This window comes from Chrysemys picta, chromosome 12 (assembly GCF_011386835.1).
Source record: "Chrysemys picta bellii isolate R12L10 chromosome 12, ASM1138683v2, whole genome shotgun sequence".
NCBI classification, from domain to species: domain Eukaryota; kingdom Metazoa; phylum Chordata; order Testudines; family Emydidae; genus Chrysemys; species Chrysemys picta.
In genome coordinates, this window is record NC_088802.1 from 20,667,509 (window position 1) to 20,738,517 (window position 71,009).

At 46.9% G+C, this 71,009-nt stretch overlaps 4 protein-coding genes and 1 pseudogene across 4 annotated transcripts; 3 read left to right on the forward strand and 2 right to left on the reverse strand.

Moving 5' to 3' along the window:
* The first annotated feature begins 7,136 nt into the window (after positions 1-7,136).
* On the forward strand, positions 7,137-8,158 carry LOC112060836 (olfactory receptor 5AP2-like). Its single transcript, XM_024112851.2, has one exon. The coding sequence runs from the start codon at positions 7,211-7,213 to the stop codon at positions 8,156-8,158; it is 948 nt and encodes a 315-aa protein (XP_023968619.2). The 5' UTR covers positions 7,137-7,210.
* A 16,552-nt stretch (positions 8,159-24,710) lies between these two features.
* LOC112060835 (olfactory receptor 14A16-like) lies at positions 24,711-28,495 on the reverse strand (annotated as a pseudogene).
* Positions 28,496-29,836: 1,341 nt separating this feature from the next.
* On the forward strand, positions 29,837-32,716 carry LOC135974734 (uncharacterized). Its single transcript, XM_065563248.1, has 2 exons — positions 29,837-30,810; positions 31,805-32,716. The coding sequence occupies exons 1-2, from the start codon at positions 30,234-30,236 to the stop codon at positions 32,278-32,280; spliced, it is 1,053 nt and encodes a 350-aa protein (XP_065419320.1). The 5' UTR covers positions 29,837-30,233; the 3' UTR covers positions 32,281-32,716.
* Positions 32,717-50,827: 18,111 nt separating this feature from the next.
* LOC101945170 (olfactory receptor 14A16-like) lies at positions 50,828-51,787 on the reverse strand. The gene has a single exon (XM_005312398.2). It carries the CDS (start codon positions 51,785-51,787, stop codon positions 50,828-50,830), a length of 960 nt encoding a protein of 319 aa, XP_005312455.2.
* A 14,081-nt stretch (positions 51,788-65,868) lies between these two features.
* On the forward strand, positions 65,869-67,312 carry LOC135974614 (uncharacterized). Its single transcript, XM_065563032.1, has 2 exons — positions 65,869-66,404; positions 66,532-67,312. Exons 1-2 carry the CDS (start codon positions 66,111-66,113, stop codon positions 67,207-67,209), a joined length of 972 nt encoding a protein of 323 aa, XP_065419104.1. The 5' UTR covers positions 65,869-66,110; the 3' UTR covers positions 67,210-67,312.
* Positions 67,313-71,009: the final 3,697 nt, after the last annotated feature.

Consider the following 71,009-nt stretch of genomic DNA (forward strand, 5'->3'; position numbering starts at 1 on the left):
TCATGTACTGAAGGTTCAGTTCTATTGGAGTAGAGACGGTCAACCCGACCCAAACCCAATGGCACCCAATTACAAATGTCAGGTTTGGGTTGGGTATGTGTAACAGTGTTGGGACTCACCACCTGGTGCCTCCTGCTGGTTACCTCAGGAATAGCTCAGTCCAGCAGAGCACACCCTCCTGGTGGTGTCCCGTCCGTCGTCTCGCCCTCAGTTGAGGTCTGAGCCCGCATCACTCCCCAGCTTGCAGCATCCTCTTCTGGACCACTGCCCTCCTGCAGTGCCCCTTAGTCAATGCACACCCACTTCTGGTGGGGACCAATCAGCAGTCTCTTTGTGCCCCAGCCACCATGTACAACCATACACCCCAAAGTATGATCCCTCTTGTCAGGGATCCGGTGTAGTCAATGATGGCTGCTCCCTACGGCCAATGGCTGGGTGTACTGCATGGGGGAGAAGGGGGAGACCCAGGCCCACCCACTACTCTGGGTCCCAACTGAGGGACCCTCTAGTAGCAGCCATCCTGCTTTCCTTCTCTCACTCAGTCTGTCCACGTCCCTGGGCCGTTTCCCCTTCGGCCCCTCGCATCGGCTAGGCTCTTCCCCTCAGAGCCTGCAGCCTGGCAGACACCTTGCTGGAGTTACCTTTTGCTCCCCCGGGCCTGCCAAGCACTACACTGTCCCAGGTGCTAATCTCCCATCCTGGAGACAGACCTTCCCCTGTCAAAGGCCAGGGACAGACTGCCTGCTCCCTTTCTAAGCAGCCTTTTTATAGGGCTGAGCCGGGCCCTGATTGGCTGTCTCCAGTCTGGGCCCTGATTGGCTCCCACTAAGCCCTTCTCTGATTGGCTGCCCAGCTGCGCAGGCCCAGTGGCCTGCTGCAGCCTAAATTCTCCAGGAGTGGGACAGCTGCCCCACTACAGTATGAAAACTCAATCTGTAAGATGGTGCAACTCAGCACCCCCTCCTCCACCAGCCCAGCCCCCTTGGAGCTGGGGAGAGGGGGTGCATGGAGGCAGGGGCTGGAGGTGGGGTAGGTGAGGAAGGGGAGGCTGGCCATAACCACATCATTTTGGGAACAGGGAGGAGGGCTGTTTCCCCTCCAGGGCAGGACTCACTGCCGGTTTTGCAAAAGCATAGCAGACATGGGTCGCAAGGAGCCGGGAAGGCAGCTGTTGTGGGTGGCCAGGGCAGGGGAGCGGGGACAACATACCACCACAGTTTACCTGACCCCACTGCTTCCTCAGCCTGCTGTGTGTCTCTGAGGCCAAGGCGGGGCTTTTCCCACTGCCCTTCTCTACATCCACCTCTGCCTGAACTCCCTCTGAACCCCAGTCTCCTCAGCACACACCCCAGCCCCAAACCTCACCACACTGTTCAAGACAACCTGAACCCAACAGTATCCTACTACAAGTGTTGGGTTTGGATCAGGTCAGGTCTGAAAACAACTTGACACCTCGGGCTGGGGTCAGGTTTGGATTGACTCTGGCCTAATCATGTTCAGGCCAGGCTTTAAAATTAGGTTTGAGCAGACCTCTATATTGGAGACCCCGTGTAGCATGCTGTATTTGAAACCATTTACAAGTTGTAAGTCACAGTTACCTTTTTGTACTTTCATTGTGTGTTTCTTTATGAACAGAAGGAAAGAAAGAAAGAACTAGAACTTTTCTCCAGAGCCTTTTTTGTCATTAAAGCTTTACCAAATTAATAACCCACTTGAGGTTCACATGTTAATGTTGTTTATGCAACAGGCATTTTAAAATGGTAGCAGAAGGTGTCATTATGTCTTTTCACGGAGGGAGTCAAAGCAATCCACAAAAGGGTCAGGAAGAAAACCATCACAATGATGTAATCTTTAGTGAATTGGAAAAAGGCATATAAGTAGGCAGCAAGATCATCTAAAAGGTACTACAAGTCAACAAGCAAGTCCCAGCTTCTCAACATTCGAATGAACATTGGTAAGGAGTGTAAGGGATACGTGAGTTGCCTGTGCTACCTTATGAATATTATCTATGTATTTGATCGTTATTGTGTGGCTTGCTAGACAGCTGCCAGGAGGTTAATTCCAATAGGACCAGAGACCACGTAGGCTGGGAAGCAGACAATAATTTGATGTCTCCCTGTTTTGTGGTACTTTAAGGACAGTCCTGGTGTCAGTGCCATTGAAGTGTTACCTCCACCATGCTGGGTTCAGCACTGGGGCTGGTAACTGCAGACGGGAGGACCAACAGGTGAGAAACAAGGAGCTTTGGGAGTGGTTGAAAATCTGAGCCACTGGGCTTAGGAGAGAAGGACGCAGAGCCTGCAGGGGTACACACCGTTCGTCCCAGAACCAGCCGTCTGGATAAGCTAAGCCTACTTAAGCTTTAGGTCAGACAGATGCATGTCAGCTGTTGTGTTATGCTTTGATTCCTGCTGTTCAGATTAAATATTTGGCTTCACAAAGGCTGGTTTGGGTCACTGTGTTCACCCTAGTCACAGCTCCCTGTGGGGAAGTCTTGCAAGGGCCAATGAACCATGTTAGGCCTGCTAAGCACTCACAGCTTCTAAACAGGTGTTGCAACCCAGGGACTGGGTCTAAAGAGTAGGAGAATTGCAGGTTTGCACCCCAGTGAGGTAAAAGCTCAAAGCCTCTCATCTACACTGAGAGATGTCAAAGGTGCAGCTAGCCCTGAACCGTGATAAGAACAAGGGTAAGGGTGAGTAAATGTTGCTAGTAGCCTTACATGCAATATTTGTTTTCCTGTGTGCAATAATAATACTAAACCTTTCTATAGAGCTCTTTGGCAAAGAGTTCCAAAGGAAAGAACAGGATTAGGCACCTATCCTATGTCCTTTTTGTCCCTTTCAAAATCTCTCCCTTCCTTCCTAAGTCACAAAGTAAAAGCTCAATTTTAGAACTGGGGAACCTGAGACAGAACATGGGAAGTGACATCATCAAGACCATGAAGCCTGTCAGTGGCAAAGCCAGGCATAGGTCCCTGCCTGTCAGAATTTCAGAGCACTGATCAACCACTCTGGATCTCAAAGTGAAGTATAATAGTATAATTGATGATAGGGATACAAGAGACATATAAGGTCACAGATTCATAGATTTCAAAGCTAGAAGGGACCATTATGATCATGTAGTCTGAGCTCTAGCATAACACAGGCCAGAGAATTTCACCCAATGATTTTTGCAACCAGCCCATAAAGAAAGAAACAGCCGGTCTTGATGTAAAGACTCCAAGTGATGGAGTATCCACGACATTCCTTGGTAAGTTGTTTTAATGGTTAATTACACTCACTGTTGTAGCCTTTATGTTGAAATGTCCCAATTAATATTAAATAGTTAAAGATAACGGTGAAATAAAACCCAACCTGGTTTGCAGGTTCAAGCCTCTAGGTAGGTTACAGAAAATTTATTTAGTAGAGGACCCCCCAGGCAACACTTTGACTGATACAACCAATTTTTATTAAAAAGAAAAATGATTAGTTAAGCAAACAGGTGTGCAATTACCACTTACACAATCCTACAATTATACTTACACTCAAAGATGGAAGGGTATATCAATGGGAGATCAGTCCACTGAGAACAGAGTGATGGTACCCTTTAGATGCTAATTGCAGATCTCTATAATTTAGCATGGCTACTCCTTTTATACTATATTATAATACTAATTAACATGAACCTGTCCTTTACCGTAATTATATTTCCACCACCTTCTTATTGTCTCTTTACATTACACATTATTTAAATTAACATCTGCACCAATGTCCTTCCCATACTATTAATATAGGTAACATTTTAATAAAACATTCTCAACAATTCTTAAAACACTGAATAAAAACCTGCTTAAACCAGTTATAACTGAAACATAGTCCTGAGCAATATCCTTGAAAACTCTTACTTTCCCATAACACTCTGTCTCCAACTTACCTCTGACTTTTTCACACTAGCAACTTCACGTTCCCATCCTCCTCTACACTTGGGCTACCTTAGACCCAAAATCAAACATCTACTTGTTTCTGAACCTCACCACCCTATAGGCTACACTGTTAAAAAAATGTAACTTATTTCTAGCCTGAGTTTCCAGCCATTGGGTCTTTTTCTGCCAGACTAAAAATTCCTCTTTGATCAGAAATTTCCTCCCCATTTACTTATAGACCGTCATCAAGTCACCTGTTAACTTTCTCCTTGTTAAGATCAATAGACTGAGCTGCCCATCTAATCCATCACGTTGGGACCAAAGAAGCATTGCACCTTATTATTTATGTGGATCTATATACATTTTATTATGCTCATACTGTATATGCACGAACTTTCATTCCTTGTAAACCAATTTACTTGAGTAGGGTGGCTGACAGTTTGAGAGAGCAGATTTTTGTCTCTGTATCTGCATTGTCTCATCTGCAAAGCCCTGCTCACTAGTTATTATCTCAGTTGCTCATGACTCAGCATCACAGCTTATGTTAGCAGGGACACTTCTGCCGCTAGATCAGAGGGTATGTTTTGTTCGGGGCTGGGAGCAAAGCACCCTGAATGAAGAAATGGGACTATGGCTCCTGCGTCCTCTGAAGCTAAACTGAGCCCAGGTCTGGGATCCTGCAGGGCAGTGCTAGACTCATTTCCACGCAGGCATTTTTCTAAAAGCTCATATCTTGTAGTTATGCTCATATGTTGTAAACAGAGTCAGGATGAGCTCTACCCTGACATCTGGTGGTGAATTATGGCGAGTGTGGAAAAGAACTCCAGGGGCTGATCTTGTTTGCATAGTCACACCCACTCACCTGGCATGAAACAACAGCAACTGAAAGTGGTTACTTTGGCTGGTGTGGGATCCCCAGTTTCTCTGTTATTGGGGCAGGAAGAATAAAGTTTTGTTACCCTGATTCTGTGAATCAAGGCCAGTGAAACTGTTGTATGACAGAAGGACTGAGTGAGTCCTTCACCATTACCTAAGTAGCACTTGCTTGACAAGGGGCATGGGTTACAAAACCTAGTGAATTGAGAGAGGATGGGGATAGGTATTTGAACTTGTCTGTTACTTGCACCAATTACACCATTTCCTCTCTCCACTGTTGCATGTCAGAGCTAACTTTGATTCTATTAGGAGTCTAGTTACAGGCTGCTGAGCTGATTTCACTTTGGGCTAATGGTGCACCAGCACTGGGGCTCCCCTACTATGATCTGAAATTGTAAAAGAGCCAAAATTATTAAGAGCTGAGATCACTGAGTTCTGTGTTAACTAGTGTGGGAGCCTGAATCTATATTGCTAAGCAGTTGGAAGAGCAATTTGTGGGGATGAGTGGAGAAGCAGTGAGTGGTGCGGAGCCTTGCGGGGATGGTTGGAGTGGCCCAAGGAACGGCGAGCGGAGCTGTTTGCAGGGACCGCTGGAGTGGCTCACAGGTTGGTGAGTGGAGCGGAGCAGCTCGTAGAGTGGAGCAGTTTGTGGGATGGCAGGAAGTGAACTGGCTCGTGGTGAAGGCTGCAGCGGAACCCCACGGAGAGACGGCCGGCCGGCCTTGGTTCATGTAAGGTGCCCCTTAACACCCTGCGTGCCCCCCCCCCTTTACTCTGGGGCTGCACTGACCAGGGACAGAGACTTTGGGGGTTGTTAGACTTTTGGGAATTTGGGTGGTTGCTGGACCCAAGAGACTTTGGGGGTGCTGGAAGTTGGGGACTCTGGGTGATTTTGGGGTTGCTGGATTCAAGAACCAAAGGGAAAGGACACAGCCCAATTTGCTGGGGTGGGTTTTTTTGCTCATGGTTTGTGTTATGAATCCTGTTTGTGGTGTTTGTCCAATTTAATGCTGATGTCGTTTACCTCATGTTATTAAACATTTTCTGCTACACTCAGACTCCGTGCTTGTGAGAGGGGAAGTATTGCCTCTTAGAGGCACCCAGGGGGTGGTATGTAATTGTCCCAGGTCACTGGGTGGGGGCTCAAGCTGGTTTTGCATTGCGTTATTGAAATGGAACCCCTAGATACAGAACCCGGCCCTTGTTGCTGCCAACGTAGATGGGCAGAAGGGTTACATGTTGTGTTCTGACCCATTGGACTGGAGCTAAAGCATCTAGTCCTATAGACCAAAATCTCATTCATACTAATATCTGGGATGAAAATTTTCCTTCAACTATTTTTCAACAGGATATTGGGGTTTTGAGTAATTTTTTTTTTATTTTATTTTCAAAAATGTGTCCGTGTTCAATGGAAAATTTCCTTTTTTACATGGAAATATTTACTTGGGGGATGCAGTGCCTCCTGGGAGTTGTAGTTTGCTTCTTGTGCCTTCTCCTCTGTGGCTGGCATCCTCAATTGGACTACACCTCCCATAATGCATCATAATCTCCCATTTTAGTAAGGGGAAACTGTGCAATATGGAGTCCCTATTCCTGCTGTATTATGGGAGATGTAGTCCAGATGGGGATCCCAGCCCATTGAAGAGAATGGGGAGATGAAGAGCAAACTACATATCCCACGAGGCACTGCAACTGCCTTTTGTGGCCAAAATCTTTTTTCAAATGTTTTGCTGAAAACTAACAGATTTCCATAGAATATTTTTTTTAACCAGTTCTCCTATGGCCCCATTATGCCAATACAGCTGTGCAAAGGAAGCAGGCTTTAAATGGATGTGGAATGAGAATCTTACCCATATATATTATTGCATGTTACTGATAAAATTATAGGTAGGTTACTCTGGGGTTTGCAGATGCATAACTCCATTGTTTTTTTTCCCTTTACAGAGTTAACTGAAAAGGACCCTTCCATGAAGTTCTGGGTTCATGTTAATGGAAGTATTTGTAGCTGTTGTAACAACTGCCATATCACATCAGGCCGCATGAAAAAATATGATATATTAAGGGACATATTTTCAAAGGCATTTATGATGCAGATAGGTGTTTAGTTGGATTTACTAATGTACTTAAACAGGTCCCGGGTCAGATTTTTAAAGGTATTTCAGTGTCTAGTGGGACTTTCAGATGCATCTAGGCACCTAAGATCCATTCAAATCAATGAACTTTAGCTATTGAGGTACTTTTGTAAAATGCCACTAGAAGAGTAAGTGAATCTTTAGGCCCTTAAACGCTTTTGATAATCTGGTGCTAAGTAGATACTGAATACAGTTAAAAGGGATGGAATAACTAGGAAATAGTTGTAGTTTGGGGGAAAGGAAATCTTTCAGGTTTGGTAAATCTTTCTTCCTTCCTTTCTTTCCTTGCAGAGAATACATGGCACACATGCAATGGAAAAATGAAACATCCATCACCAAGTTCATCCTTCTGGGATTCGGGAACCTGAACAAAGTTCAAATTCTGCTTTTTGTGCTGTTTCTGGTGATCTATGTTCTGACCATGGCTGGGAACCTCCTCATGGTTGCGCTAGTTGTGGCTGATCAGCAGCTTCACACCCCCATGTACTTCTTCCTGGGGAACTTGTCTTTCCTGGAGACCTGCTACACCTCAGTCATTGCCCCCAGGTTGCTGGCTGGGTTCCTGGTAGAGGATAGGACAATCTCCTACAGGGACTGTATCACGCAGTTATTTTTCTTCGGTGCTTTAGCTTCCATAGAGTGCTCCCTTCTTGCAGTCATGGCTTATGACCGTTACTTAGCCATATGCAACCCACTCAGATATAAGGTTATGATGAACCTCAGGGTCTGCCTTCTGTTGGTATCTGCCTCCTGGATAACTGGTTTCTCAGCCTCGGCTTCAGTAGTGGGGATGGTGCCCGACCTAAACTTCTGTGGCCCAAAAGAAATTAATAATTTCTTCTGTGACATGGAGGAGCTGCTCAAATTATCTTGTGCAAAAAGCCCTCTGGTGGAAATGACCATTCTGGTCTCCTGCTCCCTGGTAAGCCTTGTCCCTTTCCTCTTCATAATTGTGTCGTACGTTCTTATCCTCTCGGCCATCCTGCGAATCGCCTCCTCCGCCGGGAGGCAAAAGGCCTTTTCCACCTGTGCCTCTCACCTGCTGGTGGTGAGTCTGTATTATGGGACCATCATTATCATGTACATGACACCATCAGCGGAGCTGTCCCCAGGCTTCCATAAAGCTCTGTCCCTCATGTACATGGTCATCACCCCAATGTTTAACCCTATCATCTACAGTCTGAGGAACCAAGAGGTGAAGGGGGCCTTCAGGAAAGTTATAATGCAGAATTTAGGCATGATTTAGGCTGTGGTTTTCAGAACGGCCTCAGGAAGTTTAGCACCCAACTCCCATTGGCAGTTCAGTATCTAATTTCTTTAGACCACCTTGAATAACCTAGTCCAGATCTCATCAGAATTATGATGATTGCCTACAATCTTAACTGGATTTATTATCGATCTCTTTGACTGGGCCTTTCTTCTTCCCCAGCATCACTCAGGATTTCACAACACTTGGCCTGAAAAAATTTCTGTGATGTTAAAGGCAGAAAGTTTGAGGAGGGACTTATATCATGGCCCCTATTGTCCAGTTCTGCTTGAAGTGTCTTTGCATGGTTGCAAAATGAAATGTGGACACGAAACTTTGGTGTCTTAGATGTTTCTAAGATCTTTGATTTCCCTCATGGTATTTCCCCCATGCACACAACAACAGCTCCTCCCCCCAGCTTTACCTGCACAGAGATTTGCCCAAAAAACAAAAACATGCAGAAAAAGCGTTGTTCATGACCAAGTATTCAAGGTTGGAGGGAGGGTAGAGCAGCTGTGAAGACATGTCTGAACCGAGTCCCTCTTCTCGGTCCAAAACAACATGGCACTGCATAGCTGAGGCTCTAATGCTGGTATTTATCCTTTATAAAATATGAAGTCTGTCTGAGATTTTCCAAGGAGCCCGTGGGAAATAGGCACCCACATCCAACTGTAATTTGTGTGTTTAGTTCCCTACGCTTGCTTTGGGAATCCCAGCCTTCCTGGTTTCCAGATGCCAAGGCTGTTGTGGCTTTGGGAGTACTGGGCATCACCTGAGCTCAAGAAAACCTTCTACCAAGTGTAAAAAAGAGCAAATATCAGAACATCTGAAACGAGGCAGAGGAGGACAGTGGTTTGTGCAGAGGGATACACATGCACATTTGTGTGTGTACACACATCAATTAATGTAAACATTCTGGCATAATCTATATAACCATTGCATTTATGCATCACAGTATATTGTCCACATCTAGTTCCCAGAAGTAAGCATTTCCATCAGTAAGTTTTCTGAGGAAAGCTGTCCCACATTGACCTGAATTATACCGGTGTTTTGAGGGAAGAATAAGCCTATCCACTTCTTTCTTATTGCAAAACCTTGTGGGAGTTTGTTATTCCCTGTCCAAGTCAAGGATTTGCATAAGTACAATCGAGTCCCAAATTTTTTAAACTCAACCCATCACCACTATGCCTCCAAAGTTTTGTTCTTAGAAATGCCCAGTCTGACTTGAGTTGTTTTTCCCAAATGTAATTGCATTTAGTGAAACAGCCTAATGAGTCTCTGCGGGGAAATGGTTAACATCATGATGAAGCATAGTTTAACTTTCCGAGCAATGATGGTCCATTATAATGCCCGGATTGTTGCCAATAACCATCCTTTATTTCATGGACTAGCTGTCCATGACTCATTCTTGGCAAATACTGCCATACTGCTCACTTTGTGATATAAATGCCCATTTATCAACCTTTCCTTTTGCTCCCCACTCAAACATTATGGGCTACGTTCTCCAGTGGTGTAAAATAACATTGCTCCACTGAAGATAACGGACCGGATTGCCATTGGGTTAAATTGATGTAGCTCCATTGGAGTCAATGGGCCACATTCCCCTATGGTGTAAATTGACGTAGCTCCATTGAATCAGTGAGACAGATCCTCAGCTGCTGGGAATCAGCCATAACTCCACTGGAGCCAATGTCCCAGATCCCCAGCTGTGGGAAATTGGTGTAGCCCCATTGAAATTAACAGAGCTACATCAGCTTACTAGAACTGAGAATCTAGCCCTATAGCTGCTCCTTTTTTATCCCTTTTTTTCTGCAGCCACCTAGACGTCTTTTTATAGTATGGTTGCCCCTTTGTAAGCCCATAGGTTCAGCTGACATCCGGTCCCCATTATACAATGTAGCTGCTCCTTTCTAAGTGCATATCAATCATCCAGTACAGTATACATGGTAAGGTCTCATCAGTGACCCAATTCAGGCATGCTGCAGCATTTAGATAGTACAGCCGCACTGTTCTCATTCCTTCCCAGCCTGAGGCAATAAGGTCTGGTGGATTGGGCACTAGAGGTGTGGATTTGTGCCCTCATTCTGCCATATATCTGCTGTGGGCCCTGGGGGAAATTATCTCACTTCTCTGTGCCTCGGTTTCTCTTCCCAATCTTTGTTACCTTTATCTTTTTAGACTGTAAGGCCATTGAGTCAGGATCATCTCATACTGTGTGCGCAAGCCCTAGCGAGCACAATAAGGCTGTGATCTTGGCTAGGGTATGAAATCACAGCTGTGATATACATAAATACTACTACTAATTATCCCTTTTGGCCTATTGCTCTCTTAGACTAATTGGAAGGAAGTGGAAGGGGCTATTTCTGGTGTCCTCCATCCTGAAGCTTGTGGGGCTGGAACACAAACAGCACCCCCATAGGGTAAAACTCTAATGTTTCATCTCATGACTATGGTTACAGTTTGAGGTTCAAGAGATTTGAGTCTCTACTCAAGTTTGTGCCTATTTGAATACTCCTTGGTGGAATAAACTTTCCTAGTCATCCCCCACAACCTGTCAGTCACCATCTGAACATCACTGAGGTCCACCGCAAGTTGTGTCTGTCTTTTGAAAATGTGTATTTAATGGCACAAAGTAAAATTTATAGGCAAAAACTCCATGAAAACACAGCCCTACATGTTAACTAATTTTATTTTACTTATGCATGAATTTCCTATCAAGATAGTGTCCGGTAACATAGATAAACATTGAAATACAACATGTCAGAAGAAGAGGAATTGTATTTTATATGGGTAATAGATCGCCAAGAGGGAGGGAGAGTGCCACATTGTCTCTTTCTCTATTACATCTAAGAAGAGGCTTCAGGGCCCCTAGCCCTGCATTTGGTAGCCGGGGCCAAAGAGAGGGAGGGAAACCAGTTCAAATTACCGGGGCCCAGCTTCCCCCCCCGCCCCATCGGCCCTGTTTAGCTGGTCTGCCCTTGCTGGGGGGACCTGGAAATTTTTTTTCACTGGGGCCCAAACTCCCTCTCGGTGTCCCTGATGGTATCTGGGAGTGGGATGTTGCTTGTTTACTGTGTCACCACATTACAATCAACTGGAGGCCCTCAGCTGTGATGGCTGTTAAAAGCTGCATGCAGAGAGGAAGTCATTTGCATTGCACGCACAACAAGAAGTTTGATCACTCCTACAAAGCTGCATATTCAGGAGCGCCACCTACTGATGCCTCATTCATTAACTATTGACATAGATACAGACATCTCTCATTTATAGAACACTCTTGTAATGCAGCACAGTGTCCCCTGCTGAGGTGGGGGTGGTGGGGTCTGCCCAATGCCAGAGGGTCCTGCACTCCATTAGGATGAATGGTGCAGTTCCCTCCACTGAGAGCTACTGTCTTGGGCTCTCTGCAAACTCAGGCAGATGTTGCTGTGTCAATTACACTCAAGGCAGCTGTCCCCTCTTTGCATGATTGTCTCTATTTCTCTGCAGACTCAGTAAAGCATTGTGGTATTGGTAATACTGAGGGCAACTCCCGCCTCTCATAGGTATTGTCTCAGGCTGTCTGCAGACTCAGGCAGAGAGGATGAATGTGTCTTTCCCCTTCCTTCCCATAGAACTGAGGGAGCTGGTGAGTGGATAATCTGTACATTTAGGCCTGGATGCTCAAACCAGGATAGAGAGGCAGAGCAGAGGAAGAGAGAGAGAGAGCAGCAAGCTAAGTCACACAAACTGAGGGCTGATGGCCAAGGGAGGGCACAAACTAAGGACCACATTTTCAAAACAGCTCAGCATGGTGGGTGATGAGCTGTGTCAAAAATCTGTTTCTAAGTGCCACTCAAGAGTTGCTGACTGATGAAAACCGGCTCTTTTCATTACCTAAATGGGAGCGGAGCTTTTTGGGAAAATCTGTCATCATTTGTGGGTGCCAGGTTGTTGGAAATCTGGCCCTTAGGGTGAGATTTTCAAAAGCACCTAAGTGATTTAGCAGCATAACTCTCATTGCTAGAATCATTGGGACTGAGCTCTTAAATACCTTGGTGGCTTTTGGAAAATCCCACTCTTGTATGTGTCCAGCTCAGTTCTGAAATATCCCAGCCTGGGACATATATTGTGGAACACAATGGAGTGAAGAGCACTGTCTTTGGGTAGGTGCCCTCATGCTATCTGAGCATGTCCCAAACATTACTGGATTTCATCCACACAACAGCCCTGTGAGGTCGAGTAGGATTATCGCCATTTTACATTTGAGGCATTAGGACACAGATTGGAAGTTTTTCTAAAAGATCTGCTTCAGGCATTGTTTTGGAGAAGTTCTCTGGCATGTGTTATACTGCAGGGCAGACTAGATGATCATAATGATCCCTTCTGGCCTTCGAATCTATGAACCTCATATTTGTATCATTTACAGGAGAAGATGGGGTCTCCCCTGACACCACTGAAGGGCATTTGGAATGACAAGCCTGGGGAGTTACTTTGTTTTTTGTGCAGACAGTACAAACAATGATCCTGATGCTATCATCCTTCTGCTCTCAAAGGGTAACTGTCTTCCAATACATGCTCTAAGGGATAATTGCTCCCGCATGATCCATGTAAAGCCTGTTGCTGAGCCTAACCCATGGTTACTGGCTTAGTAGATGGGGGAATCTGTACATGTGATATATCTTGATTTTAGTAAGGATCTTGTCACAGTCCTACATGATATTCTCATAAGCAAACTAGGGAAATATGGTCTAGACAAAATTATTGTAAGATGGGTGCACAACTGTTTGAAAGACCGTACTCAAAGAATAGTTATCAATGGTTCCTTCTGAAACTGGGAGTGTGTATGTAGTGGGGTCCTGGAGGGGTCATTCTGGAGTCTGCTACTATTCAATATTTTCATTAATGACTTGGATAATGGAGTGGAGAGTATGCATGTAAAATCTGCTGATGACACCAAGATGGGAGGGGTCACAAGCTCTTGGAAGACAGGATTAGATTTCCAAACAATCTTGACAAATTAGAGAATTGGTCTGGAATCAACAAGATAAAATTCAATAAAAAACAAATTCAAAGTACTTCACTTAGGAAGGAAAAATCAAATGCACACCTACAAAATGGCTAGGTGGTAGTACTGCTGAAAAGGACATGGGGGTTAGAGTGGATCACAATTTGAATATGAGCCAACAATGAGATGCAGTTGTGAAAAAGGCTAATATCGTTCTGGGTCTATTAACAGGAATGTTGTATGTAAGACACAGGAGGTAATTGTCCTGCTCTACTTGGCACTGGTGATGCCTCAGCTAGAGTACTTTGTCCAGTTCTGGGCACAGGAAAGATGTGGATGAACTGAAGAGACTCCAGGGGACAGCAACAAAAATGATAAAAGGTTTGGAGAATCTGACCTGTGAGGAAAGGTTAAAAAAAAAAATGGGCATGTTTAGTCTTGAGAAAAGAAGACTGAGAGGGTACCTGGTAACAGTTTTCAGATATGTTAAGGGCTGTTACAAAGAAGCCAGTGATCAATTGTTCTCCATGTCCACTGAAGGCAGAACAAGAAGTAATGGGCTTAATCTGCAGTGAGGGACATTCAGGTTAGATATCGGAAAAACTTTCTAACCATAAGAGTAGTTAAGCTCTAGAATAGGCTTCCAAAGGAGGTTGTGGAATCCCCATCACGAAAGGTTTTAATAACAGGATGGACAAATACCTCTCAGGGATGGTCAAGGGTTACTTGGTCCTGCCTCAGGGTAGCACTAGATGTGATGATTTCTTGAGGGCCCTTCCAGCCCCACATTCCTATGACTTTATGGCGGGTTCACTGGGACACCATGCATGAGGTCAGAGATGGAGGCAGGGAAGAAAAAAAAGAAAGAGTAGCCATCAACAAAGCTGAGTGCAGGAGTCAAAGGGGCAACAGAGCCTAAGACAGAACCAGCTAGGACCCAATCAAGTCACTGTATGCTGTCATCTACTGGTTCTTTCAGAAAACATCTGCCACTTTCTCAACTGTTGTTGCACTTTTCAGCCATATAGTAGACATAACTGGAAATTCACGGAGGAACTCTTATGACATCTCGTAACCATTATACAATATAGCCAACCCTCCCCTTTCAATTATCCTCTGCTGCCCCCGCCAGTGTCCATTATACTGGTTAGCTGCCTCTTTCCTATGCCATTGTCTCTTGTGCTAACTAATGCCCATTATACATAATAATTAATACCTAGCTCTTATCTTCCCCTGTGTTAGCTGCCTTCCCAAAGCATCAAGTATTACCCTATATTTCATTTAATTCTAATTGTATTTTTAAACTGTTCCTAACTCTTTGAACTCACATATTATCTAATTGGACGCAGTTGCAGACATACTATCACCATCATCATTATCATCAATAAAAATACTCATATTTCTTGCATTTATTCAGTTGAGCATCATATTTCTTTATTGTTTTCTAGCGACAAAAGTCATTTCCAATAGCTCTGTGAATAATTTGTATAATACGTGTGAACCTGGTGAAAGCACACAACAGATAGTTCAAAGAGAAATATGGGCTGTATGAGTAATTCAGGCAAGCAATCATTAAAATGTAAATTAAAGTTTGAAACTTAATTTGAATCATATGAAACATATTATCCCCCCATTTATATTTTTTCAGTGCTAAAACAGAGAGTGACAAAGGAGGTCTTGACATCTTGGAGGTAATTTATGCAATTCACATTTTTTTAACCTCTAAGGCACAAATTTGATTGAACTGTGGCTTGTTTCTTTATGTGACAAGTTCATAGGTGATGCTGAGAGGCATGAAAAAATAAACAAATACACACAAAAAGAAACCTAAACACACAATGAATAGTCCCATGAGAAGATGCTTTAGGCCTGTTTGAACATCCCAGAAGCAGAAGTCTCACTGAAAGTCACTGAGGTTGTGTCTGCACTACAGAGGATATACTAGCATAGCTATGTCAGCGTAGCTACGCTTACATAACACCATAGTGTAGACGCAGCCTACACCAATGGTAGGAGTTTTCCCATTGGTGTAGGAACACCACCTCCCTCACCAAAGTCAGCTACAGCGATGGAGCAATTTTTCTGTTGCCAAAACTGCGTCTACATTAGGGATGAGGTCCGCACAGCTATGTCAGTCAGGGGTGTGGTTTTTTTTTTCACATCCTTGACGATGTCGTTATGTCAACTGTGACAGACCCAGACCAGTGGGGTACAGGAGTCTGGTAGAGGGCAAATATACTGGTCACTGGATGAGTAGTTTTCTGTTCCCTGAATGACCAGAGCAGGGGCTGCACTAGAGTAATCAGGAACCTGCTAGAACCAGTTAAGGCAGGCAGGCTAATTAGGACACCTGGAGCTAATTAAGAAGAAGCTGCTAGAATCAATTAAGGCAGGCTAATCAGGGCACCTGGGTTTTAAAAAGGAGCTCACTTCAGTTTGTGGTGTGAGTGCGAGGAGCTGGAAGCAAAAGGCGCAAGGAGCTGAGAGTGTGCTGCTGGAGGACTGAGGCGCACAAGCATTATCAGACACCAGGAGGAAGGTCCTGTGGTGAGATTAAGGAAGGTGTTTGGAGGAGGCCATGGGAAAGTAGCCTAGGGAGTTGTAGCTGTCATGCAGCTGTTACAGGAGGCACTATAGACAGCTGCAGTCCACAGGGCCCTGGGCTGGAACCTGGAGTAGAGGGCAGGCCCGGGTTCCCCCCCAAACCTCCCAATTGACCTGTACTGACAGTTCTTCCAGAGGGGAAGGTCTCTGGGCTGTTCCCCAACCCATATGGTGAATCTCTGAGGCAAGAAAATCCACCAAAAGCGCAGGACCCACCAAGATAGAGGAGGAACTTTGTCACAATATTTTATACTAATAACATTTTATCAAAGTATTAATTAAATGTTAACTTGCTAACTTAAGACCATGGGCAGAGACATTATGTAACCTGTTAACCATTGGCTACTGTGCTATCTTGTCTTGTTGCAAAACCTATCCAGGGGTTTGAAACTGCCTACCCTGTCACTTTCCCCCGCCCATGGAAAATCTATATATTCTAATGTAATCCATCGATTGACAGTGTCTCTGAGCCTAATAAGCGAGGTGACACTCTGACAGCGCTGTGTGTAATAAACTCCTATGCTTGACCTCTACACGGTGTGGAATTATGTCCTCCAGTCCTACATTTACATCTTCTCCACGGTGATGAGAATCCCCTCTGAGCAGGGCAGGTACAAAGCCTTCCCCACCTACATCCCACACCTGATTGTTTTTTGTTTATTTATCAGTACAGCATCATTTACATATATGAGGCCCAGGTCGATGTCTTCAACATCTCTGAGCCTGACGGCTGCTGCTCCAGCTCCTCCTCACCCCACACAGGGGAGGTAGGTGCTCGTTTACTGATCTCCCCAGTCTATCCATTGAGTCCCTTTTGACTAGGGCTGGGCAGAAAATATGTTTTTTCTGTAGAAAATTTTAATTTTATGACAAACAACCCCTCCCCCCAACTTTCAGCTAAAAATATAAATTTCTATTTGGAAATACCGCTGCCGTGTCTCATGGGAGTTGCAGTTCATATGACTCGGGCCCCCTTTCTCTATGAGACACGCTCCCTGTCTGGACAACATCTGCACCATGGGATTCCTTCTTCTTAAACCACTGTGGTACATCATGAGAGTCCCATGGCTGCAATCTATCATGGGGGATGTAGTCTGGCTAAGGAGTCCAGCCCATAAAGGAGAATGTGACCATGAGGCAACCAAACTACAGCTCCCATGAGAAACTGAGGAGGCATTTCCAAATAGAGAGATTCACTTTGCATCTGAAAGTTTTAAGTTTTTAGGCTACAAAAGTTGGGGGTTGGGGTGTTTGTTTTCCAGAGATAGCAGACATTTTTTGCAAAAAGATCCATGTGGTTGAAAACTGAATTTTCCATCAAAAGACAGATTTGACATCAAATTTTCAGCCAGTTATATTTTTGACTGCAGAACAGAGAGACATTGACCCGGTGCTTAATTTGTGTCAGGGCTTGCCAGCGCTGAGCCCCGGCACCTCTGGACTTGCTGCATCAGTTATGAATATACGAAAATTGCTTGAGCCCCAGCACCTACTTGCTTGAGCCCCGACACCTCTTTCATTACAAATTAAGCACCACATTGACCAGAAGGTTTGGTGCTCCATTTTCTGCCCTCAGCAAGAATAACCATGGGAAGGCATTGGTCCCCTCCTTTATCCATGCAGCCAGAGAAGTTTGGGAATTGTGCAAAAAAACCCTCCGTAGTTTCTTCTTTTACTGATAATCAGACAGGAGCCAGGGACCTTGGAGAATGGATTCTCCTGTCACCCACACAAGGGGTTCCTGCAGGGCATGGCTGGCACATTTTGTCAAGAAGTGGGATGTGGAAGAAGTGTATTTATCCACAATCTCTGCTTCTACATGTTCTTTTGAAAAATCGACTTGAGGTTGGGTTTACCAAATGAGGCTAAGGGATTTAGTCACCCAACTCCCATGGTGTTTCAGTGGGAGTTGTGCACTCCTGACTCCTTTAGGCACCATTAAAAATTATAGCTTTCTGCCTCTTGGGCTGCTGATCTGGCTGTTTAACAAAGAAGGAAAACAGAACAGGCAGGGGTGGGGCATGGAAGAAAGTCCTTTGTCCTAAAAAGCAGTGTTATCAGTGTATAGTCTGCAGCCAATAAAACATCTTATTTCAGTCCTGAGCGTACAACGTGCTGCATACAATTTCCTCCATAAGCCCACAGGGCCAAATCCATCCCTGGTGTAACTCCCTGGAATTCAGTGGCCCCACACCAGATGAATTTGGCCAAGTCTCAAGTGGTTTTCTACTGAATCCCCTGCAATTCCCACAGGGGATAATAACAGCTCTGTGCTCCCAGTGGGTGGTGTGCCCAGGCAATTCTTCACCTGGCCTCTGTGCTTTACTTCCTATTGACACGTGAATCCCTGGGGTGTCATTACACCCTTTACACACTTTGCAGAATTTAAACATGGAGACACAAATGGGAAGAGATTGTGCCTGATAAAGTGTGCTGACAAATGATGACACGTTCTGATATAATCCTCTGCTGGGCAAGAGAGGAGATGTGGAGTGAAATGTTGAAAAGTGTCTAAAGGCCAAGTGTTAAAGGTATTAGGTGCCTAAATATTCAGATAGGCACATTTGAGGATCCCACTAGGTTCCTAACTCCCACTGATTTCATGGTTTCCACCCATCTGAGCTGTCACTAATGATCTCCAACTGGGCAGTCTTCTGAAGGACCAGTAAGCCATCTGGACGGGGCAAAGGGGAGTTCAGTCTTCAGAACCCATTCATGACCTACCTCTCCACAGAGTTTGTGCCAACCAGCAATGGGGACATTGTCTGCCCATCCAACCAGTGGTGGGTTTTGTAGTAACAGGGTAGATCCAGGACCTCAGATCCCAAAACTCGACTCTCAAATGTTGAGGAATTTGGGATCCCAGTGTGGATTAGAGTCTTGGTTTTGGTCCATCTCTGCTTTTATGTCATGTGGACACATTCCTGCTAAGGGGAATGTTTCTTCTCTCAGCCTGAGTAAGCCTAGATGCTATATCCCAGCAGTGTCCCAGTCTTGTTCCCATTGGAGTCCATAGGCTCTCCAAGTCTTCTGGGGAGAGCTGGTCGGGAATGTTCCACTGGAACAATTTTCCAATGTAAAATTCTCACTCACAAAATCAAAATTTTCCATGAGAATATTGTGGTGTTCAGTGATCCCTCAGTGCTGAAATATCCTGCAAGAGCTCTGCTTTAGTCTGTGTCCAGTTCCAGCTGGCTGCACATAGCAACAGAGAGTCTCAATTCTCCCCCTCCCCCACGACTATCTGTCTGGGAAGTTCAGCCCTTAAAGGCACAGTCTCCAATACCCCCGCCCCCAAAATTTAAACCTTGAAAAATACAATTGATTTGTAGGCAGAAAGTGAAATCGGCAAGAGCCTTCCAGGTGGGCTGCTGGAACCTGAGCTCCCTGGCGCTCTAACTCCGCCAAGCCAGGGAGCCGGGGAGTGTGTGTGTTGCACTGAATGGCCATGTGGCTGTGTGTGTGGGAGTGAGGAGAGCCAATGGGGCTGTATAGAGAACAGGCTACAGTGCAGTGTATTCAGCTGTTCTGCCGCAGATGTTCCAGTCCCTGTTGTGGGTCAGGCAGGTGACTTCAGCTCAGGCAGCAGGACCTCCCCTGTCCAAGGCAGGTGTGAGCGGTCACAGGGATCAGCACAAGGCACGAGGACAGGAGCAGCATAGGGAATGTGAGGAGCCCTGATCCAATATTAATGGAAGGCTGCAGCCCCATAGCTACTCCTGACCAGCAGCACAAGTGAGATAGAAGAGCTAAGAGTCTCCAGAGCACGGTCCAGGCCAGGATCAGGTTTAAGCCAATGTATCCTTAGACACGTCCATTCCCTGCCTTTACCCCTCTGTTATGTTGCACACTTGTGGGTGAGGCAGCTGCGGGTCTGGTGCTTGCTGTGTGGTAGATACACCAGAGATTGTGTGTGAATATGGAGTACAGGCCACATGCACAGGGGAGATCTACAGAAAATGACGGGGACACTTGCTCAATGTGTAGGAAAAATGTGTGTCTTCTCCACATGAATGGGGTTAGCACCTAGGGATCCTGCCTCCAACCACCGAGTTCAGCCCACTCGGCCTTGGTGCTTCTGCATCTTTGCTCTCCCTTCAGTTTGCCGACACTGCAGAAATGCACAGGGCAGAGAAGCCTGGGTCTGAGCTGGGCAGGGCTCCAGGGAATGAGTCCTGGAAGCCCTCAGAGTACGGACGTTGTCACATCTTCTTCTCCCTGGCAGTGAAATGCAAAGTCAGCTGCACACAGACCAGCTGCAGAGACCAGTGTGTCAGAGTTGCCCCTCGTCCCCTGGTTAAGCCACCCAGCTAAGGGGTGGCAGAGCCCTGTTCCAATCCCATCTCCTCATCAGGCAGAGCGGAATTGAACTGGGCTCTCCCAAATCCCAGGGAGTGTCCTAACCACTGGCTATAGGTGAAAAGGGAGGCTTCCCCTGGCCTGATTCCTTCTGGCAGGAAATGGCTTAAGGTGCCTAAGCCAGCTGACTCCAGGAGAGGGGCTCCTGGCTGTGGATCTCAACAGGGCCAGCTCCAGGCACCAGCCGACCAAGCACGTACTTGGGGCGGCACCTTGGGGTAGGGCGGTGCTCGATTGTTTATTTATTTATTTTTTGATTTTTGATTCGGCGGCGCGGCGCTCGGAGGGGGGGCGGGGCTCTGGGCGGCGCGGCGCTCGGAGGGGGGCGGGGACTTCGGGCGGCATGGTGCTCGGGGGGGCGGGGCTTCGGGCAGCGCAGTGCTCGGGGGGTGGGAGCTTCGGGCAGTGCTCAGGGTGCGGGGCTTCAGGCGGCATGGTTCTCGGAGGGGAGGCGGGGCTTCAGGCATCGTGGTGCTCTGGGGGGCAGGGTCTTGGGTGAGCTACCCTGTTATTTATCTCTGCCGGAAGCTGGAGTGAGCTCCAGCCTGCGTCATTGGAACAGCTGAGTGAATACAGCAAAGTCGTCCGTGTGAATAGTAATGTTACTTTTTCAGGGATTTGATTCAGCTGAGTGCATGGCCCCTGTGTGAATATTCCACCAATGCAGACAGGAATGTTCATGGACATTTAAGGAACGGAGATGGGATTTTCAAAGGCACAAAAGGGAGTTAGGTGCTGATCTCCCAGTGAAAGTGAATAGAAGTCAGGTGCCTAAATACCTTAGGCCCAGTTGAAAATCTCAGTGCCTCAGGGTGTGCTGGCCCTTTAAGGGGAGATGGGCTCATCCACATCTGCGCCTTGTCATCTGATCCCAGGTGAGGGTTTGGGTTGGGGCTGGGTTAGGTCAGTGACCAGGCATGGGAGGGAGCCTGATCCATCAGAGTGAGGGGAACCAGTTGGTAGAACAGACCTAGGGGAGGTCTGTCTGGAGGGGCCATGTGTCTGGGATGGGTCCGGCAGAGCTCCACTGTTCAGACATCTGAGGAGCAGAGAGGGCTGGGCCTGATGCCCTGATTCAAGAGTAAAGGTTAGAAGAATTTCAGGGATCAGGAGACTCCTGCAGGGAATACAAAGGGGACCAAGGGTCAGGGAGGATTTGGGAAGAAGATCTCCAAGACAGCCGGAGGGGAGGCCCGGCTGGAGGGACCTGCACCCCTGGACAGGAACAGAACCCATCAGAGGGACTTAGGAGCCCAGGAGGGTCATAATGGCCTGGTGAGCCTGGAGAAGGCAGCCCCGAGATTCCAGCTTTTAACTGTTTTTCGGTGTTAATAAACCAAACCACTGAGGAGAGAATAATTCCATTTATACTGGCACTAGAAAAGGTTCAGAAAAGGGCAAATAAAATGATTAGGGGTTTGGAATGGGTCCCATATGAGGAGAGATTAAAGAGGCTAGGTCTCTTCAGCTTGGAAAAGAGGGGACTAAGGGGAGATATGATAGACGTATATAAAATCATGAGTGATGTGGAGAAAGTGGATAAGGAAAAGTTATTTACTTATTCCCATAATACAAGAACTAGGGGTTACCAAATGAAATTAATAGGCAGCAGGATTAAAACAAATACAAGGAAGTTCTTCTTCACGCAGCGTACAGTCAACTTGTGGAACTCCTTACCCTGAGGAGGTTGTGAAGGCTAGGACTATAACAGTGTTTAAAAGAGAACTGGATAAATTAATGGTGGTTAAGTCCATTAATGGCTGTTAGCCAGGACGGGTAAGGAATGGTGTCCCTAGCCTCTGTCTGTCAGAGGATGGAGATGGATGGCAGGATAGAGATCACTTGATCATTCCCTGTTAGGTTCACTCCCTCTGGGGCACCTGGCATTGGCCACTGTCCGTAGACAGGATACTGGGCTAGATGAACCTTTGGTCTGAACCGGTACAGCCATTCTTATGTTCTTATGTTATGTTCCAATGCACCAATCGCAGTGGGATGTTTGACTGGGGAAGGAGAGGAATTGAGGCAGTGACCGGGTGTGAAAGAAGTTTGGGTAAGACCCTGTTACATGCAGCCTTTGGCTCTAACCTGGATCCTAATGCAGCAAAGTGCTTAGGCATGAGTTTAACTTTAAGCTTTCAAGGGACTACTCACCTGGTTAAAGTTAAGCACATGCTGAAGTGATTTCCTGAACCAGGGCCTTTGTACAGGATAGTCAAGGGGGTGGTGTGTGTGTGTGTGTGTGGGGGGGGGGGGGCTTGAATTCATAATCATTAGTGTTCAGCATGGATCCTCCGATGATATAAATTCTCATTGTGCTATTGGCTTCAATGGCACTATAACAATTTACACCAGCTGAGAATTGGCCTCTTCGTTTTTAAGCTTTCTAATTCTTCAATTTATCCAGTCAAAGAAAAGAAACAGCGTGTTGAAAATGTATCCACATGAAAGAGCTCTAAGTTCACACACCGAGTACATCCAATGAGGTGCTTGTTAATGAGCTGTGGAGTAAGAGAAAAATTCATAGACATGATTTGGTGAATAATGTTTAATAAAGAATACTTACAAGAAAATCACGATCTGGACATAGACAGTCATGGCAGGAAAAGAGGCACAATAATTAGCATAAACTAATTCATAAACAGAAATCTATCATTATGACATAATTAGCTTGTGTATTAGGACAAGGAACAGTCCCATCACTCTGTCTGTCTAATCACATACGCCTCTTTTATCTATCATATAAAACGTAGTCTACACAACAATCTACAGAGAAGGAATAATAAATAAATCAACCAAATTCTGAGCTCCTTTCTCAGCTTGTGAGCAGATCGACATGGGATGCTGCATGGAATGCCAGATCAGTGCAAGTGACGGCACTTTTCCATTTACATCAAGGTTAGAACAAAATGACCCCAGACAAGTAACTTACACCAGTGTTTATGTTACCACTGAATTGAGCCCAGAGACATTGAGCCAGAACCTCATCAGTATTAAACCCTTGATGTCAATGGAGCTACTCTTCATTGGCACAGGTGTAGCTGAGATGGGAATCTCACCCTTACATCTCTGTCCCATTCGCTTTCTCCAGGCTGCCTTTAGCAACATTTGGATCCCTGTGTATATTGGCTGCTGGCCAAGTCCTGACCCCTTTGAAGTAAGTGGCTTTAGCCCAGTGACTTCAATGGGATCCAAATATGGCCTCATTATCCAGAGTCAGTTCTTCTGTAGGAAACACTGGAATAAGTTTCTCTTCAAAAGGGCCTTCCCACCATAGCAAGAATGACACAGATGTAATTTATTTATTTACATGTACATTAATAAAAAAAGAAGCCTATCTCAGGCTCTAGGCATGTTAAAATTAGTCATTTCAACAGGAACTCAATCATCCATATAGCTACAGAAACTCTTTTTCATCCCTTCATCTTTGTAGAAAGCAAACCTTCAGCTCTCTCAGAAAACCCAGACAAAGAGATAACACATTGCCCTCCCGAATACATGACACATTACTGAAACCCCCAATCATTTCCCCCACGAAAGAAAACAAAACAAAATCCTAAAACCAAATTGATCAACTGATAAAACAAAGCAATAGCCAGACGAGCTAGTCGTTACAATCTGGCCCGGTACCCAGTTGTACAGTCACTCATCTCATGAAAGTGGACCCAATCACTGGGTGCCATGTACTTCCACGGTAACTGCATATGGGTAGAGTCTCATCATTGTTTCTAGCTCTGGGGCTCTAGGAACCATTCCCCAGCTCAGACCTCTGGTCCGATGCCCTTCCTTTGGCAATGGGAGGCCACTGTCCAGCTGCCTTAGAGCTCAAAACCAGGATCTGAGTTTCCCCAAGGCCCCAGGTCACTTACACACACTCTGCCAGAGCTTCACCTAGACTATGATCATGCTGGGATCCTGGTTGAACCCCTTTAAGAAGAATGTGACAGGAAGGCGAGAAACACAGGTTTAGTCTTTCCTACGTGTGGGCATGGTCGGCCCCTCTCTGCACAGAACAGAACAGCACTGTTCAGTAGGCCCCCGTCTCTGTGCCAGGGGTTCAAACTGTGAAGTTCCATCTCCGACATTCATGCCTGTGGGCCCCCTGTATAGAAAAATTGTTTTTCCCTGGTGGTGGGCAAGTAGTCGAAGGACAAGAAAACTCGATGGCCCCAGACTCTAGACTTGATGGCTCTCAATGAGGTCCTCCAAGGAGGTATCAAACACCTTTCCCAGGCAGGGCAGCTGTCTGGAAAGCAGCACAACAGGCTGCCATTGAGCCAGGCCAGACTTGTGCTGTCACCGTGCCAATATTTCTACACATACTACAACAGAGTTCACAGTTTGACACCATAATACCCCACTCTGTCACACAAGCAAACAATTAGCCAAAAGCTATGGCACCCCAAGAAAAGTTTATGCCCTTCCCCCTCCCCCAAAGACACAGAGACTTCATGAGGTCCGCTGGGGACTTGATTATGGCTATTCATTTGAGGTGGAAGGTGCTCGGATAGTGTGGTGATGGGTGGCAGTAGAAAAAACATGATAGATAGATAGGTAGAGTCTCATCTTATTTACACGGGGGTAAATCTACAGTAACTCCACTGACTTAAGTGGTGTTTGTCTGCATGTTTACCTGTCTAAATACACCTTTCTGCATAAGCAAATGGCAAAGCATGTTCTCATAGAGACAATAAGGTCATCAGAGGGTTACATTTATAAAGCAACAGGATGAAATCACAATCAAAGGGAAAACATGGACAGTTTATTTTTGGTGAATAACCTCCACGCAATCAGTTTCCTCAATGCAGCTTTGATCTCCTTGTTCCTTATGCTGTAAATGATCGGATTCATCACTGCTGGCAGCACGGAATAGAGAACAGCCACCACGAGATCCAGACCTGAAGTTGAGCTGGAGGTGGGATGACTGTAGGCAAAGTTAGCAGTGCAAAAGAACAATGGCACCATGGTGACGCTAGTAGCAATAATAGGGCTCAGATGTTCCTAGATGTGCTTGATGATCAATTCCTCCATCAAGTGGTAGCTGAACCGACGAGGGGGGAGGCCATTTTAGATTTGATTCTGGTAAGTAGTGAGGACCTCGTTGAGGAAGTGGTAGTAGGGGACAATTTGGGCTCCAGTGATCATGAGCTAATTCGGTTTAAAATACAGGGAAGGAGTAACAGAATTAAGTCAAAGACTAGGGTTTATAATTTTAAAAAGGCCAATTTTAACAAATTAAGAGGACTGGTAAGGGAAGTGGATTGGGCAAACGTATTCATGGATTTAAAGGCAGAAGAAGCCTGGGATTACTTTAAGTTAAAGATGCATGAGCTGTCGGAGGCCTGTATTCCCAAAAAGGGAAAAAGATTACCAAGCAAGAGATTTAGACCGAGCTGGATGAGCGACCGACTCAAAGGGGCGATTAGGAAAAAACAGAAAGCGTACAAAGAGTGGAAGAGGGGAGGGATCAGTAAGGAAATGTACCAAAGTGAAGTCAGAGAATGTAGAGAGAGAGTGAGAAAGGCCAAAGGCCGTGTAGAATTGGACCTAGCGAGGGGAATTAAAAGCAATAGTAAGAGGTTTTACAGCCACATAAACAGGAAGAAAGCAAAGAAAGAAGAAGTGGGACCGCTGAAGACTATTGCCGGAGAGGAGATTAAAGACAATCTAGGCATGGCGCAATATCTCAATGAATATTTTGCGTCAGTGTTTAATGAGGCCAATGAAGGGATTAGGGATACTAGCACCATTACAGAGGGGAGTTCGGGATGGGGGATTACCGTATCCGAGGTAGAAACAAAACTTGAACGCCTTAATGGGGCTAAGTCGGGAGGACCGGACGATCTTCATCCGAGAATATTGAAGGAATTGGCGCGGGAAATAGCAGGCCCGTTAGCGATAATATTTAATGAATCTGTAAACTCGGGGGTGGTCCCGTTAGACTGGAGAATAGCTAATGTGGTTCCTATTTTCAAAAAAGGGAAAAAAAGTGATCCGGGTAACTACAGGCCTGTTAGTTTAACATCTGTAGTGTGCAAGGTGTTGGAGAAAATTTTGAAGGAGAAATTAGTTGAGGACCTGGAGGGTAGTGGCAATTGCGATAATTTACAACATGGTTTTACGAAGGGCAGATCGTGCCAAACGAATCTGATCTCCTTCTTTGAGAAAGTAACGGATTTATTAGATAAGGGAAATGCGGTGGACCTAATATACCTGGATTTCAGTAAAGCGTTTGATACTGTACCCCATGACGAATTATTGGTTAAACTGAAAAACATGGGGATCGATTTGAAAATCCAGAGATGGATAAGGAATTGGTTAATGGGGAGAATGCAGCGGGTCGTATTGAAGGGTGAACTGTCTGGTTGGAGGGAGGTTACCAGTGGAGTTCCCCAAGGTTCGGTTTTGGGACCCATTTTATTTAATCTATTTATAACTGACCTCGGAACCGATTGCAGGAGTAGGCTGGTAAAGTTTGCGGATGATACGAAGGTGGGAGGCGTTGTAAATTCGGAAGAGGATAGGGATATCCTGCAGGGAGAGTTGAATGAGCTTGTGAATTGGAGTGTCAGAAATAGGATGAAATTTAATAGTGAAAAGTGTAAGGTGATGCATTTGGGGATGACCAATAACAATTTTAGTTACAAAATGGGGACGCATTGGTTAGAAGTAACGGAAGAGGAGAAGGACCTAGGGGTCCTTGTAGACCGCAGGATGACTATGAGTCGACAGTGTGACGTGGCGGTGAAAAAAGCCAATGCTGTCTTGGGATGCATTAGGCGAGGTATATCTAGTAGGGATAAGGAGGTCCTGCTTCCGTTGTACAAGGCGCTGGTGAGACCTCATTTGGAGTACTGTGTGCAGTTCTGGTCTCCCATGTTTAAAAAAGATGAACTCAAACTGGAACGGGTGCAGAGAAGGGCCACTAGGATGATCAGAGGAATGGAAAACCTGTCGTATGAAAGGAGACTAGAGGAGCTTGGGTTGTTTAGTCTGACAAAGCGAAGGCTGAGGGGGGATATGATTGCTATCTTTAAATATATTAGAGGGATTAATACAAGGGAGGGAGATGAATTATTCCAGCTTAGTACTAACGTGGATACGAGAACGAATGGATATAAACTGGCCGTGGGGAAGTTCAGGCTTGAAATTAGACGAAGGTTTCTGACCGTCAGAGGGGTGAAATATTGGAACGGCCTTCCGAGGGAAACAGTGGGGGCGAGGGACTTGTCTGGCTTTAAGATTAAGTTAGATAAGTTTATGGAGGGAATGGTTTAATGGTAAAACATAGTTGTCAAGGAAAACCAAGCAATGGTAGGTAAATAGCATAATGGCTAAAAGGGGTCAGGATGGAGACTCTTGCCTATATGCTCGGGGTCTTACTGATCGCCATATTTGGGGTCGGGAAGGAATTTTCCTCCAGGGCAGATTGGCTGAGCCTCTGGAGGTTTTTCGCCTTCCTCCGCAGCATGGGGCAGGGATCTCTAGCAGGAGGGTCTCTGCCGATTGAGGCCACTAATAACAGGATTGGGGACTTCAGCAGCAGAGTCCAGGGAAGGGGCGGGGACGGTTTTATGGCCTGCAGCGTGCAGGGGGTCAGACCAGATGATCATAATGGTCCCTTCTGACCTTAAAGTCTATGAGTCTATGAGTCTATGAGGTGAGGGAGGTAGGTGGAGAAGGCTTTATGCCGGCCCTGCTCAGCAGGGATTCTCAGCACCATGGTAAAGATGTGAACATATGACACAATTATTAAAACAAAGCAGCTTGAGGCTAAGCACACACTAAAGGCAATAGCCCCAGTTTCACTGAGGTATGTGTCTGAGCAGGCGAGCTTGAGGAGCTGGGGGATTTCACAGAAGAACTGATCTACCATATTGCCTCCACAGAAGGTTATTGCAAATGTGTTCCCAGTGTGTAGTGCAGAGTAGAGAAAAACACTGATCCAGACACCAGCTGCCATTTGGATACAAGCTCTTCTGTTCATCACTCTCTCATAGTGCAGGGGTTGGCAGATGGCGACATATCAGTCATACGCCATGACGGTCAATAAAGCAAGATCTGCTGAAACAAAAAAGACAAAGAGAAAAACTTGGGCGACACATCCAGAATAAGAAATTGACCTGATGTTCATGAGGGAATTGGCCATGGTTTGGGGACAGTGATAGAGATGGAACCGATGTCTAGGATGGACAAATTCATCAGGAAGAAGTACGTGGGGGTGTGAAGATGGTCGTCGAGGAGAACAACTGTGATGATGAGAGGATTCTCCACCAGGGCTGCCAGGTAACTAGCACTAGAAACACCATGAAGTGTAAAATCGGCAGCTCCTGAATGTCAGAGAATTCCAGGAGAAGGCACGCGGTCACAGTGGTTCGGTTGGACATTTTCTTCCTCAGTATATCATGTGATGTCTGTGGAGGGAAGGAGAAGGGCAATGGTCAGGATTAGAGTGACAGAGAAATTGATCCTGATTCTCTCTCTGTAATATCTCAAAATGTGAATGTCAAAGGTGCACAGCACTCGTCACTTCCATTGTTGAGGAGTCACGAGTGCTCCTCACCCATCAGCCAGAGCACTAATCAATGCATTATCACATTAGTGAAAACTGGATTATTTCACTTAAAGGCAATGGAGCTGGGTCAGTTTACACCATCTGAAGATCTGGCCCTAGAGAAAATGCAGTATGAAGGATGGAAAAAAGTACAATCCAAATCCAACAATTCTAGCCAAGATGGTTCCCTATTGTGACAAACAGCAACCCCCCAACTTGGGCATGAAACTAACATACTAAAATGACAACACAGCCTGATTCCCACTTTCCAGAGAAATACGACATTGACTCACCCAGCTTCCTACGTGGCAGCTCATCTGTGATGATTCCGCCACATAGACGGCCTTCTACCTATTTAGAGATTGATTCATGGCACCAATCCTAGCTGCACTTCCATCTCTGTGTGATGCTGGGCTAGGAGCGTCGCTCAGTTTCTGCTAGGTTGTGTTGTTTCCCTCTGTGACTTTATGTCTGTGCTGTGCAGGTCAGTGGCAGTCAGGAGACTTAGATTATGTTCTTGTTTCTGCCACTGACCTGCCGGGTGACCTTGGGCCAGTCACTTCCCCCCCCCATGCCTCTGTTTCCCCTCCCTCCCTTTCTCTGCCTTGTCCATTAGGACTGGAAGCTTTTAGGGTGGTGGACTGTGTCGTATTATGTGTATGTTCTGTGCACCTCTCAACAGCACTGCCATTTAACTGGCAGCAATATAGAACAGAGGAAATGGTGCTAGAGCAGGCGATCTGGGTTCTAATCCTATTGACCTTTTTTCTGTCCTTGAGCAGGGTCAAGATAGAAAGGTTTTGTCTGGGGGCTTCAACTCTGTCTTTTAGCATCATGATGCTTAAAATATATTCTGTGGGCTATCAACTTTGCTTTACTCAGTTTAACCATCCTGGAGCTATCCCTTTGAAACAGTTGTAATAGAGCGAATGGGTTTGAAATTGTGGTCTTAGTGGAAAAAATTAATGTTCCCTACCCTGGTACAAAGCTAAGTTTCTAGGTAGACAGACATTTTCTGCTTTAATTATTTTAAAGGCAAATTGGGTTTTAAATTGAACACTTTTTCATGGAAAGTCTCTGCTATCCTCGATATATATTTTGTTTTTCCAAGGACAATAGAGGCTATTTTTTTTTTCAGTTTTCAACAGCTTTTAGTTAAAATTGTATTCTTCTCAGGCCTGGTCTACACTAGGCGTTTATGTCGAAGTTAGCGCCGTTAAATCGAATTAACCCTGCACCCGTCCACACTGCGATGCTATTTAGTTCGACATAGAGGTCTCTTTAATTCGACTTCTGTACTCCTCCCCGACGAGGGGAGTAGCGCTAAATTCGACATGGCCATGTCGAATTAGGCTAGGTGTGGATGGAAATCGACGCTAATAGCTCCCGGAGCTATCCCACAGTGCACCACTCTGTTGACGCTCTGGACAGCAGTGCGAGCTCGGATGCTCTGACCAGCCACACAGGAAAAGCCCCGGGAAAATTTGAATTTGAATTCCTTTTCCTGTCTGGCCAGTTTGAATCTCATTTCCTGTCTGGACATCGTGGCGAGCACAGCAGCACTGGCAACGATGCAGAGCTCTCCAGCAGTGATGGCCGTGCAGTCTGGGAATAGAAAGAGAGCCCCAGCATGGACTGATCGTGAAGTCTTGGATCTCATCGCTGTGTGGGGCGATGAGTCCGTGCTTTCCGAGCTGCGATCCAAAAGAAGGAATGCAAAGATCTACGAGAAGATCTCTAAAGACATGGCAGAGAGAGGATACGGCCGGGATGCAATGCAGTGCCGTGTGAAAATCAAGGAGCTGAGACAAGGCTACCAGAAGACCAAAGAGGCAAACGGACGCTCCGGATCCCATCCCCAGACATCCCGTTTCTACGAGGCACTGCATTCCATCCTCAGTGCTGCCGCCACCACTACCCCACCAGTGACCGTGGACTCTGAGGATGGGATACTGTCCACGGCCGGTTCCTCGGACATGTTAGGGGACGGGGAAGATGAGGAAGGAGATGAGGAGGGCGAGGCAGTCGGCAGCTCTCACAACGCTGATTTCCCCGACAGCCAGGATCTCTTCATCACCCTTACAGAGATCCCCTACGAAGCGTCCCCAGCCGTTACCCCGGACACAGAATCTGGTGAAGGATCAGCCAGTAAGTGTTGTAAACATCTAAACATTTATTTTTAACAAAACAGGAATATTAACAATTAAAAGAATGGGTTGTTCATGATTAGTGTGCCCTAGGCGCTTAACGGTTTAGTAAGGGGCAGTGCAAGTTTTGAAAAGAAATCTAGCAATGTCCGGTTTTCAGTGATTGTCCTGCACAAGCCGCTCTACTGTTTATTCCCTGCTACTGCAGCTACAGTAAAATGCGGTCTATGTGTCCAGGGATAGAGCAGTAATCCTCCTGGGACATCTCGATGAAGCTCTCCTGGAGGTAACTTGAAAGCCGTTGCATGAGGTTCTTGGGGAGAGCGGCCTTATTGGGTCCTCCGAAGTACGACACGTTGCCGCGCCACGAGATTATCAAGTACTCGGGGATCATTGCTCTGCACAGCAGGGCGGCATACGGCCCTGGTCTTTGGAGGCTTTCCCGGAGCATTCTCTCTTTGTCGCTCTCGGAGATCCTCATCAGGGTGATGTCGGCCATGGTGACCTGCTTTTAATTAGGTAGGGGAATGTTAGTGTTGGGACTGCTTTCCCGTTCCTTTACAGAACTGTAACCGCTGGTTTGTAGCCACGCGGTGGAGGCGGGAGAGGGGCAGCCGAAAGGGATCGTTCCCGGGGACAGCCGCGAGGGGGTGGGACAGGGGCAGAGTTCCCGCTTGCCGGATTGCTGGCAGCAGGGACTGACATTGATTTAAATGTGAAATGAGGCCAGTGGTAATATAAAAGTTTTAAACTGCCACAAGTGTACGGCTTACCATGTCTGCCAGCAACAGAAATTCCGTTGTGCTGCCTCGCTTCTCAAATGTGCTGTTCAAGACCCCAGGCACTGAATGCGAAGGCCGAGAATTCGACCTTGTGCTGAGTGCGCATGTGAAAGGTGCTGTGCATGGTCTTGTTCACAGAGAAAGACTATGTTCTTTGTTCACAACTACATTTATCTTTCTGAGGAATTCACTCCCTTTTTGCCATTTCCACAGCCCCGTCTGCGACTGTCTCACAACCTAGCCTGGAATCACACTCCCAGAGGCTAGCGCGGATTAGGCGTAGGAAGAAGAGGACACGGGAGGACATGTTCTCTGAGCTTATGGCCTCTTCCCAAGCCCAGGCAGCACAGCAGACCCAGTGGCGGGAGAACTTGACCCGAATGCACCAAGCCAACATGGATCGGGAGGAGAGGTGGCGGCAGGAAGACCAGCAGGCGACTCAAACGCTGCTTGGACTACTGAGGGAGCAAACGGACACGCTCTGGCGCCTTGTGGATGTTCTGCAGGAACGGAGGCAGGAGGACAGAGCCCCGCTGCAGTCCATCTCTAACCGCCCTCCCCCGCCACCAAGTCCCATACCCACCTCACCCAAAGTGCAAAGAAGGAGAGGCGGCAGAGTCCCTGCTAAGTCTCACTCCACCCCTGCAGAGAGCTCTAGTAGCAGAAGGCTCTCATTTCCCAAAATTTGAAAAGTTCTTTCCTTCCCGCCTGACACAAGCCCCCGTCCAAGTTTCACCTCCCAATGCCATGTGTAGTTGATAATAAAAAATTCGTTTCTGTTAACTACTGTTTCAATCATGTTCTTTTGGAGGAGGAGGGGAAAGGGGGTTGGTAATTGGACAGGACAGTCTCCTTTGGCAGGGTACATAGTCGGGGGCAGGCACAGCAGCAGGGCACATACACAGTGCAGTGATGCAGTGACTAGTTGCCCCGGTTAGTCTGGGAGGTTGTTTTGATGTAATGTTGGGGGGGGGTGGGTTGCTCTGTGACTTTGTGGCGGGGGAGGGCAGTTACAGATCTTAAGCGCCGGTCCTTAGGCAGGATCACAGAGCCACACAGCATGGGATCTGTAACCGTCCTCCCCCTGCCACAAAGTCAAATAGACCCCCCATACACACAGTCCCGATCAGGAGGGTTGACAGGCTCCGTTGAAACAAGCATCCCACCGCAGCGGAGCCTGTCAATCCTTGAGTTTAGAAGCTGCATTCGCGTCACTACACTACACCCGCCCCGCACCACAGTCTGCGTCCCAGTTTTAAAAAATTCCCGCGAAAACAGTATTAAAGAAAACGGTGTGCTTTAACAAAGTAGAACTATTTTTATTTCGACACGTGTGTTGGAGGGGGGGTGAAGGGGGTATGTAACTGGATAGGATAGTCAACATTACCTGGGTAAAGAAACGGGGGCAGGTTTAGCTTCTCAGTACACAAACTATAAAGTCACAGGTTACCCTGCTCACTCAGGAACTTTGCTTTCAAAGCCTCCCGGATGCACAGCGCTTCCCGCTGGTCTCTTCTAATCGCCCGGCTGTCTGGCTGTGAGTAATCACCAGCCAGGCTATTTTCCTCAACCTCCCACCCCGCCATAAAGGTCTCCCCCTTGCTCTCACAGAGATTGTGGAGCACACAGCAAGCTGCTATAACAATGGGGATATTGGTTTCGCTGAGATCACAGCGAGTCAGCAAGCTTCTCCATCTCCCCTTGAGACGGCCAAAAGCACACTCCACCACCATTCTGCACTTGCTCAGCCGGTAGTTGAAGAGTTCTTTTTCAGTGTCCAGGGCACCAGTATAGGGCTTCATGAGCCAGGGCATTAGCGGGTAGGCTGGGTCCCCGAGGATGACTATAGGCATCTCCACATCCCCAACAGTTATTTTGTGGTCCGGGAAGTAAATACCTTGTTGCAGCCGTCTAAACAGACCAGAGTTCCTGAAAACACGAGCGTCATGAACCTTGCCCGGCCATCCCACGTAGATGTTGGTAAAACGTCCCCTGTGGTCCACCAGTGCTTGCAGCACCATGGAAAAGTATCCCTTTCGGTTAATGTACTGGGTGGCCTGGTGGTCCGGTGCCAGGATAGGGATGTGAGTTCCATCTATGGCCCCACCGCAGTTTGGGAATCCCATCGCTGCGAAGCCATCTATGATCGCCTCCACGTTTCCCAGGGTCACTACCTTTGGCAGCAGTACATCAACGATTGCCTTCGCTACTTGCATCACAACAACCCCCACGGTAGATTTGCCCACCCCAAACTGGTTCGCGACTGACCGGTAGCTGTCTGGCGTTGCAAGCTTCCAGAGGGCTATGGCCACTCGCTTCTGTACACTCAGTGCAGCTCGCAAGCGGGTGTCACTGCGCTTCAGGGCAGGGGACAGCAACTCACAAAGTTCCAGGAAAGTTCCCTTCCGCATGCGAAAGTTTCGCAGCCACTGGGATTCATCCCAGACCTGCAGCACTATGCGGTCCCACCACTCAGTGCTTGTTTCCCATGCCCAGAATCGCCGTTCCACGGCATCAACATGACCCATTGCCACTGTGATGTCCTCGGCGCTGGGTCGCCTGCTTTCTGACAGGTCTGTGCTACTCTCAGACTTCAGGACATCACCGCGGTGCCGTAGCCTCCTCGCCTGACTTTTCTGCATCTGCCTCAGGGAAACCTTTATGATAAGCTGCGAGACGTTGAGAGCGGCCACAACTGCAGCGATGGTCGCAGCGGGCTCCATGCTTGGAGTACAGTGGCGTCCGCGCTGTCAATGACTGGAAAAGCGCGCGAACTGTTTCCCCGCCGGCGCTTTCAGGGAGGGAGGGCGGGAGTGATGGACGGATGACGACAGTTTCCCAAAAGCACCCTCGACTCATTTTGTTACCCAGAAGGCATTGCCGGCTACACCCAGAATTCCAATGGGCAGAGGGGACTGCGGGAACTGTGGGATAGCTGACCACAGTGCACCGCTTCGAATGTCGACGCTATCACCGTTAGTGTGGACGCACAAAGTCGAATTACTGTCCTTAGTGTGGACACACACGTTCGACTTTGCAAGATCGATTACAAAAATTCGATGCAAGTAAAATCGAACTACTCTCGTAGTGTAGACAAGGCCTCAGTTGCCACAATGGAACATGATTGGATTTTCACAATTTCTATGAACAATCCATTTTTGCTGCTGAAATATAAACAAAAAAAGTCTGACTGGTGCTAGGTATTTGATTAAATTGATAGTAAAAGTCTTCATGAGTTCCAATTGTCATGCATATTTATGTTCTCACATGTGCCCTGTGTTGTCAGATGCTACACCCTGTATAACATATTTAATTGAAATAGGAAACTTACTGTGCTGTTCTTTGTAGAATTTTTCCCAACTTGTGATGTATTTGATCTTCCTCTGCTAGAGAGATAATGTCCAAATAATCCTATCTGTCTATCATGCCCCCATCACTATATTATCCAGAAACTGTTTCCTGACTTGCTGGGTCCCTCTGCAGTTCCTGGCAAACAGGGATCCACTCCACGGATATGTGCTCTCTGCTGCCCTCTTTTGGCAGGGTTGTCTCAGAGGTGATGGACTAAATGGGATTGGAGACTGAAAGTCCCTCCCAGCTCTAGAGCTGATCTTGGTTTGTGTAGGCACCAGACATGGTCACAACCTAGGATGTCCCTGTTCTGGGGCTAAATAGCTGAATCCGGTCTCCAGGGTTCTTAACCCAGCTCTGATCTCACCTCTGAAGCAAACCACCCCGACAACCTGCACTAGCTGAACCGAACATCAGGGAACAGCACCCTTCCTGGATCTCACACAATGGCATCATCCCTGGAAGGACCCTAGGCTAAAAATAAGGGAGGGCTGGGACTCAAAGGGTGTCCCAAAGGGGTTGCAGAATCAAATATATATTTATAGCACAGACATGTGACCTACAATCGCTAAAAGACTAGTGGCACCAGAAGCTCAGAGGGCCTGAAATTGCATGTTTCTTCATTAACTCCACATAGTTACCTCTGGGTAAGCAGAGATTTCCCCCCGCTCCCCTTTCTCCTGCATTGCATCAGCAGCTCTTGGAGTACAGCCACTAGGGGAACCCACAGCTCAGTCTGGCTGGGCTGATTGAATTAGGTAGGGTTACCATATCTAATAAATAAAAATAGAGGACCCTCCACGGGCCCTGGCCCCGCCCATTCCCCCACCTCTAGCCCCACCCCAACTCCGCGCCTTCCCCGCCCCAACTCCGCCCCCTCCTCCCTCCCACTCCCAGCCACAGGGAAAGGGCTGACCCAGCGCTACCGGCTTCACGGTTTGCCGGCAGCCCCCAGACCCTGCGCCCCCGGCTGGGCGCTTCCCCTCCCGTGCTCCAGCTGTGCTGGGGAAGCGCCGGCCGGGGGCGCAGGGTCTGGAGGCTGCCCGGCAAACCGTGAAGCCGGTAGCGCTTGGACTTCGGGCAGCCCCCTTGCCTCCGGATCCTGCGCCCCCAGCCGGGCACTTCCCCTCCCGGTCTCCGGCGGCACAGGGTCCGGAGGCACGGGGGCTGCCCGAAGCCGGTAGCGCTCGGGCAGCCCGGCTCCTAAACAGAGCCGAGTTGCCCGAGCGCTACTGGCTTCGGGCAGCCCCCCCTGCCTCCGGACCCCGAGCCGCCGGCCAGGCACTTCCCTTCCCGGTCTCCAGCTGAGATGCTCTGCTCCTCCCGTCTCAGACTTTAAAAGCCAAGCTGCCCGAGCCAGTGCTACCGGCTTTGGGCAGCCCCCCTTGCCTCCGGACCCCGAGCCGCCGGAGCAGAGCAGCTGGAGCCGGGGAGGAGAAGTGCCCGGCCGGCGGCTCGGGGTCCGGAGGTGGGGGGGCTGCCCGAAGCCAGTAGCGTTGGCTCGGGCAGCTCGGCTCTTAAAGTCTGAGAAGGGAAGAGCGGAGCAGAGCAGCCGCGGGAGAGGAAGTGCCCAGCCAGTATTTTTCCCGGACATGTTCGGCTTTTCGCCAGTTCCCCCCGGACGGGGGTTTGATTGCCGAAAAGCAGGACATGTCCGGGAAAAAACGGACGTATGGTAACCCTAGAATTAGGTCATTAAGAGGTACCAAAAGCAAACACTAAAAACTAAGAATCACGTCCACACTCGTGTAGCTAGGGCTATTTTTGCCAACTGGGGATCTGGCTCTTTGATTTCAATGGAGCAATGGCTGATTTACACCAGCTGGGGATCTAGCCTGTTACATAGTTTAGAATCCATATTATTTGCCTGTGAGTTTAAACCAAAGATGAGAGAACCATTCTGAACCCGTTTGCACGTCCTTAGTTCTTTGTTCCATGGGATTAATTGCAAGTGTGTAACTTTTAATGGTAAGGAGCGATTCATTCCCACTAGGGACAGAATTTGGAGGAATTCACTGGTGCTAAGATTTTCTATGTCTGAGCTTTCACTTCTATTGGGATGAATGGCCTAACCTTCTTTCTTTCTTTCTTTCTTTCTTTCTTTCTTTCTTTCTTTCTTTCTTTCTTTCTTAGCAATTACATTTGTTTCTTACTGCAGGCAAGACTATAATAGAAGGCTCATTAGGCTGTCGGTGAAATGCTGCATGGCATTTTGATAATGTTTAATTCACAATCGTTGTGGGTATGTCAGGGAGACTGAAGAAATATGAAGGGCCAGATCCCCAGCTGGTGTAAATTGGCATAGTGCTATGGAGCTGTGCCAGTTTACGTGAGTTGAATGTCTATACTGTGGTGCCTAGTTTGAGGCTTATTCCTCTATCAGTGTTCTCATTTTTAACAGCACAATCCCATTTTAATGCTCATGGAATATTCCGAGATCATGGTTAATAAACAGAAATCTGAGAGATGGGTACTCAGCCAGTAAACGAACTAAGAAATATTATAATATAGTTAAAGTTGCGTTGTGACTACCATTTAAAAATCGGCATTCTAAGGCCTCTAACATTGACATGCTTAGTCAGATTCCTTTGAAAATTGGTGTGCTTCGGGAAGGTGCAGGGTAGGATTAGTAAACTGAATTAGGAGTCATTTGAGCTAAGGGTTATGGAGATATAAGCCAGGAAAAAATATAATTTTCTTTTCAAAAAGTCATTTGAGCTAGGGGTTGTGGAGATAAAAAGGGGTTTTCTAGGTGGGTTATTTTGTGCAGTGCTAGAGCTCAAACTATGTAATTGATGAATGTCAAAAATGTCAAAAATGTCTCAGTTTGTTGAGTTTATTCACTCTATCTTTGGGGGACCCAAACTGTATTTAACACAATGTTCACTTTTTACAGTCTGCATGCACCAGTACAGAGAAACAGCCGGAGACTTCCCATTCCAGCCATTTTATATGCTTTGAAGCTTAAACCTTGTAAGTGCTCTAAAATCCGGTCACGCAGATTGCTTTGAAGTTTGGTGTGCCTCCAGGGGGCACGGGATAGTGATAGTGATCCAAATCTGGGGTCATTGGGCAAAGGGTTTTCTGAGTTACAGCCCCCAAAACAGTTTCCTCTTGCTTCCTTATCGGTATTAAAGAAAGAGGTACTAAGGAGTGGATGAATCACAGACCTCATTGAGATTGATGGCTGGGCAGTGTCCAGGCACCAAAGCACACAGTATGGAGGGAAGGAAGAGCTTCCCCATGGACGGGCCATGGACTGTCCTCTGGGAGGAAGGGGCCCTCCCTGCCATTCTACTATGTCCCCAGCTTGTTCTCATCTTGTCTGACTGCACCCTGATCCCTGCAGCTCTGTCAAGCCAAGGGAGCTGGCCAGAGGCACTGAGCAGTCGCATGGTGATATACCTGACTATGGCTGTTACCCTTCCTTATCTTAGCAGGTTGAGGTTTTGGCTCCTCACTGAAGGCCAGGTTTACAGAGGTGTTGAGGGAGCGCAGACAGCACTGACTGGAACTGGAGTTTTGGTGGCTGTGGCATCTCTGCAATTCAGGCCCTTAGTCCATCCTGCTCATGGAGTTGAATTCACTTCTAGCCACGGCACCTGCTCTGACTCATTCGCCTTGCGGCTTCCTGGACACCGAATGGCGATGGTACGGGAATGACTTTCCGGGGCCTAGAGGTGAGAGGCCCTGGGTCCCACCCACAATCTCCTGAGCCTACTCCGGCCTCTCACCTTGTCCCCATCAGCTAGGCAGCTTCTCCCAGGGTGGAGAAGGCTAGGACTAGCCCAGCCTGGCTGACGGACAGCAGGGGGCTGTAGATGGCCAGCAGCACCACCTGCAGGAAGGATCTTCTCTGCCCCTCAGAGAATATCTCTTCAAAGACCTAAAAGCAACAGGGCACGAGCCTTTGGCAGATTGCAAAGAGCCAGGCTCCAAATCCTGGGGCTGGTACGGTATCGCTCTATAGTGGCCCCGGTGGAGGTCTCAGGTCCCACTCTCCGCCACATTGATGTTACCCCCAGCCTTTTGCAGGGTGCAGTAATGCACCCCAGGGTAGGATCTCACTGTATCCCCGATCCAATGCCCAAGACAAGGCTGTTCTTCTTCCTAACTCCCGATGGTGCTGAGAAACCCCCACACCCTTTCTGTGCTCCTACAGGGGGCTGGGACTCCAGCTGGTATCTGGTCAGGCAATAGCTGGGAATGTCCTTCCCCACTCACTGACCCAGCAGCTCCCTTCTCAGACACTCGGAGATCAGCCAGGGAAACAGTGGCCAGATCCCTTGAGGCACAATCCTGCATTGACTCACCCACCCAGGGGATCCCCTTTGTGCCATGTAGCGATGGATTCCTGTAACACACACAAGCCATGGCCCTTAGTGAGGCTCCAATGCAGGCCCCTCACATTCTGTTAAGCACCAACCACAGGGCACCAGACTGCCTTGGGGAGCGAGAACCTCTAACCCCTGTGAGACCCAGGAGATGGCCCTGAGAAGAGACACTGGCTCCTCCCTAGGGAGACCCAGAGATAAAGGAGGGCCCTTGGGGAATCAACCCTTCTCTCCCATGTGCACAGATTATTGGAGAGAGGGAGGGAATTGTCCTGAACCCTCTCTTCACCCCAGGGAACTGCAGATGTGGGCAGGGATTCTGAACCCCTGAATGATGAACAGCATGTCAGGAAGGAGACAGGTCAGCCGTGACTGACCATCTATCACCACAACCTCTGATCTAGTGAGACAATTACGGGACATAACCCAAAGGACATGGACAGAATCTTGAGAGCAGCAAAAGTCCTTCTACAGCTCTAAAATCAGGGAGCCCCATACTCCCCCTGGTCTCTGAGTCTCAGCCCCATGGGGAGGGGAAGGGGCTCATTTTTGCAGAACATTCACATGCCAATGGACCATGACCTGCCTCCTTCTCCCACAGCACATCAGCTTAGATCATTAGCAATACATATGAAATTAATAAAAAGGCTTTTTTTCCTGTGTGATGAAGTTAATAAAACATGCCTCTTTACATTCAAACTAAACTTTAAAATATCCTTCTATAATTTCAGGATGTGTCTGCAAACGTAATTGGTCACTGCAGGAAACTGAAGTCTCAGAAACAATATCCAGGCACATGGTTCTGCCACTTGAGCTCAACCAAACAGATTCCTCAGGTGGTAGCAGTTGTAGGCACTTATCCTCTTTGTGTCCATGTGGCCAAGGAAATCGCGGCATGAGAGTCACCTTGCAGAGTTCCTTCTATTGCTGCCCGCTCATGGAACAGGCAAATTAAGATTTATTGGGGCCCTGGGCACAAAGACCATTAGGGGCCCCCAGCCCACCCCTTGCCACAGGGCCCTACCCCCTGCTCCTCCCCTTCCCGCTGCTCCTCCCATTCCCATCTCAGCCACACCTATGCCAATGCAGAGTAGCTCCATTGACATCCAGGGTTTAATACTGATGAGGTTCTGGCCCAATGCCTCTGGGCTCAATTCAGTGGTAACATGAACACTGGTGTAAGTTACTTGTCTGGGGTCATTTTGTTCTGACCTTGGTGTAAATGGAAAAGTGCCATCACTTGCACTGATCTGGCATTCCATGCGGCATCCCGTGTCAATCTACTCACATCAAGGCTGAAAAAGGATTTCAGAATTTGGTTGATTCTTTTTTTTATTTATTCCTTCTCTGTGAATCGTTGTGTACACTGCTGCATATAGGGTCGATAAAAGCTGGGTATGAGATTAGGTAGACCATGCCTTGTCCTAACACACAACCTAATTGTGTCATAATGATAGATTTCTGTTTGATTGTGAACTACAGTAATAGATAGATAGATTACTCAAATTATTGATCCTCTTTTCCTGCCATGACTGTCTATGTCCAGATCATAATTTTCTTATAAGTATTCATTGTTAAACATTATTTTCCAAAGCATGTCTATGAATATTTCTTATCCCATAACTCCATTACAATCAGCTCATCATATTTGCTCGGTGTATGAACTTAAAACTCTTTCAAGTGGATATATTTTCAACACTCTGTTTTCTTTGATTGGATAAATTGAAGTATTACTGTAAAAATGAAGGGGCCAATCCTCAGCTGGTGTAAATTGTTATAGCTCCATTGAAGTCAATAGCACTATGAGAATTCAGATCATGAGAGGATCCACTGTGAACACTCAGGATTATGATTTCAAACCCCACTACCCTCGAATATTCTCTACAAAGGCCCTGGTTCAGGAAACCACTTTGGTATATGCTTAACTTTAATCACATGAGTAGTCTCTTAAAAGCTTAAAGTTAAACTCATGCTTAGGCACTTTTCTGGATTAGGGTCTGGGTTAGGGTTAGTGGTAAAGTCAAAGGCTACATATAAAAGGGTCTTACCCGAACTGCTGTCACATCCAGCCACTGCTTCAGTTCCTCTCCTTCCCCATCCAAACGTCCCACTGCAATTGGTGTGTTGGAATTACTGTTCCCTCTAAGATTTGGTTTATTAACAGAGAAGAACAGTTGAAAGCCAGAATCTCCAGGCTGCCTTCTCCAGGCTCACAAGGCCATATGTCCCTTGTGGGCTCCTACTTCCCTCTGGAAGGTTCTGTTCCTGCCCAGCAGTGCAGGTCACTCAAGCCAGGCCTCCCCTCTGGCTGCTGTGGAGAGCTGCTTCCCAAGTCCACTCTGACCCTGGGTCCTCTCTGGTTCCCCTGCAGGAGGCTCCTGATCCCTAAAATTTTTCTACCCTTTGCCCCCTCTCATGCCTGGTCACTGACCCAACCCAGCCCCAAGCCCAAACTCATCATCTGGGATCAGATAACAGGACACAGGTATGAATGAGCCCATCTTCCCTTAAAGGGCCAGTCCACCCTGAAACACTGTGATTTTCAACAGGGCCTAAGGTATTGAGACACCTGACTTCTATTGATGTTCACTGGGAATTCTGCACCTAACTCTCTTTGGCACCTTTGAAAATCCCATCCCTGTTGCTTAAATGTCCATGCACATTCCTGTCTTCAGTGCTGGAATATTCACACAGGGGCTAAGACCTCAGCTGAATCGAATTCCCTGCAAAAGTAACATTACTATTCATACAGGGATGATTTTGCTATATTCACTCAGTTCCAATGATACAAGGTGGCGCTCATTCCAGCTTATGGCAGAGATAAATAACAGGGTAGCTCACAAGTAGAGCTGGTTAGAAATTTTCTGAGGAAACAGAGTTTTGTCCAATATTGCTGATTCATAGAACCCAGAGATTCACTGAAACATCTCAGGTTCCATGAACTTTCAATGAAGGAAAGGCAGACTGGCAATGAAGCCCTGCCTCCCATGGTACATGGCTCTGGGGCAGCCTTCCTTGCCAGGGCTTCCAGTCTCCTTGATGGATTTGTACCCAGGATATGTGTCCCCACCACACAAACATCAATATTACTGGCAATATATTTGCACCCTTGTGCTCTATTACTCTAGCATGGTCCAGGGGCATGGAGAAGAGGATATCCTGACATCTACAGAAGGGGTCGCTCTTGCACAGGGTAGAGGCACATGTCCAAGGAATGGTGAGTGGGGGAAGATTGCACAGATGCTAACTGGACTTCTATGTGTTCTATTGAACAATGTCAGACTTCAGACCGTTGTGCTAATGATCTGACCATTTAGGATTAGGGTGACACAAAAAAAAAAAAAAAGGAGATAAGGGGACAAGACAAATTTATGTACATTAAGGCTGCTAGAATCGAAGGGGTCTAAGGAGTTAGGTGCCTCTCTCCCCTTGTACAGTCAATGGGAGTTGGGCACCTAATTCTCTTAAGTCATTCTGAAAATCCCTGTCCTAGCTCACAGTCTGGAGCAAGAGTCCCCTGTATTGTTGCAGATTCTGCAGTACAAACTGTCCCTTGTTCCTGCTCTAATTGCACAGGGTGCTGCCGAGTCAGGTACAGGTCCCTCCGTAGGGCCAAGATCATTCTAGTGCCTTTCCATAGAAATCAGATTTGTACCCAGGATATACTTGGCCCATGCTGTTGAGCTGTTTTCCACTCACTCCTCTGGTAATGGCCACTGGGGATAATCACAGATCTGTGACCGTTATGAGGTTTTCCTAGGAGATTCCCCACTCGGTCTGATCGCTTTGGTTGCTATCAGTACCTGAATCCCTGGGCTTATGTTATATCCCTTGCACACCATGCAGCAGCGTAATGGTGTGGCAAGGCCTGGGAATAGATTGTGCCTCAATCAGCATCTTTAGAGAGCAGGACAGTCCCTGGCCTTAGCCCCTACTGGACATTTGAAAAGACAAAAGATACACGTGCATTTCCTTGTAGCTAAAAGTTACACTTTTCTCCACCCATCCTCTTTTTTTTTCTTCTTTTTTAAATAAATTTAACTCTTTGCAAATCCAGATGTGGAAGATGGAGGGGAGGAGTGGGGAGAGAGAATGAACCCTTTAGCATAAATGGTAAGATCTGCTGTTTGGAAATCAACACTGAAAAAAACAAAACAAAACAGAAAAACAAAATACTTAATTTATAAAAGCAGGTGTAGACAAAGAGGAAAAATAAGGTTACAAAACTTTCCTTTTAAACCCTCACAAACCAAATCATTGAATAAGTTCAGTGAAATTAATAATTTAACCCATTAGGAATCCAAATGTCAAATTTGTAATATGATTTTTTTAACACAACAAAATGTTAACTTTGTTTTTAATCCTCGACTCTTGCCCTTCTATATATAGCAGTTATCATTAGAGGAAAGTGAAGTATATTGCCTTAAGTTAATTAAATTAATACAATTAAGGGGGGCAAATAAATTACTATGAATTCTAATTATTTTTGGGGGAGTATTTAAATGGAAAGGTAACAGATAACCTGCCTAATCAATCATTTAATCCTTTTTGTTTAACTTTTGTTTCCTGGCAAGTATTGTCCTAATGGATTTAAGTTTCAATGTCTTATCTGTTATGGCCAAATATAAAAATTGTGGTGCCACATTCATCTTAATTGTAAGATGTCTTATATATACGCTATATGTTTGTGTGTCACATGACTATTTTTGTCTTATTTGGTTTTATTGTAAGAGCAAACATTTATTTTGTGTGCATAATTATACAAAAGAAAAAAACAACAACGTTGCTTTTCACTAGTGGTACCATACTATTTTTAATCATCAGTTTCACAAATTATCATAACAGCAATTAAATTATTCTGCAAAATTATTTTTTTAACTGTATTGGTTATTGGAATTGATGTTTTTACAAAGCTGTTAATAACCTGTAATGGAAGTTTAATTGTTATAACAAGCAAATTAATTCAAAAACTTGGGTAAAGTCCTGTAACTATCCCTCTCAGAAGACAGAAAGCCAAAGGGGGAAAGTAAACTTTTTTGCATAAAGATCACCTATGCATAAAAGTGGGTTACTGGAAATAAGAGTTATATTGATAAAATTCATTGTGCTAACAACTTCAAGCTGTTCAAAAGAGAATTCTCTTCCCGGCAGAAGGAGAAGTCACAGAAGACAACATGTTACCAGGGCCACTCCTATGGATCTGCTTCCCAGTAGGTAGTGAAGGAGGTTCACATCTCAACATCCATAAAACTGCAGTAGTGGGGACCTTCTGAAACAACGCGTGGCAACCAGTAACATATGACCTCACCAGAATCCCCAATTTCTTTCTGATATATTTTATCTGAACAAAATCTTCTGTATATCTTTTTGTATGGAAACTTGATAGTAATGGAACAACTAATAATGTGATACACAATGCAATTGAAAGTACAAATAGCAATCAGGTGTATGGTTTTGCCAACAGCATTTCCTTGTTAATTTAGAACTTAACAAAGGAAGATCAGGTGTTTTATAAATAAGTATTGATCTCCTCCCCAAAGAAAGAGAGACCCAAAGGGAACCGCGTACCAGAAACAAAGAAAAAATTATTCTGTGGGGTGTAGATCCACTCACAGTGATCACCACAGTGACAACTACAGAACCCATTTCCTGTACAGAATCTGAAGTAGGACCAAAGATGGACTCACTGTTACTCCGATACCTGGGCCTTTGATTAATAATGTATAGGTTATGCATATATCTGGGGTTTAAAATTTGTTCAATTAGAATATGGCAGAGATTGGTCTTTGTAATGATACTAGTGTGTCCAGGTTGTACATGTTGGTTTGATTTCAGAGATTAGCTGCATATCATAGTAAAATATGAGGTACTATAGGGGGTCAGAAAGCTCCTCTGGCATTCAGAACATGGGGGTTACAAAGCCTAAACAAAATTATAAGATCTATTTTGGGCCTTTTCAAATCATGTAAGTCAATTTAGAACAGGGCACCTTAAGAGAATATCAAAAGACAGATCAGCTATTTCAGTTATAAAGAGGCTGATATAGTACTTAACTCAATACCAATGGAACAGATGGGCTAGCCCAGGAAATAATTAATGTTAATAGTGCAAAGTGGAAAGATAAATACAGGGGTAAGGAAACATTCTCTACTGCTTATAGCAGGTATATATTACAAGCTGTGGACGAGGTACTAAAGGATCTTAAGGAATACAGAATCCCTAGATTAATTAAAGACAAATATATGCCCAAGTGGTATTGTCCTAAATGTACCCAGGAAAATCAGACTATAAATTGGGCATGTAATGGACACGTGAACTAATTCTGTTTAATACCATCAGGAACTCTGGGTCAGTAATGCCACATCCCAATGAGGATACCTGTAAAATTAATTGTATCTCAATGGCCAGTCTCCTATATATTTCTTTTACTTTGTCTTTTCCTGTGTTTACTCCTTCTGGCCAAGTATTTGATAAATTGGCAGCTGTCCGTTCAAGAGGTTACCCGGAAGGAAATATTTATAAGGAACGCCTGGAGATACCAGAGATTTTGGTATATCATGATAAATCCAGGGCTTGCAGATCCCCTCATATGGCACATTGTTCCACTGAGGGATATTTGTACATATGCAGGTGCGATGTATTTGACATCACAATTCCAATCTGTGGGTATGCTGGACTAGAAGAAAAGTCCAGCAAGACCTGTGAATTAGCTGCTACTGTTTTTTGTCTGGTACACCTCTCCAAATGACATAAACAGGCTGTGAGGGTGACCTATACTGTGAAGAGGCAGTACCATAAAACCTATCAGTATGGCTCATTAATGTGTCCCGTTACTGACTACAACTTCTGTTTTACACCCCTAGAAAAAAAACTGTCATAGGGCACACAGTTATTACTCCTGGCCCAGTCTGGGCTAATGAGACCACCATTAACAGTGCTCCTGAAGAGATGGACCTTGACAAATATATACCCAAGTTCAGGGTTCACATAAATCCTTTAACTCCAAACCTTAAGAAGCTACTAAATAGAAAGGATATTCATGTGATCCAAATCAGTAACAGTATGACCCAGTCTGAGGAACAGCTAACAGGATGATCTAATTCATAATGACAATCAATAACTCATACGAGGTTAGAGGCAGGATTTAAGGTTTTTCAATTAATGATATTAGTTGTATTAGTTCTGTTTTGTCACTTACAGTTTTTAATGCACAACTATAAATCCCCTCTTGAAGCACTATCTGCAGCTACATATATGAATGTTTCCAATGGAGGTTAATCAGATAAGGGCAAATGGGGGAAATATTGCCACATGGACCTAAAGGCTAAGCATTTCTCATGGCTGTGCTAATCAATTGACAAACAAGACTCCCATGAATCTTTGCGATGTTAGGATAAGAGAGACAATAAAGAATTGTTAGCAAGTAGATTTTACATGGCTTATACAGTGGAAAATGTATCTAAAAGTCATGACCTATTTTTGAAGCTGTTTTGTGCTTTATGATTGGCTGCACTATGTGACTAACAAGTTAGGAAATTATAATCAAAACCAAAGGAGTGAGTCTTGCTGAAGCATAGAATGTTCCAACCGCAAAGGGGAAAATAAGTATTATTGTCTCCACTGGCCAAAGCTGCTGTGACCTTTTGTCCTCTGGAGATTGGGAGGTGTATTAGGGCATAATGGAACACATGCTGTCTAGATGATTGGCTCCAAGATAGGCATGTAATGGTGATTGGACTAGAAGTGTGCTCAGGGCTGATTTTTAGTCCTGACCAGGACCCGACCCAAACCCACCAGACCCAACCCGGTCGAGACATTTTCAAACCCAAGCCCACCCTTCCCCCAAACCGAAGACAGTGCTGCTGCCACCTTCTGCCCATGGGGCCATTTCTCCTCCTCCTGCCCGTGGAGTCAGTGTGGCCACTGCATAGCCTGGACTGTGAACCCCTCACATCTTTGGTGCGGGACAATAGCAGGTTCTCTCCTGCCCCTGTGATTTCGAAGATGGGTCAGATCACACACTAGAAAGGGGTCTATTGTCTTCTCATGCCCCAAATAAAATAAGTGAATGGCATAAGTCCCATTAGTTTGAATGGGAGCATGATCAAGTCCTGAGTTATATAGTTAATATATACAGTGTGGGCAAGGCAGGGGGACGTGACCGGGGGGAGCCTACTAAGGGATGAGAGAGGAGTGCAGCCCCAGATCTATAAGGGGACTCACAAGCTGCAATGCTGAGCATCACAGCGACTAACTTTCAGGTGCCTAGAAAATCACTGAGGAATAATGGGATCCAAAAAGCCTGAGTTAGGACCCCTGGCTCACACAATGAACTGGGAGAGACAGGCCCCTAAGAATAGGACCCACAAAAGCGAGCATGCTAGGCAGAGAGATGCCTAAACTAGCCAACAGGAGATGCTGACAAGACAGGTGTGTGCTAATCCCTGCCCTTCTAAGGCACCTCACAACCTAAGTCCAGGCTGCAGGGATGCCCTTATCTCTGTTTGAGATCCACAGCTGGGAATCCCTCTCCTGGAGTCAGCTGGCTTAGGTCCCTAAGCCATTTCCTGCCAGAAGGAATCAGGCCAGGGGAAACCTCCCTTTTCGCCTTTATCCAGTGATTAGGGCACTCCCTGGGATGTGGAACAGCCCAGTTCAATTCCCCTCTGCCTGATGAGGAGACGAGATTGGAACAGGGCTCTGCCACCCTTTAGCTGGGTGGCTTAACCACGGGACAAGGGGACACTCTGACACATTGGTCTCTGCAGCAGGGCTGTGTGCAGCTGACTTTGCATTTCACTGCCAGGGAGAAGAAGATGGGACAACATCTGTTCTCTGAGGGCTTCCGAGACTCACCCCCTGGAGCCCTGCCCAGCTCAGAACAAGGATTCCCTGCCATGTGCGTTTCTGCAGTATCGGCAAACTAAAGGGAGAGCCAAGATGCAAAAGCAGCAAGGCCGAGTGGGCTGAACTCAGTGGCTGGAGGCAGGAATCCCTAGGTGCTAACCCCATTCATGCAGAGAAGACACACATTTTTTCCTATGCATTGAGCTCTTGCAAGCTCCTTCAGCACAGAGGGATCATTGAACACCACAATAATCTTATGGAATTTTTTGATTTTGTGAGCGAGAATTTTACATTGGAAAATCATTCCAGGGGAAAATTCCCAACCAGCTCTCCCGAGAAGACTTGGAGAGCCTATGGACTCCAGTGGGAACAAGACTGGGACACTGCTGGGATATAGCATTTAGGCTTACTCAGGCTGAAAGAAGCATTCCCGTTAACAGGAATGTTCCCACATGACAGAAAAGCAGAGATGGACCCAAACCAAGACTTTAAACCATGTTGGGATCCCAGATTCCTCAAAGTTCAAGAGAGGAACTTTGGGATCTGAGGTCCTGGATTTGCCCTATCACTACAAAACTCACCCCTAGCTGGATGGGCAGACAATGTCCCCATGCTGGTTGGCACAATCTCTGTGGAGATGCAGGTCATGAATGTGTTCTGGAGAATGAACTCTCCTTTGCACTGTCCAGATGGGCATCATAGGTCGGAGCTGGCCTATTGGTCCTTCAGAAGACTGCCCAGTTGGAGATCGTTAGTGACAGCTCATATGGGTGGAAATCATGAAATCAATGGGAGTTAGGCACATTTGAGAATCCCACTAGGCACCTATCTGAATATTAAGGCCTAAATAGTTTTAACATTTGTCTTTTAGGCAGTTTTCAACATTTTACTCCTCATCTCCTCTGTTGCCCAGCAGAGGTTTATATCAGAACATGTCATCATTCCTCAGGACACTTTATCAGGCACAATCTCTTCCCATTCCATGTCCCCATGGGCAGCGGGTAAAATAGACCAGGGAAGGCTAAGTCTCCTCTGGTGCAGCCGCCGACTACCTGCCACCGGACACCTGGGCCATGGTGGGCCTCTCCCTGTCTCTGCTCGGCCTCTTCCCGGAAGCCCCACTGCCAGCCGCTGCCTGGCTGCAGTGATCCTCCCCTCCCCTCCACTCCCCTTCTCCGGAGGTCCCTGCTCGCTATGTGCGTCCCTCCTCTCATTCACCCCTCTCCCCTGCAAGACCCCTCCGCCCGCCACTCTTGTAGCCATGGAACTCTCATGATGCACCACAGTGGCTCAGGAAGAAGGAATCCTATGTTACAGGTGTTGTCCAGCCAGAGAGCCTGTCCAAAGAGGAGAACAGGGGTTTGAAGCACATGAACTGCAACTCCCATGAGACACGGCAGTGGTATTTCCAAATAGAAATTTACATTTTCAGCTGAAAGTTGGAGGGAGGGGTTGTTTGTAATAAAGTCAAATTTTTTTACAGAAAAAAACATATTTTCTGCCCAGCCCTAGTCAAAAGGGACTCATTGCTCAATGGACAGAATGGGGAAATGGATGGAAGTGCCTCTACCTCCCATATGGAGGGTGACGAGGAGATGGAGCTGGGTGGTAAATAAGGCCATCTGCAGGGCAAAGCCAGGTTCTCCCCAAAGGCCCCTTTTCCCTCCCCAGTCTTTCAGGTCAGCAGCCTGCTCCTTGTAAAGTCAAAGTGAGAATGTTGTTAGTGTAAAAGCCTGGGGTTTACAGCTGGTTGGAAATCAGAAACTTCTGTGAGAAATTCTGGCATTTTGATATTTGTTTTCATCTTAGATAGTGTTGAAGAGTAAAAATATCAAACATTTTCACAGAATGAAAAGTTCTCAAAAACTTGATTGGGAAATGTCAAAACCAAAAACGCTTATTTTTTTTAACCAGAATGCAATGCTTTGACATTCCAATGAAAATTCTTTCATTTAGAAATGTTAACTGCAAATGAAAAATGTCATTATGAATTAGACCAATTTCTGTTGGTGCAAAAGACAAGCTTTCAAGCTACACAGTTCTTCTTCAGGTTGCTCGGAAACTTGTCTCTTCCACCAACAGAAGTTGGTACAATAAAAGGTACTACCTGACCCACATTGTCTCTCTCATATCCTGGGACCAACACGGCTACAAAACAGCACTGAAAATAATCATTATGAATTATCAGTTTGACGTAAAATGATATTAAAATAACATTTTAAGTCAAAATGCCCATTTAAAACATTTCATTTTTTTTTTAAATATTGGAATTAGCATTTTGAAATGAAAAAAAAATCATTGTTTTTATTTGGAAATGACATTTTAACATTAAAAAAAAAGTTCTTTTTAAGTGGATATTCCAAAATAGGAAATGGAAAAATTTCAATTAGCTCTTCAAAGGTGCCAAAAGATAATTAGACTCACACATTCTATCAAAAACTCATCAGGATTTGAGCACCCAAGAGTAAAATTTTCAGAAGTGGCTGAGTCTTACTTGAAAATGGGACTTTGGCTTCTGGGACACTTAGATGCTTTAAATATATTTCCCCATATTTCTTTCAAATTTTAAAATCTTTCAGCCAAAATCAGAAAATGCAAAACATCAAGTTCTAACCCTAACATGAACATAGGCTGGTCCTCATACAAAGTCAGCCTGGACCATTACATAAGGTAGAGCATGGGAATACTTTATTCCAGTCAGACACTAAGAGTTCAGTGTGAGGAATTTGTTTTTGTTGGAAAAAAATATCCTCCCTATCATTTTCCACAGAGAACGTTTTATCTCTTTGTTTCTTAGACTGTAAATGATTGGATTCATTAGTGGTGGCACCACACAATACAACACAGCAGCCGTCAGGTTCAGAGATTTTGAAGACATTGACCTGGGCCTCATGTACGTAAATGATGCTGTACTGATAAATAAACAAAAAACAACCAGGTGAGGGATGCAGGTGGAGAAGGCTTTGTACCTGCCCTGCTCAGAGGGGATTCTCATCACCGTGGAGAAGATGTGAATGTAGGACACAATTATCAATACAAAGCAGACCACATCTACAAGCGATCCAAGGGCAATCATGACTATTTCATTAGCATGTGTATCAGAGCAAGAGATCTCTAGCAACTGTGGGATATCACAGAAAAACTGAGCGATAACATTGGATCCACAGAAATGTAACCTAAAAGTATTAGCTGTGTGTAATACAGAGCAGATCATGCTGCTAATCCATGAGCCAGCTGCAATCTGGGCACATGCTCCTCTGTTCATAGTCACCCTGTAATGCAGAGGGTGGCAGATTGCAGTGTAGCGGTCATATGCCATCACCGTGAGAAAGGCCAGCTCTGCTACTGCAAAAGTTACAATCAAAAAGACTTGGGTGACACATCCAGAGAAAGAAATGAGTCTGTTGTTGGTTAGGGAGTCAGCCATGGACTTGGGGATGGTGACTGAGATGTAGCAGAGGTCTAGGAAGGATAAGTTGCCCAGGAAAAAGTACATGGGGGTGTGAAGATGCTGGTCGAGGGCTACAACTGTGATGATGAGAAGATTCCCCACCAGGGCTGCCAGATAAATCACTAGAAACATCAGGAAATGTAAGATCTGCTGTTCCCGCACATCAGAGAATCCCATGAGAAAGAACTCAGTCAGGGTAGTTCTGTTGGACATTTCTTGTGTAGATATACACTGCCGAGGGAAGGCCAATGAGAAATGGTCATGGAACGAGAAATAGAAGGTAGATAGAGACTGGTTTTACATATTATGCTGCAGGACATATATTGCAGCTCAGGAAAATAACAAGACTCTCCCTTTTCTTCTCCATCACCATGTACAGGGGTGGCTGGTTTGTAGAAATGTTGGTGGTACCCCGAACCCGCCCCCCAAGCTCTGCCCCCCCAAACTCCACCCCCCACCTGCCTAAGGCTCTGGGAGGGAGTTTGGGTGGGGGCAGGAGGTCTGTGGTGCAGGTCCTGGGCTGGGGCAGGAGAGTGGGGTGAAGGATGGGTGAGAGGTTGGACTCTGAGAGGGAGTTTGGGTGGAGGAGGGGGTCTGGGGTGCAGATTCTGGGATGGAGTTTGGGTGCTGGGTGCAGGCGCTGGGCTGTGGCAGGGGGTGGGGGTGCAGGAGGGGGTGAGGGATGCAGGCTCTGGGATAGAGTTTGAGTGCTGGCTCTTGGCTAGGGCAAGGGGTGTGGGTGCAGGAGGGGTGAGGGGTGCAGACTCTGGGAGGGAGTGCGGAGGGCTGGGGTGCAGGCTCTGGGAGCGAGTCTGGGGGCAGGAGAGAGTGGGAAGGGGTTGGGGGTGCAGGCTTTAGGACAGAGTTTGGGTGGTGGGTGCAGGATCCAGGCGAGGGCAGGGGGTGAATGTGCAGGAGGGGTGAGGAGTGCAGGCTCTGGGAGAGAGTTTGGGTGCTGGCTTTGGGCTGGGGGTGGGGGTGCAGGCTCTGGGAGGGAGTTTGTGGATGGGAGGGGGTGCGGAGGGAGGGGTGCAAGCTCTGGAATGGAGTTTGGGTGTAGGCTCTGGGCTGGAGCAAGGGGTGGGAGTGTAGGAGGCGGTGAGGGGTGCAGGCTCTGGGAGGGAGTTGGGTACAGGCTCTGGGAGGGAATGCGGAGAGTTGGGGTGCAGGCTCTAGGAGGGAGTTTGGGTGCTGTGTGCAGGCTCTGGGCTGGGACAGGGGCTGGGGGTGCAGGAGGGGATGAGGGGTGCAAGCTCTGTGACTGAGTTTGGGTGCAGGCTCTGGGAGGGAGTTTGGGGATGGGAGGGGGTGCAGGCTCTGGGACAGTGTTTGGCTGTAGGCTCTGAGCTGGGGCAAGGGGTGGGGGGTGAGTGCTGCAGGCTCTGGGAGGGAGTTTGGGGGCAGGAGAGGGTGTGTGGGAAGGGAGTGGGGGTGCAGGCTCTGGGACTGAGTTTGGGTGGTGGGTGCAGGTTCCAGGCTAGGGCAGAAGGTGGATGTGCATGAGGTGTGAGGGGTGCAGGCTCTGGGAGAGAGTTTGGGTGCTGGCTTTGGGCTGGGGGTGGGGGTGCAGGTTCTGGGAGGGAGTTTGTGGATGGGGGGGGTGTGGAGGGAGGGGTACAAGCTCTGGAATGGAGTTTGGGTGTAGGCTCTGGGCTGGAGCAAGGGGTGGGAGTGTAGGAGGGGGTGAGGGGTGCAGGCTCTGGGAGGGAGTTGGGTACAGGCTCTGGGAGGGAATGCGGAGAGTTGGGGTGCAGGCTCTAGGAGGGAGTTTGGAGATGGGAGGGGGTGCAGAGGGAGAGGGTGCAGGCTGTGGAACAGAGTTTGGCTGTAGGCTCTGGGCTGGGGCAAGGGGTAGGGGGGTGAAAGCTGCAGGCTCTTGGAAGGAGTTTGGGGGCCAGAAGGGGGTGTGTGGGAAGGGGGTGGGGGTGAAGGCTTTGGGAGGGAGTTTGGGTGCTGTGTGCAGGCTGGGATGGGGCTGGAGGTGCAGGAGGGGATAAGTGGTGCAGGCTCTGGGAGGGAGTTTGGGGATGAGAGGGGGTGCAGAGGGAGAGGGTGCAGGCTCTGGGAGGGAATTTGGGGGCGGGAGGGGGTGCGGCGGGAGGGGGTGCAGGCTCTGAGAGGGAGTTTGGGGACTGAAGGGGAGGTGCAGGTTCTGGGAGGGGGTGGGGAGTTGCGGCGCTTACCTGGGGCTCCTAGGTAGGCTGTTAGTCTCCTCGCACTGCTACCCCCAGGCACTGTCCCCACAGTTTCCCATTGGCCACAGGGGAGCTTGGGGCAGGACACAGACCCACCCTGTCCCGTGGCTGCAGAGAGGGGCCAGCAGCCATGTGGAGGGAGCAGGCAGGAAGCCACTCAGCTCCTCTGCGCTGCCGGTGGTGAGTGGTGGTCCCAGGCTGTTTTAAATGGCCCGGGGGATGCGCAGGGAGGGGGCGCCCGGGGGCAGGAGGCAGGGCCGAGGGAGAGACCTGGCTTCAGACAGTGCTGGAGCCGGGCCCATGGTGCCTGGGCCAGGAATATTCCTGGTGCCCAGACACCACAGGCCCATAGAACTCGCCGCCCATGACCATGTAATTACAAGGTTTACAATACAGGTTCATGAGGTGCTACTTTAATGGCATCTTCCTATTCAACAGACCTGCTGCAGGGGTTTATTTTAAGCCCTGTCTGGTCACTTTGCTGACTAAGTTCTTGATTCACAAAGGGGCTTAGGCCCCTAAATGCCATTTTAGGCACCTCAGTCCAACATATATGCCCCACGGACAGTCACAAAACCCCCGCTCAGCTGCTGCCTTACCCCAAAGATGGCCGGATTGTTAAAGGTATTTAGGCATCGGGTGGGATTTTCAAAAGTATAAAGATGCCTTCCTGATGGACGTCTCATTGAAACTGGTACATTTTAGCAAAACGGTTTGGTTTTGACAATCGGTGTTTTCTGACAAAAAAAAACTTTAATTGAAAAATTCCTGACCAGCTCTAATTGGAGCTAAGTTCTTCCTGCCACTGGATCACACAGTGGATCAAGAATGAAGGGCCAGGTTTTTAAAGGTGTTTAGGTGCTCAGTGGGATTTTCAAAAGCATCTAGATGCCTAACATCCATTGATTTTAATGGGTTGTACATGCCTAGGTTCATCTCAGTATCCTGCTAGGCGTCTTTAAAAATCTGGCCCCAAGTGTCTAAGAGAATCTAAAAGACTTGAATCTGACCTCATGGATGACAGCCCAATCCCACTGAATTTAGTGAATTTGTTCCTGATTTACACCCCTTCTACAAACTGGAAACCAGAAAGCCATGGATGTTAAGTCCCTTGCCCAAAATTACAGGGCAAGACACTGGCAGTGCAGAAACTGGACTCAAGGTCTCCATTCAGATCCCATGTTCCCCATTATGTAAAAAAGATAAAAATTAAGCGAAATGAGTTTGTCCGTGGGTACCATGGGATTAGCTATACCAGGCTGATTCAATTCACAGTAAAATGTGGACATTGTCACTCACATTTATATGGCTAAATTCAACCCCTTAAAAATCCCAGGGATTTAATGACAACAGTTAACTTACTGTGCTGAGAAGTGTGGCTTTATCCCAGCTGAAACTGTTTCTTTCTCAACGTCAAGGTACTGCTGGCCACAAAAGGAATCACTGAAGTTCATCTATCTATCTATCTATCTATCTATCTATCTATCTATCTATCTATCTATCTATCTATCTATCTATCTATCGCTGATGCCCCTATCACAGTAGGATCTGGATGCCAAATGTTAAGTAACCAAAGGACCCTCTCACTGTTCTCAGTGAGACTGAATATCAATAAACTCAGACCTCTTGCTCACTGCCTATGACCTGTGTGGCTGACTCTGGGTTTCTCTGGCAGCAAAGAGTTGGTGTTGCGTGTAGAAGATTTATCCATGTCTGTTCTCTAAGGGCGGTTGGTGAGTCACTCCCTGGAGCCCTGTTCATCAGATATAGCAACTCCTTCCTAGCCCACCCTCTGCTGCCTCTATTGCCCATTAACAGTAAAGTTATCAGACGTCTTTGTCATCAGGTGTCTTTTTTTGCCAGCCAATGGCTATCATAGGAAATAAATACCCTCTTGTCAAGCCTTACCTGTTGCTTGCAGCTTCCGTATTATCAGGGGCAGCAGTACTCATAGGAGGTTCACGAATGAGAATGGAGAGGATTTATAACCACATGGGGTGGAAGGATTGCCAAGGGGACCCACTTAGCCATTGCAATGCCCTGTATTGCAGTGCCTAACTTTTAGGTGACCTGCCACCCAGGGGAAACCACAGATCCTCTCTTTGGTGCCCCAGATCTCCATACAATGCCTGGGGAGAGGTAGATGCCTGAGGGGGGATGCACAAAGCCAGCACACTAGGTGGGGAGCTGCCTAAGCCAGCCAGTAGCAGATGCCAAGGAGAGGGATGTGTTCTAGCAGAGAATTTTGCGCTTAAGTCCAGGCAGAAAGGAGGTGCCTAGCTCTTCTAGCAATTCACTGCCGGGAGCCCTTCTGGAGTCAGGTGTTAAAGTTGTTTCTTGCAAGATTGGTGGTGGCACATACCTAACCAGGAGTGGGGTGGGGGGAGAAAGGACTGCACCCATGGACTAGCCCAGGAGTTTGAGATGTCCTATGGAGACCCCAACTCAGCTCCCCCCTCTGCCTGGTAGGGAGCAGGGTTTGAACAGGTGTTCCCCCCTTTGCGGGGTGCCCCCACCATTGGGCTACGGAGCGGGTCCCACATTCTCTCTGGACCAAGGCATGTTTAATTATGGATGCAGAGTCAAATGGCTGCAGCAGGATAGCTGGAAGGAGCCCCATGTCAGGCTATCCCATAGCCCAGTGGTTTGGGTGCTCCCCTGGGGGCAGGGGCAGATCCCTGTTCAGGCCCCTTCTCCTCAGGCAGAGGGGGGACTTGAAGTGGCTACTCTCATCTCCCAGCTAAGTGCCTTAACCAATGGCTTGAAGGCGACATTTGCCTCCAGACCCCACCAGCTGTGTTGGGTGGAGTGACATGTGCTCTCAGGACACCTACAGGATCAGGCCCTGCGTGGGAGCTCGGTGGGGGAACGTCCAACTTCACCTGCTTTGAGGTTCCCTCTGGGGCTTAGCAGTGAGCTAGGCATCTGGATGCCTGCCTGAGGCAGAAACTTAGGTGCCAACAGGGTTATTCAGCAGCTGAGTGGAGGGTTCTGTGGATAATGAGTGCGTCTAAAGCCTTTTCTACACTAGAAAGTTAGGTCAACATAAGTCAACTTGCATCGATCTATTTGTGCATGTGTCTACACTTTTGTCTCTGGCTGATGTAAGCACACCGTTAAGGTGATGCAGTAAAACCATCTCCCTGAGTGGCATTGATCCATGGTCGACTTACAGAGGTTGATGCTGCATGAGTGTAGACAGTGCATGACCTGTGTCAACCCTAACAATCCTCCAGCAGCTGTCCCACAATGCCCCATTCCATGCAACAATGACTCTGCTGGTCACAATGGTGAACTCAACTGCCTCGGGATCGTGGAGACCAGAAGCCACACACCCTTTTAAAATCCCTGCATATTTTTTGAAATCCCTTTTCCTGATTGCCCACCTAGGAGCTCTCCCTTGTTATGTGCAGCTGTGGAGCCTCGGGGGAAGAGGAGGAGTAGGGGGTGGGGACTCAAGGGAAGAGAAGGGGTGCGGCCATGGAGGGGGCCAGGCTCGTGGATGTGTCCCACTTTTGCCTTTTGAGAAGGTGATCACCCTACCACTCCTGTGGCAAATAGTGCCAGTAATCAGTGCCATTGCCCTATAATCATATCCCTGGAATGGAGCCTAAAATATTATAGCTTCAGGCAATGGAAAATCCTTCCCACCACCACCCTGGTAGGCCATACTCCACATGGCTGGAGCTGGAAAGCGGTGTTGTACCAAGTTGCTCCAAAGCTGCCAGTGTCACTAAGCATGTCTTCTTAAAAGTGATGATGGGAATAAGGGAAGGTAGTTTTGAAACTTCCCTTTCCCTTTCCACTGTGACTGTAAATGATACATCTGTCTCTTTTATCAGCAGCTTCCATCACGGTGGCCTTTGAAGTGTACCCCCTCTGCAGCCACAGAAGTCCTGACCCTGATAAGGAGGAGGAAGAAGAGGACAAGGGAGGACATGTTCAGTGAAATCCTGCAAGCCAGTGCTGCACTGGACCACAAACAGAGGGTCTGGAGTGCCGACATTGCAGATGGTATGGAGAAAAGATTGCTAACAGCTTCATTTCCAATAAGGGGCAGTTGGAAATTTTCTTTGTAATTTTTGTTTTCAAAAATGGAATTTTAAACTAAACAAAAGTGGTCAGGGAAAGTGTCTGATACTATTTAAAAAAAAATTGGAAACCCCAATTTTCTTTTGTTTTCAAATTAAAATTTTTAGTTTTCAACAGTTTTCAGCTGAAAAAAGAAGTTTTTGGCTGCCAAGTCTCCAAAACTTTTCTCATTTCGGGTTTCTGGTGCAAAGTCAAAATTTTCCACTGATTTTTTTTTCTGACTGGATCTAGATGTATGACTAAATGGATAGCAAAAGCCTTACAGAGTTCAAAATGTAATTTACATGTAGGGTCTTACGTATGCTCTGTATATTAATCCCCAAATATATTTTATTGATATAGTGAACTTACTGTGCAGGTCACTGTGGATTTTTCCCAAACTTGTGATGCATTTGATCCTCCAGTGCCAGGATTCTTTGGTCATTATCTATCTAACTCCATTGTTAACACCACTGGAGTGTCTAGAAGCCAAAAGCTAAGCTATGTAAGAGTAATTTCTCCTCTCACTCTTAGACTGATCTGACAGAGCTAGGCACAGACCTGTTGCCCTCCGTAGATGAGTTGTGTGCAGCTGGCTTTGAGCTTCTCTGACATTAAAGGACTGATGCTGTGGAAGGTGACTTATCCATGTCTATTTTCAGGCTTATGGGACTCACTCCCCGGAGCTCTGCACAGCTCAAAAGCAGAGGCCCAGAGGCAAAACTTCAACAAGTCAGAGAGAAAGCCAAAAGGAGCCATTATGATCCTGTAGTCTGACCCTCTGCAAAGCATAGGCCCTATGATCTCCTCCAAAGTTCCCCAACTCCAGCCCTGTTCTATGTTATCTGTGGGTCAGGATTACAAAGGCATTTAGGCACCTAAATATGGAGACAGGTGCCTAGTGGGATCTATCAAAGCTCCTAAGTGAGCCAGGTGGCTAAGTCCTATTGACATTCAATGGGAGTTAGGACCCTAATGTGCTTAGGTGCTATTGTAAATCCCAATAGGTCTGTATCTCCATTCTTAGGTGCCTAAACCCCTTTGCAATCCTGGTCCTGTGTCTATCTCATTAACTTCCGAGGCCTGGGCTTCTCTTGAATTTCAGAAACATTAAGCCTGAGTTTTGCAAAGGAGACTAAGGGTATGTCTACACTACGGGATTAATCCGAATTTATATAATTAGAATTTTGGAAACATATTGTATAAAGTTGAATGTATGAGGCCACACTAAGCACATTAATTCGGCGGTGTGCGTCCATGTACCGAGGCTAGCGTCGATTTCCGGAGTGTTGCACTGTGGGTAGCTATCCCATAGTTATCCCATAGTTCCCGCAGTCTCCTCCGCCCATTGGAATTCTCGGTTGAGATCCCAATGCCTGATGGGGCCAAAAACATTGTCGTGGGTGGTTCTGGGTACATCCTCCCCACTCTCCAGGGAAGCAACGGCAGACAACCATTTTGCGCCTTTTTCCTGGGTGAACAGTGCAGACATCATACCATGGCAAGCATGGAGCCTGCTCAGCTCAAGACAGCAGTCATGAACATTGTAAACACCTCGCGCGTTATTGTTCAGTTTATGCTGAACCAGAACCTGCAAAACCAGGTTGCGAGGAGTAGACTATGGCAGCGCGGCGGCGAGAGTGATGAGGACATGGACATGGAATTCTATCAAACTGCGGGCCCCGGTGCTTTGGAGATCATGCTGTTAATGGGGCAGGTTATAGCCGTGGAACGCCAATTCTGGGCCCGGGAAACAAGCACAAACTGGTGGGACCGCATAGTGTTGCAAGTGTGGGACGGTTACCAGTGGCTGAGAAACTTTCGCATGTGTAAGGGCACTTTCTTGGAACTTTGTGATTTGCTTTCCCCTGCCCTGAAGCACCAGAATACCAAGATGAGAGCAGCCCTCACAGTTGAGAAGCGAGTGGCGATAGCCCTGTGGAAGCTTGCAACGCCAGACAGCTACCGGTCAGTCGGGAATCAATTTGGAGTGGGCAAATCTACTGTGGGGGCTGCTGTGATGCAAGTAGCCAAAGCAATCACTGAGCTGCTGCTACAAAAGGTAGTGAGTCTGGGAAATGTGCAGGTCATAGTGGATGGCTTTGCTGCAATGGGATTCTCTAACTGTGGTGGGGCGATAGAGGGAACCCATATCCCTATCTTGGCACCGGAGCACCAGGGTACCCAGTACATAAACTGCAAGAGGTACTTTTCAATGGTGCTGCAAGCACTTGTGGATTACAAGGGACGTTTCACCAACTTCAATGTGGGCTGGCCGGGAAGGGTTCATGACGCTCACGTCTTCAGGAACACTAATCTTTTTAAACGGCTGCAGCAAGGGACTTACTTCCCAGACCAGAAAATAACCGTTGGGGATGTTTGAAATGCCTATACTTATTCTTGGGGACCCAGCCTACCCCTTAATGCCATGGCTCATGAAGCCATACACAGGCAGCCTGGACAGGAGTCAGGAGCTGTTCAACTACAGACTCAGCAAGTGCAGAATGGTGGTAGAATGTGCATTTGGCCATTTAAAAGGTCGCTGGTGCTCGTTACTGACTCGGTCAGACCTCAGCCAAACCAATATCCCCATTGTTATTGCTGCTTGCTGTGTGCTCCACAATCTCTGTGAGAGTAAGGGGGAGACCTTTATGGCAGGGTGGGAGGCTGAGGCAAATCTCCTGGCTGTTGATTATGAGCAGCCAGACACCAGGGCAATTAGAAGATCACACCAGGAAGCACTGCACATCAGAGAAACTTTGAAAACCAGTTTCATGACTGGCCAGGCTACGGTGTGAAAGTTCTGTTTGTTGAAAACCCGCCCCCTTGATTGACTCATTCCCTGTAAGCAAACCACGCTCCTCCCTTAAATCATAGCTTGCTTTTAAAGGAAATAAAGTCACTATCATTTAAAAATCATGTATTATTTATTAATTGATTATAAACATAGGGAGAGAACCAACAAGGTAACCTGGGTGAGGTTTGGGAGGAGGATAGGAGGGAAGTAAAAGGCCACTGAAAAAATTCAATATAATGACAGCCTTTTGGTTGGGCTGTCCACTGGGGTGGATTGGGAGGGTGCACGGAGCCTCCCCCCCCCCCGCGTTCTTACACATCTGGGTGAGGAGGATATGGAACATGGTGAGGGGGGAGGGAGGTTATACAGGGGCTGCAGCAGCAATCTGTTATCCTGGTGCCGTTCCTGAAGCTCCACCAGACGCCGGGGCATGTCCATTTGATCACACAGCAGCCCCAGCGTTGCAGCGTACCACCTCTCATCTCGAGAGTCCCTCATGACCTAACGTTCACTGGCATCTTTCCTGTATTTAGATACCGCATCCTTCCACTCATTCAAATGAGATCTTTCATTGCGGGTGCATTCCATTATTTCCTAGAACATCTCGTCTCGCGTCCTCTTTCTCTGCCGCCATATCTAAGATAGCCTTCGGGACGGAGGAGGGAGGCTTGAAAAATTTGCAGCTGCTGGAGGGAGGGATGAAAAAAAGGAGAGAAGTTTTTAAAATGATACATTTTACAGAACAATGCTTATACTCTTTCATGGTGAACAACACTATTCACATTACATAGTACATGTGATTTCAGTATAAGGTCACATTTTCCATCTTAATATTGAGTGCCTGTGGCTTTGGTGTTAGAGATCACAGACGCAGGTCCGGGCAACAGAATTCAGCTTGCATGCAGCCATGGTAAGCCATTGTGTTTCGGCTTCTGCGCCCTCCTTTCCCACATCCAAAGCAAAGCCCATTGACTACTGCGGTTTTCCTGTTAACCTTCAGCAGCACAAAACAAACTAAACCCCCGCCCCATCCAATTCTCTGGGATGATCGCTTTATCCCTCCCCCCCACCGCATGGCTGGTATCAGGGAAGATCCCTGCAGAAACCAAACTAATCCCCCGCCCTCCCTCCCGCCATGAATTATCTGGAATGATCGCTGTACCCCTCCCCCCACCGCGTGGCTGGTATCAGGGAAGATACCTGCTAGCCAAACACGAAAAGCTCAGGGCCAATTCCCCCCCCCACACACACGCTTGGCTAACTGCAGGGAAGGATTTCTTTTCAGCCACAGGTAAACAGCCCAGTAGGAACGTCCACCTCTGTCCCCTTAATTAAATTCCCATATTTCAACCAGGTTACCATGAGCGATATCACTCTCCTGAGGATTACACAGCGAGATAAAAAAAGGATGTTGCTTGAATGCCAGCAAACAGTGGGACCATACACTGTCAGGCTTTGTCATGCAATGATACCAGATTACTTGCTACTAGCATGGCGCGGTCAAGTGTCCTACCATGGAGGACGGAATAAGGCTGCACTGCCCAGAAACCTTGTGGCAAGGCTTTTGGAATACCTCCAGGAGAGCTTCATGGAGATGTCCCTGGAGGATTTCTGCTCCATCCCCAGACACGTTAACAGACTTTTCCAGTAGCTGTACTGGCCGCGAATGCATCCCAAGTCCTCAGGGCAAAGTAATCATTAAAAAATGCTTGCTTTTAAACCATGTTTTATATTTTAAAAGGTAAACTCACCTCAGGTCCCTTCCATGGGGTCATGGTCTTGGGTACTGGCTTGGGAGGCTTGGGAGGGTACTTCAGTCAGGCTGAGAAAAAGATCCTGGCTGTTGGGGAGAATGGAGTGCTGTATGCTCTCCGCAAGCTCGTCCTCGTCCTCGTCCTCGTCCTCGTCCTCCTCCTCCTCCTCCTGTTCCCCGTCCGCAGAATCCTCAGGTGTGGCTGATGAGATTACCCCCACCTCGGAATCCATGGTCAGAGGTGGGGTAGTGGTGTCGCCCCCCCCAGAACTGCATGCAGCTCGGCGTAGAAGCGGCATGTCTGCGGCTCTGACCCAGAGCGACCGTTTGCCTCCTTTGTTTTTTGATAGGCTTGTCTGAGCTCCTTGACTTTCACGCGGCACTGATCTGAGTCCCTATTGTGGCCTCTCTCCATCATGCCCTTGGAGATTTTTTCAAAAGTTTTGGCATTTTGTCTTTTCGAACGAAGTTCTGCTAGCACTGAATCCTCTCCCCATATAGCGATCAGATCCAGTACCTCCCGTGCTCTTTTTCGATTATCAGCCTGCATGGTTACCTGTGCCGATGAGTTATCTGTGGTCACTTGTGCTCTCCACGCTGGGCAAACAGGAAATAAAATTCAAATGTTCGCGGGGCTTTTCCTGTCTACCTGGCCAGTGCATCCGAGTTCAGATTGCTGTCCAGAGCGGTCACAATGGTGCACTGTGGGATAGCTCCCAGAGGCCAATACCATCTAATTGCGGCCACACTAACCCTAATTCGAAATGACAATATTGATTTTGGCACTACTCCGTTCGTCGGGGTTTAGTACAGAAATCGATTTTAAGAGCCCTTTATTTCGAAATAAATGGCTTTGTTGCGTGGACGGGTACAGGGTTAATTACATTTAATGCTGCTAAATTCGAACTGAACTTGTAGTGTAGACCAGGCCTTAGAAGTGTAACTGTTAATGGTTAAGGATTGATTCATTCAAACCTGGGGACAGAACTTGGAGGAATTCAGTGTTGCAAAGATTTTCTGTATCTAGTCTTCAACTTCTATTGGGATGAATGGCCCAACTTCTTTCTTTCTTTCTTTCTTTCTTTCTTTCTTTCTTTCTTAGCAATTCCATTTTTTTTTCTAACCTCAGACAACTGCGGTGGTGGTCTTTGTGGAGTTTGTCTCAGCTTGTGATTCCTTCAATTCTCAACCATCAGGATTGTTTAGTCTATCTCCCTGTCATTCACCCATCATTGTATTAGCCCACAGTTGTTTCCATATGTTCAGTCGAGTTATGCTGCTTTACACGGGCTGGGATCTGGCCCACTCTCCAATGGAGCTATGTCAATTTACACCAGCTGGGGATCTGTCCCGTTACACAGTTTCAAATCCATATTCTGTGCCTGTGAATCTGAACTGAAGACAAGTCACAAGTTCCTAACCGTTCTGCACTTCCTTAAGTGTTTGCCTTTCAGATTAATTAGAGTATGTCTACACTACAGGATTACTCCAAATTTACAGAATTCAATTTTTGGCAACCGATTGTATAAAGTCAAGTGCATGTGGTCACACTAAGCACATTAATTCGGCTGTGTGCATCCATGTACCGAGGCTAGCGTTGACTTTCGGAGCGTTGCACTGTGTGTAGCTATCCCATAGTTCCCACAGTCTCCCCCGCCCATTGGAATTCTGGGTTGAGATCCCAATGCCTGATGGAGCCAAAAATTTGTCACGGGTGGTTATGGGTAAATGTTGTCAGTCAATCCTCTCTCCGTGAAAGCAACAGCAGAGAATCATTTCACTCCCTTTTCCCTGGATTGCCCAGGCAGAAACCATAGCATGGCAACCATGGAGCCCGTTCAGCCTTTTTTCAGTGCCACCGTATGTCTACTGCATGCTGCTGACAGAGTGGTACTGCATCACTACACAGCAGCATCCCCTTGCCTTTGTAAATTAGCAAAGACGGTTACCAGCCATACTGTACCGTCTGCTGCTTTGCAAGTTGGCAAAGACGGTTACCAATCATACTGTACCGCCTGCTGCTGTCATGGGTGCTACTGGCCAGCCTCGGTGAGGTCGGTCAGGGGCACCTGGACAAAAATGGGAATGACTCCCCAGGTCATTCTCTTCTTTAAGTTTTGTCTAATGGAGAGTCAGTCCTGCCTAGAATATCAGGCAAGCCTACTAAAGAACCAGAGAGGCAAACAGCCGCTCTGGGTCAGAGCCCCAGATATCCCGTAGAATTGATGAGCTGCATGCCATTCTAGGGGGTGTCCCTAAAACAAGCCCACCCGTTGCTTCCCTTCTCCCCCATCCCTCCCGGGCTACCTTGACAGTTATCCCCCCTTTTGTGTGATGAAGTAATAAAGAATGCATGAATTTGAAACAACGCTGACTTTATTGCCTCTGCAAGCAGAGATCAAGGGGGGGAGGGGAGGGCGGTTGGCTTACAGCGAAGTCGAGTGAACCGCCATTCTGCAGGTGCTCAGCCTATAGCTGAAAATGGGAATCTGTGATAAGCACTAGGATAGAAGCACAGGCAGGACTGAATCTCCATTTGTGTGTGGGCCTTTGGTTGACACTAGTAAAATACAAAATGTCCCAGGATATGTATGTTGGGGGACAGTTCTAAATGGCAGCTTTTTTTTTTGTTTGCAGCAAAAGTATCTGATTGTGAGCCCTGGGAGCAAAGGGTAGGCTGGGGTAGGTGCGACCGTGCGGTGCTGCCGACTGGGAGAGCAGCGTGAGGCAGCAGACCTCGGCATGATATTCCAGGCAGGACTGAATCTCCATTACACAAAACTTAAAGAAAAGAATGACCTGGAGTCATTCCCCTTTTTGTCCATGCGCCCCCGACCGACCTCATCGAGGCCAGGCAGGAGCACCCATGTCTGCCCAGGAGCCCCCGACCAACCTCACCGAGGCCAGCCAGGAGCACCCACGGGACGACAATGACGGTTACCAGTCATACTGCACCATCTGCCATCCACAAGGCAAGGCAAGGGGATGCTGCTTTGTAGCACTGCAGCACCGCGTCAGTAGTATAAGGGCCCTACCATCAATCAAACCCTAACCCCGCCCCTTGACCCCCTTGGCCCCTCCCATCTGTCACCGGAAGTCCCACCCCAAGGGGTATTACTTCCGGGGTCAAGGTGCCACTTGGCCGGAAGCTAGGTGTGTCATGTGACCCCTCTAAGAACTCCTCCCACCACCCTCTACCAATCAGGAGGGGTTTTGTCCCGATAGGACCGCCCCGAGAGGAGATTTTGACCAATTAGGGTGACTTCCGGGGCGGGGTGACCCGTCCGGAAGCGGGTCGTGTGACCCCTCTAAGAACTCCTCCCACCAACCTCTACCAATCAGGAGGGGTTTTGTCCCGATAGGACCGCCCCGAGAGGAGATTTTGACCAATCAGGGGGACTTCTGGGGCGGGGTGACCCGTCCGGAAGTGGGTCGTGTGACCCCTCTAAGAACTCCTCCCACTACCCTCTACCAACTAGGAGGGGTTTTGTGCCAAAAGGACCGCCCGAGAGGAGATTTTGACCAATTAGGGAGACTTTTGGGTTGGGGTGACCCCTCCGAAAGGGAGTTGTGTGACCCCGCTAAGAACGCCCCAAGGCCCTCCGCCAATCAGAGTGCAGCACCATTACCCCATAAGTCCCAGCGCCAGACAGAGGAGGCGGCCATCTCTTACCAAGGACACCTGCTTTCGAAAGCGCGGAAAGGCTGCGGAGAGGAAACATGGCCTCCTTTACCACTCCCGTGAGAACTTCGGACTTTGTTTTAGCCCCGAGGCTCTTTGACCGTCCGCGGAGAAAGCGCTACATCAGCGACAGTTCCGAGGAGGAGGGAGCGACCGAGGGGAGCCCTTTGGCCCAGCCGTTGATGGATACGCCGGAACCCGACCCCGAAACCCTTGTGAGGCAGACTGGTGAGCGTGACGGCCTCTCTTTGTCCACCCCCTTAGAGGTGGAAGGCGATCGTGGCTCGGGGGAGTCACAGGCGGACAAAGCGAACGGAAAAGACGGCGCTCAGGTAAATGAATGCTTAAGAAGCGGCGGTCGAGGAGGGGTGGGTAATGGGTTAGGAACCGGGATTGCGTAAATTAAAAAACAAGCAGCGGGGGTGCTTACACGTTTTCTTTTTTGAAATTTTTTAACAGCTCGACGATGCCTTTCTAGAGGACCCGGACAGCGATGCATCAAGCAGTGAAGATGAACTGGGCCCACCATGCTTTTGCTCAACGCCAATACGAGTTGTTGAAGAGGACTCTGAGGATGATGGCTATGAGGAGTTTAGGAGGCGGCTTGGCATAGAACTAACTGAGCCAGTGCCACATCGTGAGCGTAAAAGAGTCATGAGGACTATTGTACGCGTTGCTGTTTATGCTATCCTTAAACACTGCCTTAGGCAAAAGCTTTTTGAAGATTGTGAGGGCTGTGTCATAGATGCGCCAGGCCAAAGGCACCATGACTGTGTGACTTGGACTTCAGTGGATATAAACTGCAAGCTCCGGGGCCTGTGTGCTGAGCTGTGTTTGGAAAGCTTATTAAACACTGTTGTTGCCATAGGCTATGGTATGCAATGTTTGTGCCTAACTCAAGAACATTTAGCGCAAGGGGTGACCTTGATAAATGCTGTGCAATTTAGTGCAGACCCTGACCGTGTTCTAAGGAAAATGACCAAACCGGAAGATGCCTGCTTAGAGCGTTATATTGACCGTCTAGTTCGCACAAAGAGTTACAAAACCCTGCTTAAGAAAAAAACTCTTTGTAAGAAATCTAAAAGGATTAAGTTAGAGAATGGTGAGGGGACAAACATGCGATATAAAACTTGGTAGCTGTAATTTGTTTTAAAGGGGGGCTTGTGACTATTTGTGTTTTGTTAGAAGGCCTTTAAGTGCGTTAAAAAGTTTTAATAAAGCATTTTGTTTTTGTTTTTAAGAAGCTGTATGTTTTTTAAATAAAAAAAATAAATTGTTTGTGAGAATTAGCTCTTGTGTTTTGTGTGTTGTGGGGAAAAAAACCTAAAAATGTGCTTACAATAAAAAAAAAAAACCAAGGCTAGTTCAGACATGTGTCTGAGTACAATAGAGTTAATATGGAGATATACTTATCTCATAGAACAGCCTTTACTAGCAGGGCCAAATATTGATTTGGCCCCAGAGCCCTAAGTGGCCCTCTTAAGGCTTGAACTCACAACCCTGGGCTTAGCAGGCCAATGCTTAAACCACTGAGCTATCCTTAGGCTGTTAAACTGAATGGGTTTTAACCATACACACATACACCCACCCAACCACCCACCCACCCAGACAAACTGGTTTCACTATTTCAGATTACAAAAATGCTATGGGAATGCTATGGGAATGCTATGGGAGGGGTCATTAAATTAACCTGTTAGCAAACTATGTTGAATTTTTGCTTAACAAAGGGCTAAGAGGGTATAAAAACCTTAGGTATGCAGCAGTTTGTCCTTTTTCAACTTGGATAGCTGCTGGACTGCAAAAAGAGGTAAGACTTGCTGTCTTTAACTTTAAAACTATATATTATATAAGGCCACTTTTTGCCCATGCTGTTTTAGTAAATAATGGTGCCTATGTTTATTGCAGTGTGAGCTGTTAGCATGGAACCAGTAACTTTAAACTGCATTTTACCACCATGCCAAGGTAAAAAAAAAAAAAAAAAAAAAAAACATTTTAACTATAGTTGTGCTTAATACTGTTAAATTAACAAAAGTATTACACAGGCTGCATAGGGATTTGGTGGTAATACTAACATTTTTGCTTGTTTTTGAACCTGAAGGCTTAAGCACACATGAGGGGGAACAGAACAACCATGTGCCTGCAACACTTTATCCCATAGTGAAAGGTAACTTTTTTTTTTTTGCAACAGGCTTTTAAATGCATGTGGGGTTTTTGAAAAGTGTATGGCTGCAAACTTGGTTTGGTGTGTTTTATAAAGCTGCTGGTGTGTGTGTGCAAGGCAGAGGTTTTTTAAAGTACTTGGCACAGGGGTTTTTACTGTGTATAATGTGATGGGTTTAAGGCACTGTGGGGGTGGATGCTACTAACTAAACCAAAGGCACATGGCTGGGGTCAGAACAAACCATGTGGCTTTTAAATGCATGTGGGGTTTTTGAAAAGTGTATGGCTGCAAACTTGGTTTGGTCACATGGCTGGGGTTAGAACAAACCATGTGGCTTTTAAACTAACAAGGGTTTTTTGTTTTTTTTGCAAAATGGTTTTTAACAGCTGTTTTGGTTTTTATTTTGCAAAATGAGATGTATTTAAAAACCTGTTTGTTGTACAGCCTGAAATGGATTATTTTGTTGTAAAGCTATGACTTTTTAAATAGAAAAATAACCTAATGAAGTAAGTGTAATGTATGTTTACAAGAGGGTTTTATGTGTTTTATAATAATGTTGTTGTTTGCTCCACAGTACAGTCAATACATGAGAGATCCTTAGACCAGAGGGAAAACAAGCTGAAAAGAAAAAGGAAAGAGACCTCTGAAAAGGAAAATTCACCAGCATCAGTGACGGATGGATGGATGAAGCCCTGTAAATATATTTTGCTTATTGGTTTTGGCTGTTTTATGAGGTTTTGTATTTTAAGTAAATACATAGGTGTGGGTGAGAGGTGCTAAAGTTCAGTTTTTGTAAAATGTTGTTTTTCCCCTGTCATAGGCCTGGGCAACTTTTCTGACAATGCTGTAGTCAGAGATACAAGGACATCTCCTCCAGAACTGCCAACGAACCAGAAATCTGCTTTGAGACCTTTAACAACGCAAAACAGCGCAAGAGCGCAGGTGAAACATCCGGGCGATCCAAACCTCATATACGTCAAACCCAAGGACAAAACAAAAGACTCTGGTAAAAAACAACCACGCCACCACAACTCCAGTTCCTCAGTGGCCAGCACCACACCAAGCCCTGAGGAAACTGAGCGAAAACACACACATTCACAAACCCAGAGCACGCACTCTAGGGGTTCGGAATATGCGCAAATCCGTAGCATGTGCTGTAAGGGCTGCGCTTAAAAAACCATGGACTAAGGTATTGCAATCACACAATCAGCACACCAGTTCCTCAGCGGTCACCACCACACCAAACCCTGAGGAAACTGTGAGCAAAAATGCCCACATTCACAAACCCGGAGCATGCGCTCTAGGGGTTGTGAATAAAAAACCAAAAACTGACAAACCATTCTCCCAGAACCATAAGCTTGGCCCAGCTCCCCCATATTTTAGTAGTTGGGAAGGGCTTGAGGCTTTCCTCAAAAAAGTGGTGGAGGATATATCCTTGGGTAGGCTAAAAGAACGGGATTCTAGAAAGAAATGGGAAAAATATGATGCTTGGTTCAGAGCCATGCTGAAAAATATAAGGGCTGAAAAGGGTGGCTCTGAGCAGGCATGACTAGTCGCAAAAAGGGGCCTGGGTAAAAGGGGCACCCTCCAGGGTACACATCAGTTTATGTGTAAACAAAAGGGGGGACAGCGTTTGGGGGATAAGCAGATGGCTGCCAAAAAGTTCCAGGCCCGGGTTGTTGTAAAAATTTTAAAAAGGGCTAAAGAGGTAATGAGGAAAAAAAAACAAAAACAAAAAGAGATGCCCCCTACTGGAGGCTCTCAAACTGGCTTGTCTGAAAATGGGGAGGTGGAATTAGACTCTGGTTTAGCAAATTCCCCAGAGGGCTCTTTAGATGGGGCCCATTCTACTCCCAATGACTTTCATGGAGGCGCCTCAGAGTTTGACTCTCAAATAGCATCTGATGTAGAAGATGCCGCTAATGATTCCGTAGAGGAACCCCCAAGTAACCCCGAAAATGCCGAGGTGTATATGGAGAGAGTGAGAAGTTGGCAACGTGAAGTATCCAGATTTGGGGGGGCGGTGTATTGTGAGGAATTTCGTTTTGTTAATCTTGAGCAAATAAATTCAGCTCAGCAGGTTGTTGAAGCCATACACCGGGGGATACAGTTAGTGCTCGATGACATTAACGGTAGGGTAGGCCCTGATGATTATGTTCAGTTACGTTTAGAGAGCCGTAATTTAACTAATTCTTTGTTTTCGGTCAAAAGAACTAGAAATGAGCTGTCTGCTGAGGATTTTTTAAATCAGACCTCAAAACTGCTACAGAGCAATAGAGAGTTGCATCTCGATGGGACGTTGCGCCTTGTTGTGACAGTTGTAAAAAACAGGGGTGGGGGCGCTCGTAGAGTTTTAAATACTATCCTTAATAGTCAAATTATTCATAAAAAGAGACAGTGTTTAGTAGACCTGACTTACACCGGTACCAATTTGTGTTTTGCGGGTGGGCTCTTGGCCGTCATGTCCGATCGTAAACCTACGGACGCGGAATTGTTAGCGGAGGCAAGAAAGTTACATGAGAAACTGGGGTGGTCAGATCAAAAAAAGGTTATGCTCAGCGACATAGCAAAGTTTGAACAGCATTTAGGAGTTAACATACAGGTGGTGTTGTATACGGCGAAAGGCGGCTGGGGGTTTTTTAAAACGGGGGGCACAGTGTGGCCCAAGACTTATTTTATCCTGTTGCACGATGAGCATTACTATGGGGTTTTGGATGTAAAAAAGTTGTTCGGAGCGAAAAATTATTGTGAGTTTTGCCACATGGTGTACAGCCAC

Bases quoted from the DNA above. Each gene is read 5' to 3' on its own strand.
- LOC112060836 (XM_024112851.2), top strand. From the start codon at position 7,211: ATGGCACACATGCAATGGAAAAATGAAACATCCATCACCAAGTTCATC.
- LOC135974734 (XM_065563248.1), top strand. From the start codon at position 30,234: ATGCAGAGCTCTCCAGCAGTGATGGCCGTGCAGTCTGGGAATAGAAAG. The intron at 30,811-31,804 runs GTAAGTGTTGTA...CCATTTCCACAG, and splicing joins ATCTGGTGAAGGATCAGCCA to CCCCGTCTGCGACTGTCTCA.
- LOC101945170 (XM_005312398.2), bottom strand. From the start codon at position 51,787: ATGTCCAACAGAACTACCCTGACTGAGTTCTTTCTCATGGGATTCTCT.
- LOC135974614 (XM_065563032.1), top strand. From the start codon at position 66,111: ATGGCCTCCTTTACCACTCCCGTGAGAACTTCGGACTTTGTTTTAGCC. The intron at 66,405-66,531 runs GTAAATGAATGC...ATTTTTTAACAG, and splicing joins ACGGAAAAGACGGCGCTCAG to CTCGACGATGCCTTTCTAGA.